Source organism: Miniopterus natalensis, chromosome 16 (genome assembly GCF_054644295.1).
Source record: "Miniopterus natalensis isolate mMinNat1 chromosome 16, mMinNat1.hap1, whole genome shotgun sequence".
In the NCBI taxonomy this organism is placed as follows: Eukaryota; Metazoa; Chordata; class Mammalia; order Chiroptera; family Miniopteridae; genus Miniopterus; species Miniopterus natalensis.
The window spans coordinates 10,310,192-10,382,280 of NC_142096.1; the positions used below are offsets into that span (position 1 = coordinate 10,310,192).

Genomic DNA, 72,089 nt, shown 5'->3' on the forward strand with positions numbered 1-72,089 from the left:
GCTGGGACTAAAGGCCAGTCAGTCTGAGTCAAGATCATGGGTTTAGTATATGCCTTTGCAAAAGGCTTTTGTGCCCAGCGATGAAAAAATCTGGCACTATGCAGTGTATTATGGAGCAGTGCTCACCATGTAGCATCCTCAGGGAGAGACCAGGCATCTACCGCTCTCCACTGAGAGTGTTCCATGCAGGGTTCCATCTCTATTTCCCAGCTGGTTGGCCAGGGCCTATTTGTCTAACTCTTTAATGCTTACTTTTTCCTCCTGGGCCTGAGTCTTATTGACTTTCTCCCTGGTCTTGTGAAATTGCTCCACACCACTTCACATGGAATGAGTCACTCCTTGCACCATTAAAAATGTGGACACACCTCCATTATAGCAGCTAACACACTGCATTACAATTGGCAGGCTGGGAGCTCCTCTATCTGTAGCGTCTGACACAGAGCCTGTCAAATAGCTGGCACTCGATAAGTAGGCATTTACCGAGCACGACTGGACGAGCAGGTGGACACAGCAGCGCCTTTACGCCGAGGTGAGCAATCACCCTGCAGCGCTGGCTCGTAACTCACTCGCCCCACCGCTTCCTGCCACTCTGTCCCGGCCGATTTCCCAGCACACCGGGCAGTTTAAGGGGAAAACAGGTACTTCAGGAACATCTTGCCGTAGAGGAAATTACTATGATGATTTCACAAACGGAAAATTTCTTCCGCATTCATGTCTCTTTTTATTTATTTATTTTGGTTTGTTACCCATTTCAATATTCAAGCGGCCTTTGATTCTCTAAGACACTACACTTGTGGTTTTAGCAGATCTTACTTGACTCTTTCAAACACACCACCAGTTTCTGTCACCGTCACTCCCAAGGAGCTCCTACCCCGCCCGCCTTCTCCATGCCTTTGGGCCTCCTGTGAAACTGTCAGAAAAGGTTCCTCAGGGAGATGTGACCCCTTCTGCACAGCGGTGCTAAGATCACCTCATCGGTAACCAATCATCCAGACACAACGAACACCCTGATAACTGACCAGGTTTTATTTGTAATCACTGCCTTCCTTTCCTTATTATTATATGTGGCTTCTATATTCTATGCTCTCCTTCCCGTTTTAGGATACTGCTTAAGCCAACAATTCCTAACAATGAAAACAAATCATTTTTTCAAGGTTATTTAGCACAGTCATTATCATTTCAAAGGCGTCCGTAAGCATTTCAGTTCCACAAATCCCCCTATTTCTTACAGACACAGTTATGGTAAATGAACAAACACTTGCATTTTTGTTAATTAATAACATTGCTGACACATGAGAATATTTAATGTTTATTTTACATGAGCTCAGTTTTAGAAGAGTAAGAATGATATGGCACTAGGGTCTCCGTAGAAATATCTCAGCCAAACCACTAAAAACTCCGCTACATACAGCAAGATATGTTTCATAACTTAGATATTCTAAAGGTGCAATGTGGTGTTTTAGCAAGTTTAATAACTCCAGTTTTATTTTTAGCAACTACATTGAGTTTATAGAGCAGTAAATATACTAAACTCTTATTATGTGCCAAGTGCTAGACTGAGTGCTTGATATGTATTGTCATTTACTCTAGATGTCATCACATCTATTCTATAAATTATAGTTTAAGTCAACAATTTGGGGAAATTAATTCACTCATTTATACAACAAATGTGTATTGAACACAAACTGCCTTCTCCGTATTTTCTGTATATTCTGTGTGCTGCATCCTGGGGGACATACAAAGTCATAAAGGAGAGTTCAGAGAGTTCACCTTAAACACCTAGGGCTACCTTCTGCTCTTAATGGTTTATATGTATCCATTATGTAGATTTGTATAAAAACAAAACATTATGTAGATTTGTATGAAAATGGTGCAGTCATTTTGGAAAACATTTTGGCAGTTTCATAAAAATACAAACATACCCTAAATTTATGTCCTACCAATTTCACTCTTAGGTAATTTGATAATCCATATTCAGGAAATATGACAAAATATTTCCACAAACAGTATATTTGTGTGCATATTAATGGAAGTTTTGTTCATAATAACCCAAACCTGAAAACAATCCAAGTGTCCGTCAATAGGTGAATGGACAAATAAAATATGATGTATCTATATATCCATACAATGGAATATTATGCATCCATAAAAGGGAACAAACTACTGACTCATGTAACAAAATAAATAAATATAAAAAACATTATGCTGATTCAAAGAAACCAGACATAAAAGAATACTTGCTGTATAATTCCATCTATATGAAACTCTTCAAAACATAAGTATAATCTAGAGATAGAAAGCTGAACAACATTTACCTGAACACAGATTTGTCCTGGGGACAGAGAACTGACAGAAAAAGATCACAAGAAGCATTTTAGGATGATGGAAGTTTTCTGTATCATTTTTGTGGTTAGTGGCTCCAAAGGTTTGTGTATTTGTTGAAACTTGTAAAACTTTACATTCAATATGAATTCTTTTTATTTATGTAAGTTGTACATCAATAAAATTGATTTTTAGAGAAAATTATATATACACATTTGGGAAGCAATATTATGTGTCTACACTTGTGTGTATGACACAGTAAAGAAATATGAACCAGTGGAGGAACTGAAAGTCAAATACAAAAGTTGATAGATGTAGTAGATAAAAACAACATTTTATTGTTAAAGCCTTATGCAACTAGTCATGTGAGGATACAAATGTGGACTTGAGATTCTTAGCAGTCACAGTAAAGCATAAAATATAATCAGCTACAAAATGAGAGTTTATAATAACTTAACAGTAACTTTTTTGAATTTTATGAATTTTAAAAAATAAGTTTAGTGTTTCACAAAACATACAATAAATCAAAAGAAACACAAGCTCAGAAGTTAGATGTTTCGATTAAATCCTTACTCTTTATAATCTTTTGTATAGGTCATGTCCACAAGTGATGCTTTGGGGAAACTTTGGTAAACAGTGTTAACCCTTTCTGATCAGATAACAAAAGGTACAGATGCAGGGGGGAAGGAGCTATGTGTATGTGTTTACACTCTCATTTTTAAATATTCTAAGGTTGAGTTCTACTGCATTTTGTTTTTAAATTTAAGATCCTATTTTCTCCACAAATGTGGACACTAGGATTTATAAAAGTGTACATGATAGAGAAATAGAAAAGAAGGCAGCTTGTGTCCAAAATACCCAACACAGCGTATTTCATCTTTCAGAGTAAACAGAATTTCGTGTCTTTTCCAATAGGCACAAACACAACTTCATAATCCCATTACATAAAGCATTTTCCTTTGCTGATCAATGGCCAACAATTTTCTCTAGCTAATATTTAAATTCCAGCAAAAATGGATTCTGACACCTTTTTTCTATAAAGTTTGCCAAATGCCTTCTTCTACCCCAGGCTCTGGAGAAAATTACACCTGAACGGAGGAAACTGAAGAATCCTTAGCTCAGTATCTAAGTGACTCAGCATAAAATCCTTTGTTTTCTACTTCCAGGACCCATACCTTATATCCCAAACCCAGTGACTAAGTGTTTCAGGCAGGCCCTGTGTCTAAATATTAACTTGATAGACTGCACCGCATTCAGCGCGTCTAAGCCTAGATACCTGTGCAGTTACGCAATTTCTCCCGGGAACCAGAGGCTGTGCCAGGGTTCGGCTGCCAAAGTTTTCTGATGTCCCGCTTTGGGATCTTGGCAGGTGATTCACCTCGCTGGCTGTCCTGCAGCCTAGACTGCGTGTCCCTCCAATCCCTCATTTCTAGAGGCCAGCATTTGCTGGTATAGATCAGTGGCTCTTGACCATCACTGCACGTACCAAATATTGGGCTTCACTCTGTGACTGATTAAAGAAGAATATCTGAAAGAGGGACTTAAGAATCTGTACTTTTTAAAACTTTCTAGATGATTCTAAAATTCAACCAGGGATGAGATAACTGGGAACAGGGTGAGGCAAGGGAGGGTGCAAAATATAAAGGAGGTCCAAAAAAGTGATCAAGATAGAGCTTCCCCCAGGCCTTTCCCGCACTATTATCTGCGTCCATGGGCTACGCCTAGATGCATATATGTCCTTTGGTTAATCTCTTCCGGGCCCCTCCACCCCCCTTCCCTATGAAAATCAAAATGAATGCCAAATTATCTGTGATGAACAAAATATCAACATTTTATGTAAAGGATCAGTACTCGGAGACTTAGGTGAAAGGGAAAGTTCATAATATCGGTCCTGTCTTTAAAATTTTGATATTCATAGAAGACTTTGTGCATTAACTTTAAAGATATTGCATTAAAATATTAAGTATATCAGTCACGGAGGTTTTTGCCGCTCCCTTACATTTTGTTCTTTCCTCACTCTGTTCTGGGCCCTACGAACCACTGACCCAACCAAATGCTCTGCACTTTCTGTGACCCCAGTGGCATTTGACTGTAGTGAGCATAGACATTCTCTTTCCCAACGATCCCCTACCTGCTCCAGTTAAGCCAGTTTAAGACCAAGAGTGAGAAGAACACTTTTGTCCAGAGTCCAGGTTTCTTTCTCAAGAAATACACTTATTCCCTAAATATGTAGGAGGGCTGGCGTAATATCTACATTTAAAAAACTCTCTCCAGGTTACTCTGATTAATCATTGCTCCCCACCTCCCACATCAGAACCACTGAGCTAGATCATACAGTTACTCACAGTGTTACTCAAAGTGTGGTCCATAAACCAACAGCATCAGCATCACCTGGATGTTCATAAGAAATGCGTGTTCTCAGGCCCCATCCTAGAGCAACTAAAACAGCAATTTGGGGAAGAAGCCTGGGATCTAAGCTTTAACAAGTTCTCTGGGAAATTCAGATGCATGCTAAAATTTGAGGAATGCTGATGACCTAAACAATCATCTGTCCACTAATGGGTTTGTGACAACCAGTGGAGGACCACCTACTATGTAGATAGCTAAGATTTCCTCTAGAGACAAGCGTAGGGCTGGCCTGAGTTCCTCTTGTGTAGAGAGCTCAGAGGGTACAGCAGGTGCAATATCATGTCAGCCACTGTGTCCCAAGGACAGAGACTTGACCAAGCAGATGGTTTCCTGGGGAAGCAAGGAAAGAGAGAGCACGATACCGAGAGCAAGTTACCTGATTAGGAATTCCAAGGGTGGTAAGAAGTACTAAATCTTTTCTCAAGTTCAAGGGCAAGGTCTGAGGCCAGTCTCCCCATTCCCCCAAAAAAGATAGTGCTGACTAGGATTCCAAGAACATACTTAGAGGAGCCTGTGAAGTCTGGTGTCTGAGCGTGACAACCTGGCTAAAGGCATAAGGTCAGAGAAAACAGGGTGAGACGGACATGAGCCTGAAGGTGTGTGCAGTGCTTTAGGTTCACCATCTACACTGCCTCAGCCATGACTCGCTGTCCTGTTTTTCAAAACAGATGCCACTGGACTGTCCTCAAAGGATGCATTTCTCAGCTTCAGACGATACTTTCTATGCCAGAATATGGGCCCGTGATTGCCAGATCTTTCTCATCTTCATGAGAGGCAGAAATCCAGATTTAGTATACAGTTTCTCAATTTCGAGAGGCAGACAGTGATCAACTTATTCTATATTACACCTGAGCTTACATTGTGCAGGCCAAACAATTCACATCTGAAAGCTAAATCTGGGCCGTGAGTCATTAGCTTGTAACCACAGATGATTTGAAAGAAGTAGCTACTCAAGGAGCCCTCAATCAACCAGAGGGTAGAAGTGACTCAGTATGTTCCTGAGCTTCACTCATCTCATTGTTACCTGGCCTTGAACCTGGTTTTGATACCTACCCTTGGTCCTTTCTACTCAAAACCTATTCTTCCACTGACATCCTCTAGAAGGAAGACCATCTAAACTTCTTAAAAACAGAGAATCAACCCATTCGCCACATAGGGAATTCAGTTAAGGGCTGTTTTTCGTAGTTAATAAGCTACAAGTGGACAAGCATTGACAACTGGTGTGTTCATTGGTGCCTGGAGAAGGGGGACAGCTGTCTGAGCTTCCGTGAAAGGGTATAAAGATTTGCCCACAGGCTACTTTAGACAAATACAAGTTGAGGTGAAGTGTGCTTTTCTTAAAAAAGAAAAAGAAAGAAAAAAAAAAGATTGGTCTATAAAGTTTCGTTTCAGGCGTGTGGTACCAGAGTGGCACTGGCCTGGATTTCCACCGGGCAAGTTTGCACCTAGAAATACACTGACAGATAGCATTGCTGGGTGGCACGTGCGGCTGGTAGTCCAGAGGGTGGGCGAAGACAGGAGAGGCGCCCAGGCAATGACAGAAATTCTCAGAGCAATTAGAGAAATTCTATTAAGTGACGCAGAGGCAGAACTGAAAAAAACCCAAACTTAACAGATCAGATGCAGGTTTAAATTGATGTTCTCAGCTCAAACCATTCTTTAATACGGTAATAAGTATAACCCTCAGAAGATTGAAGCTGAAATGGTTTTAAATCCATTTTAACTCATTTTCATATAATGTATTCATATAATACAAGAGGAGGAAGACCATTTTACTGGTTTACAGGAGAAACAGTCTGAGGGTTTCTGTAGTGGAGAAAGGCATGGATTTCAGCTCAGACAGAAATTTCAAGCTGCAAGGGCCGTGTCTGGGCCGAGAAGGGTGTGCTCTTCCCAAAGTCCCACCAAGCATGGAGGGTCCACGTATGTCAGGGCTGCTCGGGAACTGAAGTGCTCGCAGGACTCACCATGAGCCTCTAGAAAGATCACCTGCTTCTGGGCCCCTTGCCTGTGATGTCAGCCTTCCAGGTTGAGGAGTGTGAGATCAGCACAGCTCCAAGTAAACCTTTCAAGGGGAGAAGCTTAAGAATCAGCGAGAGCGTTTGTGTGTGTGTGTGTGTCTATAGTGTGTGTGTGTGTGAGAGAGAGAGAGAGAGAAAGGGAGGGAGGGAGAGAGGGAGGGAGGGAGAGAGTGAGGGAGAGGGAGGAGGGAGGGGGAGGGAGGGGGAGGGAGAGGGAGAGGGAGAGGGAGGGAGAGGGAGAGGGAGTTCTCATTAGGAGACAATCTATGATTTGACAGCCTGGCTGCTGCTGCTGCGGCCTCTGCCGGGCTGCATGGTCCGTCAGCACTTGAACGGGCTGCGAGGGCTCAGAGGAGCCGCAGTTCTGGAGACTGAGCACCGCTAAGTGGTCTCCCTGTCAAACAAAGTAGGCGAGGATTTCTGCAGGTTTGGGAACTTGGACTCCTCGCTGCTTCATCCACCCAGAGAAGCAGGCGGTGCCACAGGGGGAAAGGTAAGAGAAGAGATTGCTCTTTACTGGGTGGGGAGGGCAGGGGGCACCCGAGACGGAGGCTCAAAGGCTGGCTTTTCTGTAGTAAAGGGATCTCGCCCTCTGAGTGCTAAGGAGGCAAATGCTGATTTCCTACGGGGCTTGATCATTGAGACCCTTGGCTCCCCCCTCACCGCCTCTCCCTCCTCGTACCCTTTTTTTTTCATTTATACTTTTCTCAAGCATCCGAGAGGTTTCTTGGTATTTCTTTTCAATGAGCAGATATTGTTCAGTTTACCCTGTAAACACTCTTTCAAAACAGGGACCCTTTTCTGTTTCTCCGTGGAGAGGAAACTGGTCCCTCTTACTGTAAGCTGGACAAAACAGTTACTCCATCCTATTGTAGAGTTGCAAGAAAAGGAGTTTTCAGAAGTACGCATGAGCCCTAGTCTTGCAGAAAAGGGGGGGGGAGTGAGAAAGTGAGGGTTACCGGGCAGTCACTGTCTTGATCCAACACAGGGAGGCTGTGAATGCATATGGACTATTACTCTTCCCAGGGGGGGACCAGCGCTGTGACAAAGACAGGACGCTGTGAGAGGATGTTTTGAGAAGCGCTTCAGAGAGACCTCAAGCCACTGACGATGGAAAACGAGACAGTAAGCGAACTGAACCAGACACAGCTTCAGCCACGAGCAGTGGTGGCCCTAGAATACCAGGTGGTCACCATCTTACTTGTGCTCATGATTTGTGGCCTGGGCATCGTGGGCAACATCATGGTCGTCCTGGTGGTCATGAGAACCAAGCACATGAGGACCCCCACAAACTGCTACTTGGTGAGCCTGGCCGTGGCCGATCTCATGGTCCTGGTGGCCGCGGGCCTGCCCAACATCACAGACAGTATCTACGGCTCCTGGGTCTACGGCTATGCCGGCTGCCTCTGCATTACATACCTCCAGTACCTGGGCATTAATGCGTCCTCCTGCTCCATCACAGCCTTCACCATTGAGAGGTACATAGCTATCTGTCACCCCATCAAAGCCCAGTTTCTCTGCACGTTTTCCAGAGCCAAAAAGATCATCATCTTTGTCTGGGCTTTCACATCCATTTACTGCATGCTCTGGTTCTTCTTGCTGGATCTCAATATTAGCACCTACAAAGATGCTATCGTGGTGTCCTGTGGCTACAAGATCTCCAGAAATTACTACTCACCTATTTACCTAATGGACTTTGCCGTCTTTTATGTCGTGCCGATGATCCTGGCCACTGTCCTCTATGGATTCATAGCTAGGATCCTCTTCTTAAACCCCATTCCTTCAGATCCTAAAGAAAACTCTAAGACGTGGAAAAATGACTCAACTCATCAGAACAAGAACTTGAATTCAAAGACCTCTAACAGGTGTTTCAACAGCACGGTGTCTTCGAGGAAGCAGGTAAGCACATCTGCACTTCCAGGTCCACAGAGGAAATGTGGGCTAGAGTTCCTTGTGAGATGGGATTAACTTTGCCCTTCTCAGTTGATGCTTAAACCAAAATATGATCACGCAAACATTTCACAGTGTAAGCTTCTGCTTTACGTATTAAATCCATCTCTAAAGCAAATGAAGATCTAAAAATAGAGGGGGAGATGTTGATAGCACATCAGCAGGTACCAGTTCAGGTGTTATTAAAATATAAGGAAGTATAAACAGAAGCCCTAGAAATCTACCTTTAAAACGTTTGTACCTCTCTGGGAAATGTTATCAAAATATCTGTACCCTTTCTGGCTTCTGTAGGGGACAGGTGGATATCTTTAAGACTTCTATTGCAAGGCAAATATTTGACAAGATAGTCTGAGAAAAGATGAGACAAAGCAATAATGAAACTTTTCTCACCATTCTGTAGTTGCTCGAGACGGAGGCACATAACTGAGAGGGGTTCCTGGACCTGCCTTTGTAGTCCTAGTGGGAAAGGTTCTATCACCCTCTCCCCCTGTTCCCTGCAAAGGGTCTCAGCCTGCAGAAGCTGAAAATGCACTTTGCTCAGGAAATGTTCTAATACAATGGCTAACACCAAGCTCAACTTGTTACAAAAAAAAGATGGCATTTTTTTAAAAGGTCTGTTTTTCCTGCTAAGCATACCTAAAATCCCTTTATGCTTTCAGATCACCTGAATCCCCATGAGATTACATCTGAATCAGTCTTGCTAGTGAATGAAGTACAACTTTGTGACAGTAGATGTGGTTTATAAGACAATATAGAACAAACTACTTTTATATCATATACATATTTATCTATATTTACACAGTTGTTCTAAGTTGCTTATGAACTTAGCTTTTAGTTCCTTTTCTTTCTTTGCTAAACAAAATAAACACATGGTAAACATTTATTCTCAAAGCTGAAAAAGGAATCTTGAAGTCAACAATACTGGCTCTTTCAAGTGGGTTGGTGTTGTGTGTGTGTGTGTGTGTGTGTGTGTGTGTGTGTGCAGAGAATCCAATTCTTCCTGTGTGCACAGATAGAACTGAGTATACCTTTTAAAGCATGCATATGGGTCATTTGTGTTACTACTTCCTAAACTCTAGATTAGCTGATATTAGAAGAATTATAATTGGACACTTGGGCACAAGTGCAGTAAGCTACTAATAAATGTATGTGCTTTCAATATACATGAGATGAATAATGAATTGTAACTGAAAAGAGATATTTGCAGCATCTTAAATGATGCTGTGGTGCTTGATTTATATAACATCCATTATTGAAGATACTTAGATGATAGAAAGGGAAGACTGAGCAACTATTGCCAGCTCTTAGATTCCTGTTGCTTTGGGTCTAGCAGTGCTACCTAATACAAGGTGTGTCTCAGTCTATTACCCAAAACTCGATTAAGGGAAATTCAGAGAGAACTGCTGACCATCTGCCAAGACAAACATTAACAAATACAATAAGACAGCAAAGAATATATACATCTCAGTTAGAGACCAGACGTGGGTTAATGTCTGCAGCAGAAATGTCAGTGAGTAAAATTATTCATTAGACTCCAACTGATATTCTTGTTAGAAATTCTGAAATATTGTTTGTCTGTTCTAATATTTCCTTCCTTTCAATTACAGTCATTAGTACCTAATAGCATTAGTAATGTGCTTTAAATTGTTAATTTTGTTACATGTTCACACTCTAATTTCAAAGCTATTGCAGATAGGCAGTCTTTACAGAGGCTGGGTAGTAGAAGGAAAAGCCAAAAATTGGGCTCCAGACAATCCTGAGCTTAGGTGCCAGAGTTCTAATCAAGCTGTGTGCTCCCAGATAAGCAGAACTCCCTGTGCCTCAGTTTCTCATTTATAAAGGGAGGGCAAATAGCAACATCCAGGGTTATAAGGGTTCGAGGAACTATCTTACGAAAGATGCCTAAAATGGAGTGGTGATTAGCACCCGGGTGCTAACCAGCCTCCTTCCTAAAGTTCTAGTATGTTGGCAACTCTTAAGAAAATACATCCAGTCAGAGAAAGACAAATATCACACCATCTCACTTATATATGGAATCTAAAGAACAAAATACACTGATGAACAAAATAGCACCAGAGGCATAGAGACATGGGACAGACCAGAACATCTCCAAGGGGAAGGGAATGGAGAGGACAGGAAAAGTTCAACCAAAGAATATATGTGCATATATGCCTAGCCCATATAATAACATGGAGAAGGCCTGGGGGGGTGGGGGAGGCTGGCAGGTATAGTGTGGGAGGAAGCAAAAGGGTCAGGGAATGAGGGACATTTGTAATAGAGTCAACAATAAAAATAAAATAAATACAGATTTATTCTTTAAAATATACATTTGCCATTTAAACAAAGGTTGTTTGTTAAACAGGTGTGATACCATACAGTAACGTCTCTAAGGAAATGTTTAATAATTAGGACATTTGGAAATGTACTCAGAGCATTTGGGGTTGTCACAATAACATCACCACCAGTGAGCATCCGGAGCCAGAGATGCCAAATGTCCTGAAGCGTGCAAGAGAGTCTTACGCAATGAAGTGCCTGTTACAAATACCAATAACACCCTCAGAGAGAAATACGGGGTGACATATAAATCAATAGGATTGTACTCAAGTACTATGTCATGTAATTTTTTCCTAATTATAGATAGGATGGGAGTATAGAGAAAAGAAAGGAAATTCTGAAGCTGGAGAGATCAGAGAAGGCTTCGTGGAAGAGGTGGCACTGGAGAAGGCATTTGAAAGACGGGGATAATTTGGAAAGTAAAAGTCAGGAGAGACAGCCCTCCACACAAAAAGGATGTGGCTGGGATGCGAAGGGTACGGATTGGGAGAGGGGACGGGAGGAGCACATAGGGTGTGATTTTTATGGGATGGAGTGACTCGTTGACCAAAATGAATGATGTATTTGGGGGAGTAGTGAAGGGCGAGATAGGATTGATGGGTGTTTGTGTGGGAGAGAGGGGGTGTGGGCTTTGGGGGATCCCGACAATCAGGCAGAGAAAGGAGACTGAACTCATTGCAGAGTTAGCAAAGAGTAGGATGGTGGGCAGGGAACCGAAATGAGGGAAGTGGCGTTGGGGCCGGTGGCTCGGCCAGCTGTGGGCGAGGCAGATTTGGAGGGTTCGAGGCTGGTGGCACCAAAGGGCCATTCTGAAGCCGGTGGTAGCGATTCAGGAGTGAGGCTGTAAGACTCTCTATCAGGAAAAAGCAAGGAGTGGACTGGGGAGATGTTTCAAAGGAAGCACGGGTGAGAGGTGCACATGTTAGAGCCAAGGGCCGCAGAGAGGGTGACTCACTGAGGACCAGCGTCCTGAGCCTGGGCCAGCGGTGCCCCGGACGCGTGGGCGTGAAGCCGTGAAGTTCTGTCCAAAAGCAGTGACCCTTCATCTGGCTTTTTCTTCTTCTGAAATAAATCTTCTCTTAAATCTTTAGAAGGTCAAACCTCCACTTCTGTATATAACCTAAGGACTTTTATTTTAATGTTTTCTCTGCATTTTTTTCTTTCAGGCAAGTTTAATTCACATTTTAATAAATATCCTTTCCAGGCCAGGTCTTTCTAACCAAGTTATTAAAGTAAAAAAATGCATAGCCTAAAAGAACTACATTTAAAAGAGAAATAAAAGCACATTTATATGTAAGGGACAAATGTGAGGTTTGCTTGTTTGTTTTTAACTTACATCCTCTATGCAGAAAACCCAGGCCAGCCTCTTTTCTTCTCCTATTACTCAGAGACTTAGTTATATTTTGGAAAACTAAATAAGTATTTGGTAAATTCAATGAAGTAAATTACTCAAACTGGTGGCTTGGAATTGCCTAGACAAAAGAATTCTCTGATTGACTAAATCTCTTGCATGACTATTGGTCCCTTTGATGTTGAAGAGGCGCAGTTTAAGTGATGATTGGTCACATCTCAGCTGTATGTGCACACTGCGAAAATACTCTCAGTTCAGTCGATTCAGGGGCTCAGCATTGTGGAGATAAAGTGTCTCTATTATTAACTGCCCATTTCAAAGGAATTGATTGGATCTTTTGATATTTTGGAGGCAACAAAAACTGGTGCCTCCAAAGGGCTATCATTCGGATAAACACATCCCGTTCGAGCACTAGCTTTCCACGGGCGCAGGGTCTGCACGATACTTTAGTGATCACGCCGCTCGTTTGCTTTTCATTTGAGTCACTCTAATGTAGTTTGCTTTTCTGTCAGCGTAACTGGTGGGGGAACTGTGACATAACCCAAATAGAGGCTTTAAGACTTTATGGCCAAATTTTTATTATGGGTTTTATGTAACGAAACAAGCTTTTGAAATACCAAACAGCCTTTGTGTCCATAAATTTCTTAAATGCCTTCTACCTTACAAGAAGAATGTTGGTGTCCCAAGAAACAAAAGCAGGTGTGCTTTTTAAAAAGCAACACATACCTTTGGTTGTTGCCATTGTTACTGTGATGACAGTATAAAACCCACCATGTGTTTTATGAAAAACACAGAAAACTAGGAATAAGAAAACAGCCAGTTACCCCACCTCTTAAAACCACGATTTATTAGCATTTAGTTATATTCTTTTGCTGATGTTTTCACTTGCTCTGTTTTATAGACAGTACATATACATAGTGGACATAATTTTATATCCTGGTTTTACAGAAAAATGTTAAAATTCATATTCTCAAGGAGAATAGCACAGAAAAATGGGTAAGACTGTGAGTCAGTTTCTCTCAACCTCAGTTTTCTTATCATTAAAGTGGGAATAACAATTACTCATAGAGTCGCTGTTCAAATCAAGAGATGCATCAGACAAAGTTCATGCTTGCTCTCCTCCCGCCTGCCCCGCCAGCTGCCTTCCTTCACTCCTGTCCTCAGGGATCTAGCTCCATCCCCTAGGCAGCCTCCCATCTCTCTCTTAAGCAATTTCCTATAGTATGATGTGCTCGTGGACACTCAGATAAAGGCCTCATGTGTCTTCTCTCTTCTCCCCTGCCTCCCTCCAACTCCTACCTCTGTTGCTATCTACTTTTTAAAGAAGAAATTTTAAACAAGAAAAAAACTTTAACACACAAAGGGAGCCCTGGTCCGTGTGGCTCAGTCAGATGAGTGTCATCCCATCAGAACGACACCAGCTCGATTCCCTGTCAGGTTGCGGGCTTGATCCCCAGTCGGGGACGTGTAGGAGGCAGCCGATCAATGTTTCTCTCTCTTTCTCTCCCTTTCTTTCTTTCTAAAATCAATAAAAACGTATTTTTAAATGGGGGGGGGGGGAGACAAAAAGGCATAATGGTGGAATACCAGACAGTAGGATTGATATTTGGGAGCATAAAGTCCCATAAGTGTTATGGGTAGCTTAATCAATGATTCACCTTACAAGGTAAATTAATGATACAAAACTCTTCAGCATTAGGCCTAAAATAGAGGTTTCTCAAGTTCACTGGGACTGGTTTTATAGTGTTTTTACAGGCCCATCTTTCATTTATAATTGTTTTATTTGTTCCACTTGGCTGGGTTCAATCATATCCTTAATAGTATAAAGATCTCTATGTGGGGAAAAAAACACAATTTTTGTTACTTAGCACACAGATATCTAAGTGAGCCATCTTATTTTTATTATTAAAAACAGCTTTACATTTTCTGATTCACATTCTATATGAGTAAAGACCTTGTGCATATCCATAAAATGACTAAATGACAATCCCCTGCAGTTAGATGCTTTGTGTCCTTTGGTTAGGTGAACACACATTGTTTTTTTCCAATTTTATACTTGCAACTTTGAGCCATAATTTTGCTAGCAAAGAAAAATTAATTTTCCTAAATGCCTACAAAAGAGGAAAGCCTGCACTCCTTCAGAATTCTCAATTTGGTCACACACAAAAAAAACACCATAAAATCTGCTAACCTTGAAAATGACAAACTATTTTACACTTTTTTATGTACCCTCTTGTGAATTCTTCATACTGCACACAGATATCCCAAGTTCCAAACAGATGAAGGGGGGGCTGTATCTATGTTATCAGTCTCCTTTACTTTTTTTTTTAATGAGTTGGGGGCAGGGGGAAAGGTATAAAGCTAGGTCTTGGTCAGCATTAAGTAAAATGTTGCAGTAGGTCATTTTATATTCAACATCATCCTCAATTTACTTAAGCAGCCTCCGAAGCACTTAGCATGGGCAGACATGTAGAGGCCACAGGGATGCATGAAGACAAGCTCCTCACCTTCCAGGAGCTCACTGCCGGCCATGTACACGGACCGTCCCGAAAGGGCCATTATGTTCTGCAACAGGGACACACATCAGTGAGGGGGAAGGGACATGGGGGAACGGAGGGAGCTTATGGAGCTCGTGGCCCTCAGCAGGGCCTTAGAGACGGGAGACTGTCTACAGGCAGCGATACGGAGGGAGGGAGGGAGGAAAGGGGGCAAGTCCCTTGAACCCAAAAGGGAATCGCCTAGTGAGGGAATTCGGAACCAGGTTGTGGCCCTGCGGCATCTGACTCCCGCCTCTCCCCAGCCCTGCCCTTTGTCATGATACCCACTTTCACCCACCCCCGTTGGCACAGCTACCACCTGTCAGTCTCCATAGACAGCTCTAGCAAAGGCATCTCCTGACCCTGACTTAGTCATTTTTTGGACCTCATGGAAGTACATCAAATTCAATGGATCTAAAACTAAACCCATTATTTCCCCCTGATAAACCCCTACCTCTTTGCTTCTTTCCTATTTTTGGTTCCCAAGCAAAAAGCCTAGGAGTCCCTCTAAGTGCCTTTCTGTCCCACTCAAGTGCAAATCTCAGTACTAGCCAAGTCCTGCTGCTTCCAGCTCCTATTCTCACCTCTGACGTCCTCCATCACACTACCATTGTCCCAGTTCACCATATGTCAGCTGCTTTAGTCCAATACACACCTCACCAGCCTCTCTGACTCCCACTCCCCCCCGCCCCCAATCCTTCTGCACACTGCTCACTAACATCTCTCTCTCACACAGAGATCTGTTACTAAAATGATCTTTAGAGCTCCCTGAGGCCTAGAGTGTAAACTCCTCAGCATAACAAATAAGATCCTGGCTCCTTCCTATGTTCTCAGCCTCATCTCTCTGGCTCTCCTAAGTTACACTTTATGCTCCAGTGATATTGGATTATTTGTAGTTCTCTGAACTCTCTCTGTCTCTTGGCTGGAATGCCCTTCATCTGGCAAACTCTGAGTTATCTTTCAAATCTAAGATCAAATGATTGCCCCCAGTGCACCCCATCAATATTTCCCTGAATTTCTCAGGCAGATTTATACACCTGAATGCTCAGCCATAACTATGTATGTTAGGAGTCCTACCTATGCTTTTACAGTACTTTGCGTATACTTCTGGTTTAATAATCCTTATGTGTCCTAATTGTTAGCCTGTTGGTCCTTCTACTGCCACTAACATCCTTAAGAGCAAGGCCTTGCATCCCCAGTGCCCTCAGCACTGAGTTTGACATACTGTAGGCTCCTAAAAGCTTATATATGCCGTCCTGTGTTACAGCCGGAGAATATAGGCTTTACAAGTGCAGGTTGTTAGCATCTCTTCCCAGTGACATCACACTGGTTTTTCAGTGACATCACACTGGTTGTTTAAAATTGGCCATGGCTGGAGTGCTCTCATTGCAGAAATCAACAAATACGACAACTCAGGGTCCCTCCCTTTTTTGTGGTGAGGCAATTGTTAAATATCTATCAGTACACTTCTGTTTGTGTGTCATATATAATTTTACATATAATAAATGAAAGGAATTTATTCAATCCCTTTTGAGTTCCAGAATAGCCAAACTAGCTGCTAGCTGGGATGGTGGTGAGCTTGTTAGTGGATTTGGCTTTTTGGGGAGATTTCCCTCTTCCAGACAGGTCAGGCTGACTTAGAAACATGGCAACTCAAATAATAATTTAAGTTTTGTATAAATTCCTGTTGGGAAACAGGAATTCCATGAGCAAAGTGGCAAAGTATAAATGAGCTTGGTATTTGGAAGAATCTGACCTAACAGACATGCCTGAATCTATGGGGAAGTAATAAATATAGATAAGACCTCTCTTCTTCTCTTCTGTGCAAGGCTTAATAATGCCTCTGCCTGTCCAGTCACCCCAGCTAAAAACCTGGGACTCCCTTTAGAAACTTCTCTCATTCATCAGCCAAATTAATAGTTAAATTCCACAGACTTGACTCACATACATCGCTCCTAGCCTTCCCTACTGTTACCTCCTAACTCAAGCCTTCTTTGCTTCTTGCTTGGCTTGCAAGAAGTATTTCTATTTCCCTGGTTCGGGGTTGACAATCTTAGGAGAAAAGTTCCCAAAAGTCAAATCCCATTTGCCACTGCCCTTGTCAGAGGCGTTCAGTGGTTCCCCAGTGCTTTCAGATGCCTTCGATGACACACAGGGCTTTCCAGATCTTGCACTGGGCTCAGCTTGGTTAAGTAAGTGACTACTGCTGTTGGTTGGAAGGTCTTGTTTTCCCCCTTGGCCTGGTGAGTGCCTGTTCATTATGCAAGAGCAGAAGTGACTCTGCCTTTGTCGGGGGCTGGTTCTCCAGCCTTAAGTGCAGTGCTCACCCTTTCGTTTTTGCCTCGTCTGCACACTGAACAGCGGGAACTTGTATTTCCCAATTGTTTTTCAATAGTGATCATTCATACTTTACTGCCGTTCTATAAGATAGAGGCTCTGGTGAGTTCTCTAGAGCAGCGCCTGGCGTGGAATTGGTGCTCAATAATTGTGTGTTGAGTTACAGAAATAATGGATGAACAAAGCCAGAAAAATGATGAAAGGTCAGGTTTTAATGGGCTTTGAGAGCCAGTCAGAGGACTTCGGGGGATGTTTCGTTTTGAAAGAAGGTGATGTGTACAAATTGTTTTAGGAAAATTAGACACCTAGAAGCCCTCAGATTTATTCTTGTCTTCATAGCTCTGCTCACTGTTTTCCTTCCCACAGGTGCCATCCCCCTGCATCTCTGCCCCTTTTTGTCCAAGGGAGCTCCCTCACTGTGGAGGGCATTTTGCACATTTTATATTTGTAGAGGAAGTCACTGTTTAAAATTTAACACAAAATGTATTCGTTGAATGATGGATGAATAAGTTCTTCAAGGAATATAGTTTATCCATTTACTCTGTTGACTGAACCTTCTCTTGTCCTGGGATCATTCTTCCTTCTTTACTTTCTTTCCCACCTGAGAGCCTACAATAAAACGCTGTCTTTGGCCCTCTGGCCATGTTCCAAGAGAGGAAAACCAGTCATTTTTTCTCTAGCAAACACTCCATTTCTCTTCTAGCCTCCTAAATGTAAAGCTTCATCTAGAACTCAGCTTTTGTCAGTCTGTCCTTCCCTCTTTTAAAATTCAACCTTAGTCATACCTTTCCCCCATTATTCTAATGATTTCCAGATCCGCATACCTGATCTTGATCACTCACAACCTACACTTCACATCCCCACCGTCACCTGGAGATTTTAACGTCTCTCCCTCAGCATTTCTCTTACCAATTCTATTTTCTGTCTCCTGAAAAAGAAATCTTTTGAGTCAGATTTGATTTTGTCATCTCTCTCATTCTTTCTATCCAGTCTTTACTGGTTCTGTCGTTTATCCACATGTCCCTGGGCACCATGACGCTGTGGACACAAATACGAATTGGACGGTGTTTGAGCCACTGTGGGTACACAGCCTGGTGGGAGAGACATCTGGACAAATTGCTTCAGCAACATGGTGTTCTGTGCAGATGCAAGGACAAAATGCTGCGACAGGGAGGAAGAAATACCAGAGCCTTCCAGCGGAGGTCAGGAAAGCCTGCTCTGAGGGGTGATCTGCGAGACAGTGGGATAGAAATAAGAGGTCAAGTGAGGCCGCAGGATGCTTGTGGCTGGGGCATGCGTGGGAGAGCGTGGCCAGTTTGAGAAACCGCTTGTCGGTGGCATGTTGGGGACAGGGAGAAGATGAGTTTGGAAAAGTATGCTGAGAGCTGAATATAAATGCCCCAGTGTGCCATGATAATGATGCTGAGTTTAAACCTATAAGAAATATGGATATTGTGCCTTGGCCAGTGTGGCTCAGTTGGTTGAGCGTTGTTCCGAAACACGCACCAAGAGGTCGCAGGTTAGATTCCCGGCCAAGGCACATGCCTGGGTTGTGGGCTTGATCCCCAGTAGGGGGCGTGCAGGAGGCAACTGATGGATGTTTCTGTCTCTCTCCCTCTTCCTTTCTTCCTCTCTCTCTCTCAAAGCAATAAAAACATATTTTTAAAAAGAGAAAGAAATAGGGATATTGCAGGATTTCAGGTAGTGTAGTAGTGATGAATGTATTCATCCATCATTCAACAAATACGTTTTGTGTTAAATTTTAAACAGTGAATTCCTCTACAAATATAAATTGTGCAAAATGGTAAAAATGTTTACATGCAGGTCATTAAAATGTGCTTTCTTTTCAAAGTGGAAAAAAAAAAGAAGTGGATTTATCTAAAACTGAGAAGTCATGGTCTTGCCACTAGAATCAAACACAGCTCTTCAGAGATTCACAAGAGGCACATGGGAAGAACTTGAATAACTAAAAATTAAATTAGCTCAGAAAATTAAATAGGGCTAAGTACATGTGCATATGAAATAGGATGAATAATGTAAGACACCTGACAGTCATATTTAGTTGAGATAAAAACAGATAACGTCATTTTGGAAAAGAAAATGCTGCAACCTTTCATGAACAACCCTGGTGACTTTTGGCTGTATCCCTTGGAAGCATTCATTGCCTGAATGTAATTATACAGTTGCTGCAAATAAGTAAGACATCCCCTGCCTCTCTAGTCAGTGCCTTTGTTGTTTGAGTTTTATGGGGATTTATGATTATGGAAGAACTCGGCATATTTTCTGAAGGCAGCAGCTCTTAGCTTAGAAAACAAGGAGGTGATTCAGAGATGTGGCACCACCGTGGGAGTTAGAGAGGCAGAGGCAGGGTGAATGCAGAGCTCCCCGTGACGCTCATTTTAAAGATCATTGGTAAAGTTAAGTGACTCAAGCCTCCACCGATATGCAGATTGACACCCTGCCATGTTCGCTCCAACAGGGGTTCGGTTTTATGACTGGTTCTACTTGGCACACGTTTGAAAGATTATGCATACAGAAAATGTGGGAGGGGAAGGGGGGAGACAAGCATGCAAGAGGATATTTTCTGCTCTACCAGGAAAGATAGAAATAGGCTCAGATTCAGGGTGAATTTACAGGAAAAATATTTAACAGAAATGATCAAATGCTAGGAAGGACCTCCCAGGCACATCTTTATGAATCAATTAGACTACTCCGTGAACACGTTAACATCAATCAAGTCAAAACTTTTGTATAAACCAACTGCAGTGTACAGAGTTGGTATTATCCTGCAACTAAAGGTGATCTTGTTAAATTATTACAATCCCTTCCAAAGTGTTATGTGAAATAGGAAACAGTGGAAGCGAGGACAGATTTTCACCTACTCATTGATGATTTTATTGAGAACCTATTGTATACGAGGCACTATGTTAGGTACTAGGATACAAAACAGCACCCGCTTACAAAAAGTTAACAGTCTAATAGGAAAAACAGGAAAGTAAATTGATAATAAAGTCATAAAAGAATAAGTGTTATTGTAAGGAAAAGCATGGATTAGTGTTACCTGACCTGGATGGCTTGGGAAGAGGTTTCTTTTTTTGGAAAAGGAAACGCCCAAGCTGGGCCTTGCAAATTAATAGTGGTTGTGTAGGTAAAGATGGGAAGGAAGACAGTTATGCAGTGGGAATTGTAGACTTGAAGGTCAGGGGTCCCAAAAGCATACAGTCAGTCCAGAGAACTTTAAGGAGCTCATTAGGGCTGGACAACAAAAGATGAGACTAATGAGGTAAGCAGGGACCAGGAAATACAGGCTTTATATAAAATATTGAGGGATTTGGACAACATTTTAAAGGCTATGAAAAGCCACTGGGAACCTGGCCAGGCGTGGCTCAGCAGCTGAGCATCCACCTGGGATCCAGGAGATGGCGGATCAATTCCCAGTCAGGGCACATGCCTGGGTTGCGGGCTCGATCCCCAGTCAGGGGCCTGCGGGAGGCAGCCGATCAATGACTCTCTCATCATTGATGTTTCTATCTCTCTCTCCCTCTCCCTTCCTCTCTGAAATCTTATTGATTTATTATATTATATTGTATTGATTATATATTATATTATATTATGTTATATTATATTACATTATATTATGGATATATATATTTTTTAAAAAGTCACTGGGAGATTACAAGGCAAAGCATAACCTTTGTAAGTGCAGATTCCATAAAGTGTTGGGAGGAATAAATTAGATTTCATGGGGTTGGTGAGTGAATTGATGAGAGGGGGAGACTGGACAGAGAATAAGAGTAGACAGCAGTTTTAAGAAATTTGATTATGAAAGGGGGGTACAGTAAGGACCGGGAAAAATAAGAGTACTTTGATTTGTTTTATTTTATTTTACTTCTTAAGACAGAAGAAACCTGAGCCTGTTAAATCCTTATGGAAAAGAGCTAGTAGCATGGGAGGAATTATTTGCAGATACATAAGCAAGATCCAATTTTGATAGAGCACAGTTCCTGAGAGGCCAGGAGGAATACCATAAAGACGGTAGGCAAAACAATTTACCTTGGAGAGAAAAGGGGGTATCTTTCATTTGCTGTCAGCAGGGGTTGTGTCTAATTCACTGATCCATTTGCAGCACCCAGCACAGTGTCTGGCACCTAGAAGTATCCAATTAATGCCAAACAAATAAATGGATAAGCGAGTGAATTAGAGAAGGAACACGTAAGATGCAAGGAGAAGAGATAAGGAGGATTGTGGCTACAGATCAGCTTTAGGTTGTGGCGCAGGAAGCGGTGAGTTCTTGAAAGCCGGTCTCTGCTTTTGCAGGGAAATAGAACGGAAAGTCATCGAGGGGCTTGGTCACTTATGGTGGGAAATGAGAGGTAGGTGACAGGTTGAATGATCACAGGATTCAGTCCCATTCATGCTTAGAAAAACTAACCTGGTGCAGTAGTAAATTACAGGTGCTCTGAATTCCTTAGCAGCATCTAAACACTTCCCAGTGGGCCTGTCTTGGGACTCATTCCCAGTAAACACCTCTAGAAAATAAGGGGAAATGCATCCCTTTGTTTAGACAATCAGAGGCGCTGATCCTGATGCTCTTTACAGTTGGTGTCCTGTTTAGATGAGCCATTTCATTGTTCTGTTTGTTTCCTTTACTGTTGTGACAACGTGCCCACAATCATTACAATTTCACATTTAGCACTTCATTCCCTCCACTGAGGCAAGGACCTGGTGGTAAGGGCCGAGCTGTATGGGGGTTGATGCAGTCCCACAGGCAGCGATTTCTACATTCATGAAAAAGTTCCATCTGAAGCCCTGCCTCCAAGTGGATAGAAGTCAGGTGCCTCAATAAATCCCTTACTCAAAACCATGGTGAACAGAAACAGCTCATGGCAATAACTCTGTCCTCACAGTCTTAAGTCAGGTCTCTCCTTTATCAGCCTCTCTAGCTGGCAGATCTGGTGTTCACGGCCTGTTTTGTCTTCCCTCAAACATCTTGGCTCTCTCCAATTTATCTTTGAAGGATTCTGGAAGCACACTCAAGAGCAATTAGCCTTGTGACAAAAGCAACCCATTCCATTTCCCACACGGTTCTTGACTTGACTTTGTTACTGACTTTAGCTCTAAGAAAGATGGTAGCATAAGGTGCAAATAATAAATAAGGATTGACAGGACCAAGGGTGCTTGACTTTTCTTGAGTTTGATGGCTCACAAGACCCTGGAGACACTAAAGCTAAAAGCCAGAGAGGCTCGCAGAGAGGCTCAGAGCACTACTCTCCCACTTCAGCATCATGAAGGGTGTTTGTTTATTCCTTAGGGGACCTCTCCCAACTCAAGGAGATTGTTCCCACCACTTGAAATCCAACACAGATCCAAAACTCAGATAGGTAGAAAACTGCAGTTTTTGACTGTGGCTTTTAAGCTAATGAATAACAGTTTCTGTTTCTTGCTCCTCCCCAACTCCACCCATTTCCTCAGAATTATTAGTCAAGAGAGGTTATTAAATCCCATCAGTCCTATTGTGCCCATTCTAAACCTGTTTTAAAATAGACAGTTATCCATGCTTATACTACAAGTAGAGAGGCAGTCTTGAATTTTTTTCTTTAATCATGAAAACTGTGGCACTGGAAGAAAACTCATGTTCCTAATACGCCCAGTTAGTCAAAAGAAGGAAATTTCTGGGCTGTGACAGTATGAATTATCTTCTCGAATAATCTTTAATGGTCATTAAGAAGCTCTTCGTAGCACTGAAAGAAGGTTCATTAATTTTTACAAACTGATACTTAAACGTAAGCCACTTTTATACAATGCTGCTGTCTTTTAAGGAGTTATAAAGTAAAGCTATTATAATTAGAATTCTATTGATCTGGTAAGGTCACCTTTCTGCCTCAGCTAAACCAACCCAGTAGGATCTCAATATTAAAAATAGAGTCAAGTTGTTTAGAATATAACGTATTCTTTCAAAACACCAATAATTTATCATAAAGACAACTTGGAGTATGATGATTAGCTAGAATGAAATTCACGAAGTCATTTTCCCCTGAAGAGAAATGCCTGCATTCAGAAGTAAAGCGTCTTGGTGAACTGTTACAGCCGGGCTACGGGAAGCGCTCTGTGCAGGAGCCTCGGTAATGAGCAGTGACTTCCTTGTGTACTAACTAGCCAATATTTCAGCTATGCCACGTTTACAATCATCATAAAGATTTGAACATATTACATCTTGGTACTGTATTGTAAATTTGTCAACTTTTATTTCACTCCCAAAGCCCTGAGGAGCAGGAAGCTTTACCTCCTGTAGCAGAAGCACATCCCAACACAAATTCCCATCCCATTTCAAGAGTCACTGTTTAAATATTCTAGCTTAGACTCTTCAGTTAAGGCTACTTGTGTGGGCTTCCTCCCACCTGGAAGGTAACCTGAAAAAAAAATAGTCTGTCCCACCTGCATAGGTGTCTGCAGTTTATTAACATTTCTGATAGGTAATATTTATGAACTCTTACTGTGCACCAGGCATGGTGCTCAGGGATCTTCACACATCATCTCCTTTTCACTGATGGCATAGGTATAATTTATCATCTCCGGTTTTTTAATTTTTAAATTGATTTTAGAGAGAGGAAAAGAGAGAAAGAGAGAGAGAGAGAAACATCGATGTGAGAGAAACCCATTGGCTGCCTCTCACATGTGCCCCTACCAGGGATAGAACCTGCACCCGGGTTATGTGCCTTGACCAGGAATCAAACCCAATACCTTTTGGTGCACTGAAGGACACTCCAACCAACTGAGCCCCATCAGCCAGGGCTGTCACATTAAAGGTGAGGAACCTGAGATCTAGCCACATTAGGTTCAAGGTCACCCAGTCCAAAAAATGGAAGAACAAAGAGTCTAATTCTAGCACCTAATCCCAAGCCTCTGATAGCAACACTACGCTCTACCTTCTCACACACTTGACTACGGTACTAGTATCTCAGAGATGAGGTACAGTGTGGGCTATATCTGCCTAAGAAAAAGGGAACTTCTTACATATGACAATGTAATGGATCCATTCATCCCACAAAATGTGTTGAACACCTGCTTGAACATTCTGATCACTGTTTTAGACCCTGGGAACACAGTAATGAGCAAATATGACAAAAATCCCTGTCCTGTAGAATTTACATTTTAAGGGGGAGAGGGAGGTAACAGATTGTGACATATCAGATTTAGGAGAAAAATTAAGCAGGTAAGAAGGATATGAAATGCTGCCATTGAAGGGGTACGATTTTAAATAAGGTAGTTAGAGATACCAAATAAATAGCCATTTCCAAAGTGCAGTGTTATTTTGATTCTATATGCACGATACTAGTAAATGGCATTTATAAATCAATGCCCGAAACAGCAGAGTTTGCCCCATTAATGCAATGTAAAACCACCAGGCTGCCTACATAAGTCATTGGCTTTTTTGCACAGGAAGTATATATAGCATTAGTGACACTATTCAGTTATGTTTCATAAACCTTATAACACTTATTCTAAGAGAAAAAGCATTCTACCTTCTCATTCAGAACCAAAACATTTCCCAGTGGTGGGAATGGGACCCCTAGGCAGGTCAGACATTGAGAGAGGTTTGGGATGAATGTTCTTTTACCCAAATACAAAATTAGCTCTCATTTTTGTAAGAGAAAGTATAACATCTCCATCTATTCTCACTTGGAGAATAAAAAACCGTTGCTCTTTTAGGGACAGGTAGACAAGAGGCTTCCATCTTTTGGGGGACCGCCAGAGTGGTTAAAGCACAGACTGGAGCAAATTGTCAGGATCAAATTCGTTTTACCACCTGTAGGTGGTATACAGGTTCCCTCCTCTGTAAAATGGAGATAAAGATGGTACCTTCCTCACAAGGCTATTGTCGATGTAAATGAGCTAATATGTAAATGAAGCACTTAGAACAGGGGTTGAGACACAGTAAGTCACAAGTGTTTTCTATTGTTAGCTTCCAAAACAGCTCTTGCTTTTCTAGCATTTACTATGTTCCAAGCACTAGTGTAAGAGCTTGGTATACATTATCTCATTTATCCACAAAATCCCTGGGAATTAGGTAAGATTTCTTTCACCATTTTTCCTGAACAGAAAACTAAGACTCAGAAATAGTCACGGGCCCAATTTCTAACAGCTGGTAAGTGGCAGAGCCAGGGTCTCAACACAGGGTGACTGCTGTGAGAGAGGAGTCGCTGACATTAGTTAATTAGGAGAGTCTGATTAAAAAGCAAAAACAAAAAAACCCAAGGGCCCGCTTTGCTCTGGGCCAGGTGGGCGAACTACCATTGATCCCAAAGTGCAGCTTCTCCGACTGGCTCCTGGCCCAGTTTCTTCACCACACCTGATAATCTTCGGAGGAAGTAGCTTGCAGAACTACTGAAAACATAGTGTTACCATTGCACTTTGAGGTGATATATTTTAGAGAGGCAACACAAACCATGATTTCGTCATAAGAGAAATAAAATATAAAAATCAAAACTTTGGTCCACAAGCTGAGAGCCAGTATTTCTCATAGGCTTGGTGGATAAAAAGATGAAAAACTTGGAAAATTACCCATAAATCCACAATATGGTTTGAAATGAGTTACATGTCACTTGTCAGTTCTACTAGAAGTGTTCAACTCTTCCATTGGTTGGCAAACTATGGCCATGGGCCAAATCTAGCTCTACTGCTTAACTCTAGTTAAAGTTTTAACCCTTAATGGAACACAGCCAGGCCCATTCGATTATGTGTTGTCTACGGAGGTTTTCACGTTACAGTGGCAGAGTTGAGCAGGTGTATGGCTCACAAAAGCTAAACTATTTTACTATCTGGTCCTTTATGGTAAAAGTTTGCTGACTCCTGAACTATTTCTATTTAAAAGTTTACTTGTGAAAATATTGGATACTTAGTACTGGCCCCGGTACATGACAGGTGCTCTAGAAATAAATGATAAATACATATTAAATAAATATGTTTGGATTCCACAAAATTGCCAAAAACAGGAAAGTTCAACCTGTTAGGTTAGCACAAGGTAGTAACACTAGCACTCCTCACCAGGGATGCTGATTTCAAGACAAGCTGGGAAGTACATCAGCCCTTTATATTAGAAAGTTCTCATATACATTACACAGTGTTTTTATGTCTTCCTTGTGGTTCATCCTCAAACATATATTTTCATATATTAACTATAGACACCAAGACTCAGAAGGCTTTGAGTGCCCATGAGTGGTAAAGCTGGGACTTCAAACCAAGTCTTCTGATTTTGAATCCCATGTTTTGCACATCGGGAAGCTAAACTCAGTGGAAAATGCTGGATTTATGGCTTGCTGGAGGAAAGAAATGAACCACCGCCATTTCAGTTGTCCCTGTGAGTTCTTTCAGGACAGCTAGAAAATTAGCTCTGTAACTCCAGCCGGGCACAAGCGTGGCACACGCAGTCTCCCTCGGGAGAAACGCCGCGAAAGGAGGAGTTGGCTGTCTCCCAGGTACACTCAGCCCCACGGAAGCAAAACAACTAAATGCCCACTAAACATTTGGCAGCCCTGAGAGCTTTCCTTCTATTTAGAGATCACCTCCCTCCCCCTCCATCATTCACATTTTACATTTTAAAACATTCCCATTGATTTTCCATCCCCTGCGGCGGGAGCAGCTGAGGGATTGCTGCCCTGTGGCACAGCCAGAGCAGCACAGGGGGAGCCGAGCGTGGGAAGCACGTGTCTTCGCAGGAGCGTCGCAGGTTCCCAGCTCAGAGCCAGCACCCATGCTTCAGTCAGCATTCCTAAGGCCTGGTTCCAATGAGAAAAACGACCAGGAGAAGTAAACATGCCCTAGGGAGCAAAGGTAAGGAAACCAAAGCTGATGTTTTAGGACATGAGCCGAATCAGGCGCCAGTAATTTGCCTGGGAGAGAGAACATTTAGAAAACGCTAAATAGCACATGCAGCCCAGGACAGGTGAGCTGCAGCGTCGTCCCAGCACGGCCCATGCAAGGATTCAGGAGGACATTCTATTTCTAAATTAAGATGGTATTATAATTTTGAATTCCAATTCTGCCAGCTGAGTTCTTCCGCCCCCAGCATGTTTCCAAATATCCGCCTCCCGTGAACAAGAAAACATCCAGGCCGCAGGAGAGGAGCCAGCTTTTCATCGGCACAGTGATCAGGCTGCGATCAATACGGACACCTCCACCCGCGAGCAGTTGCTGATGCTGCGGCAAGTCCTGCACCCAGTCCTCCCGTCTAGTTACAAATGTTACCTGGCACGCAGCTGTTTTCCGCTCTGAGCGGAAGAACCTTGAAATCAGACACATTCAAAAAATGTGTTTCATCGGGTCTTGGTATCGCAGTGCAAGCAGAAACGTCTTTGTTGGTGCTGAGGCGGCCACCCTTGGGTAGAGAGGGTGCACTCTCACCAACGGCCTTCACCAACGCCAGCCTTTAACTTCAGAAAATAAGTATCTGTCTTCCCCAGGTTCAAGGTATTTTAGTAAAGAGGAGACTTTGGAGTCAAATCTACATGTTCTTAAAGTGTGGCTTTTATCCATTAGCGTGTGGCTTTGTCATTGTCAGCATCAGTGCTACTCCCTGAGATGCAGGTCAAGTGGGACTGTTAGGAAGATCGTACCGAGCACAGTGCCTGGCCTGTGGCCGGCGTGTCCTCTACCTTAAGGCCCTTCTCTTTCATCTGCTAGTTCCCACTGTCAGATTGGGACACCCCCCATTTTCATCTCTTCCTCAGTCTAGATGGAAGCATGGTAAGAAGTCCTGTGCAGTCCCCGTGTGGCACCTCTCTCGGAGGGTCTCAGAAAGTGAGGCTCACGACCACGGGGGTCTCTCTCTCAGGTGAGGCCTGAACCACTAACCGGAGCAGCTCAACGCTCCAGCACTTCTTCCCACTCTTCGTGTGTTTGTGCTTCTAACTTTGCTCTTAAAAAAAACCCAGATAAGCATTGAGGGCTCACCCCACATCGGACTTGGGTGCAGAGCTCCTGTCCGTTTTCCTCAAGAAACACTCTCACACTTGGCAGTTGGTGATGTTAGTGATTTTACTGGAGAACTGGAGGTGTGCAATTTTTCTGTAAACGCAACGCTTTAGAATAAAAGCAATATACAAATGCTAGTTAACAGTTTTAGAACTTGCAGTGAAAGTGATAGCACTAGTAAAAGTGATGGCAGTTAGTAATACAAGGTTTCTCGGAAGGCTAGGATGGAGACTCTAGTTAGCTTCTGATTGTCCACATGCAGCACACATATGCAGGGCTGAGCTGTGCCCACCCAAGGAGCCGTAATCTCGGCTTTCACCATCAGACAGAAAGTTATCCAGTTCAAATTTTTAAAAGAAAGAAAAAGATTCCTAAATAAAGTCTTTATCTAGAGGCGATAAAGGTGACAGAAGGGTGAGTTGAAAGGACTGAATCCAAACTCTTATGAGAACTATATGCCACCATTCCACACAATTAAATATAATAAAGATTATATATATATATATATATATATATATATATATATATATATATATATATATATATATATTGGGCTTGTGTTCAATATTTCAACCTAATCCTCACAAAAAAGGTGACCCTTCACCGTGGTGGTCAAGGACAGAAGCTCGTCCAGCCCTTAGACCGTCCTGTTCCCACTCTGCTCTTCCTAGCCATCTCTGCTGGCAATCTCTCTCTTTACACACTACATTTTAATCAACTGATTTTTCTGCCTCTATGTCTGGCCTTCAATATACTCCACAAAAATGGCTGGTCTGCTTCCTGGCTGACAAATGCTCCACTGAGAGGACCTTTTCAGAAAACCCTCTGCCCTGCAGCTCTGTCTGCTTTGGCAGCTGCGCCCCCCCTTCTGCCCTGGCAATGGAAAGCCAAGCACCCTACAGAGTGTGACATCCTCTCATCATATAAAAATGATGGCTTTGTAATGGTGTCTGCAAGCTTCCTGGAGAAAGAGAAAGCTCCACGTCTTTACATGGTCAGCACCTGGAATTCGCAGACTAAATTACTTCTGGTTCCCAGGGTACGCCTGCTACCTCGTGCCTCCTGATCACTACACCCCCCAAATCTCTGCAGGACCGCTCTTCCTGCCTCTCTTTACCTTCAGATTTTGGCGCAGGTGTCACTGAAACGGAAAAGCCCTCACCATCCACCCTCAACCCCAAGTTCAGATCAGGTGCTCCCATAGAACCCAAAATTTCCCGTCTTAGCATTTATCACATTGCGTTATAACTTCCCGCCAGAGTGTAAGGTACATGAAACCACTGGCAATGCCTTTCTGCATTAAGTCCGCAGGGGCCAGGACATGGACAGGTACACAGTATGAGCTGCAAACGAATCTTAGAATGAGTGGATAAAATTCCTTCCCAATAAAAACATATTGTGAGATCATTTTCCCTTGATGGTTATGTCATGCTGCTTCTCAAGGATGCTTCCAACCCGCGGCAGAGGCTTCTGTAAAGAAGACTTATTTATATATAATTGCATATCCCACGCATTGCTTTGGCAAAAATAGCAATGTTTACAAATAATGGCCCAAGATATTTGCAAATTAGCATTTTTGTTACTTTATTCGGGATAAAGAATAGCAACAGAAATGGTTTTAGCAACCACTGTGAAATTAATTGAGTATGAAAGACAATGTTTAGGACATTTCCTTTCTAGGTGTTTACTCCCACACTGAGTAAGAGGTGCTAAAATCCAAGCTGTGGCTACACTAAACACTAGTGAACATTTCAGAAATTGATTAAATTCGATCAAAGATATTTGAAATTAACTAAAAATAAATGAGTGGGATTCAATATCTTCTCTATCATCCCACTAGAGACATTTTCCTCTGGGTCAACCTTAGAAAATCATTCTATTTATTTCATTTTACACCTCTTTAAATTTTTATAAATTTATTTCAAATTAAAAGCTGAAATGTATTAAGGACTCATTTTACTAATTAATCCATCTCCATTGAAAAAGACTTTTAATATTAAAAAATACAGTAGTTGCACAAATCTTCTAACAATATGCTGGAGAACTGAAACCCACAAAAAGATCCTGGCTACATATTTTGAAATAATTCTTTCGATGCCTAATTTATTCAATATTTATCAAAGACTATCTTTTATCACATATGGTACTAAGTCCCTGAGGATAAAGAAATGAATAACTTTCCCCCTGCCCTGAAGAAGCTCACTGTCCATTGGAGAGATGGACAAATACATCTCATTGCAATAAAAAGTTTTGGGAGTGATGTCAAAGTATGCAGAGGAGGAGGGCAACTGTGGAAGCTCATGGCAGAGATTCTGACCTCGAAACAGGTTGTTTTTCTTTGAGACAATGGAAGTTGCTCCCTCCCTGACATTAAGTGAAAACAGAAGGTAGATATTAAATGTGGATTCAATGTTCCACCTGACAACTGTAGAGAGTAAGATAAAGATAGATGAAATTCAACCTTTAATTTCGGAAATTTAGCAGTAATAAGTTTGTTGGATTTATACTTAGAAGAAGTTAAATGTTTTTGTAACTGTTATGGGGATGACACAGTAAAAATTGCATCACTGAATGCAAAGGGCTTTCATAGGGAGAGCAAAGCTAGAGGAAAGACGATGGTCTTTGGCTTAAGGAGACGTAGATTGAATTACTGCTCTGTCACTTACTACCCACGTGTTTTTAGATGAGTCACATGCACTCCCTGAACCCCAACTTCTTCATACACAAAGTAGAGCTAAGGCCAACCAACACGTAGAGTTATTATAAGCATTAAACGTGACGATGTTTACATATCTTTGTGATGGGGCATCATGAAAGCCTCAAATGTAAGATGCCGGGTCCTTGGCAAGGAGCGGAAGGGTGTTGACAAGTTTGAAGCGGTAACCTGATGTCAGAGCACCTGGGGTCCGAGGCAGGAAACAAAGGCAAGGGTGTGAGTGATGATGATGACAATAAAGATAATAATTACTATCACTCCTTCCAAAGCTCAGAATAGTCATCACCGAGTTAAGCCTGTGATTTCCTAGGGCCAACTATTTACCCAATCTTAAGTCTACTTAGGAAAAATCAGGCTTCAATTAACCTCTTGACTGAGTAGCTCCTTCCCTCTGAGAAGTCAGAATCTCTGGAAGGCATTACCTGGTATTACCAATGTGAAAACCAAACCTTCCCACTGAACAAGCTCTCAACGCCCCAGTGAGGAAAATATGAAGTGTAACTATCCTACAGGCACTGAGTCAGAAGAGATGCTCAGGGAATGGTGAGTGAGACAGAACAGGAGGGCAGGGAGAGCTTCCAGAACATGACCAAGAGCCTTGGAAGAAGGGGAAACACAGTAACTTGAGAGCAGATGGACACCTCAGAGGTGCCACTGCAAGAAAGTAGTAGGAGTCATTCAAGAAGAGATAGTCATGGTTCAAAAAGAGATAAAGGCTATGTGTACCCAGATATGAGAAGTCTTACAGCAATCGATATTTGGAGAGCCAAGGGAGGAGGCAACTACTATAGAGCCAGGAAGAACAGCAGGAAGAGATGAACACTACTCCTGCAATTCAGGACTCATGGGAGCTCCTAGCTGGGGTGAAAGAGATATGGTCAAGGCTAAGATAGAGCCCCACAATCAGAAGACTAGGGGAAAAGGGAGGAATTCTCACATGGGAGACTAAAATGGGTTCTACAACCAGGATTAAGTACAAGATTGGGAGCGGAATGTATAGTAGATGCCAGTGGAAGGGTAGGTGCCTAGGTGGGGAGTCCTTATTTCTACATTAAAGAACTTTCAGAAAACGCTCTCTAAGAACAGAATCCCCCTCAATGTCAGAACAAAATAGAGGCTGCTTGTGGGGGCTTCAGTGAAACAGCTGAGAGGTTAAGAGGGATGAGGGAGGGAGAATCAGTTCCTTCTCGTTGGTGGGTATTTTTCAGGTGCAGAACACTTAGGAAGTATGAGCTGAGGAAGCAGAAATTTCTTAAACTCCGTGGGAGACTAAAGATAACTGACACCTTATTTTTAAATGTGCAAAGTGCTGCTCTTGAAGAAAAGCAATCAGTATCTCCCCCACTGCTACAATTTTAATACACCCTGCCTATGGTGGAAACACTATGATCTCTTTATGTTGTCATTAGTAAAAGGGTAAAATTTCCATAGAGCTTTAAGGTTTCAAAGCCCTTCTCACATTCATTATTTTACTTCCTCCGCATCTCTATGGAGTAAATGCAACAATATGATCAGACGTATTTCCAGGCGTAGAAATGAAAGTACAGATGAATGACTTTATTAAGGTCTTAAAACCACTTAAAAAAATCAAAGCTGGTTGATTTAACTCTGAATCCTGGCCAACTCCCGGCCTTTCACTGAGCATGCATGTGAGGCAGAGAAGAATCTGCTAAATTATGCCTTTCAGTGATCTTGTCCCTGGGCAATCTTGGGTATTAAACCTCATCTTACCTATTGTCCTAGCTCCTGTGCATTGCCTGAATTTAGGAGCACGTTAAATTCCAGAGTTTGTTTTCTCTGGCCTCCATCTCCCCTTTCCCTGAAGGAAAGCTGTGTAGTGTGAAGGGCAAAAGCTTTGGCTTCTGTTGACCTGCATTCCAATCCCGGCTCCAAGACTCTACAGCTCCCACACGGTGCTGACCAGCATCTGTACCTCCGTTTCCTAATTGGAAAGATAGAAAATGGAAATAAATACCTACTTGGGAGGGTTTCAAGCTTTTTAAATGTGATCACATACGTAAAGCATTTAGTATAGTGTCCTGCGCATAGACATTCAATAACCATCTTTTTGGCTTAAGACACTATCCTTCTATGTTACCTCATTTGATGTCGGGGAGCACTATTGGCTCCATGTTACAGGTGAGGTAAAAGAAGGGTTAAGATCATTTCTTGGGATCACATATGAGGTTAGTAAAGATGGGATTAGACCCTAAATCTCCTAATGTTTGTCACAGACATGCATTTTGGCACCCTGTGTCACATCCTCTTAGCAAGACTGATTTCAGCCACAGCTACAGTGGACGGTTCCTGCCAGGAGACAGTGTCCCACTTCAGGTACCCACCATCCCCTGACTATTCGCTCTCTGCCTCAAGGTTCTCTCTAAAGCCCCCAGGAGTTTCCAGGAGGGAAAATCCTGGAAGGGCAGGGCCATTAAAGCCCTAAGGGTACCCCCTCAACAAAGGGGGGAGGGCAGCCACTACATAAATGCCTGTCCTCTCTTCCTCTGGGCAGATAACCCTGAAGGCCGCTATTTGACCTGCAGTTGCCCACAGTGGGCACCTACTCAACAACACACACTTGATTTTGGCTTTTCTTCCTCTGTGACACTCTCCTCCATACCCTTAATCTGGCTTCCCGGAACCATCTCCCAAGTAAACTTCTTACACTTGGGTTCTTGTCTCAGGCTACATTCTTGGGAACCAAAGGGGGAGGTATTGCTTTGCTTTGTTTTTATTTGTGTTTATACTGCATTTCTCTCCATGTCTCTCTCCATAGGTCACCAAGATGCTGGCAGTGGTTGTAATTCTGTTTGCCCTTTTATGGATGCCCTACCGGACCCTTGTGGTTGTCAACTCATTTCTCTCCAGCCCTTTCCAAGAAAATTGGTTCTTACTCTTTTGCAGAATTTGCATTTATCTCAACAGTGCCATCAACCCAGTGATTTACAACCTCATGTCCCAGAAATTTCGAGCAGCCTTCAGAAAACTCTGCAACTGTAAGCAGAAGCCAACGGAGAAACCCGCTAGCTACAGCGTGGCCCTCAACTACAGTGTCATTAAGGAGTCAGATCACTTCAGCACAGAGCATGATGACATCACTGTCACTGACACCTATTTGTCTGCCACCAAAGTGTCTTTTGATGACACCTGCTTGGCTTCTGAAATAACCTTTAGGCAAAGCTGACTCATGAGTTAGAAGAAAATGGACCACAAAGTACATCTGTGCAGTTATCAACCCAAGAGAAGAAAAGGCAGGTACTCGTATGTGAAGACAGAGCAGATAAAGTCTTTTCCAGTGACCATACTTTAACCCACGGAATGATTCATGTTTTCCTTCCAGTGTCACAAAACTAATATCACAAAAAATGAAGTGAATGTGAGAAATAGCCAAAGGGTGGAAATTGAGAGTGTAGCCCTTTCCACTTAACTTGAGAAATTCAGTTTATTTGGGGAGCTATGAAGTTTAGATTAAAATCTAGACATCAACTCACATTATTTATAATAACTTTATCAAATGTGATTTCTCAACTTCCCCCCAAATTATTTATATACAGGCTTGGGCAAAAGTAGGTTTACCGTTGTTTATATGGAAAATAATACAATAATTAATAAAAATAATTCAAGAATAAACTGTGTTTTGCGTACTCACAATTGTAAATGTACTTTTGCCCTACCTTGTATTTGGTAATTTTGCAACATGCAAATGTTTAAATGTTTGCATTTAGCATTTCAACAAAGTACAGTGCTATATCATGACTATCTGAGACTACAGGGAAAATAAAAAAATATTCTACTTATTGGGTAAAAATCAGACAAATATGTTCACTCTACTAAAACAAATGCAAAAGCAAATGTCATAATGTTTATAAAATTTTGAAATGATTTTTATCTTACAAAGTAGACAGTCATTTCAACTTTAATGTAAAATAAACCAAAAAATAGTCAAAAATACAAATTATGAAGAAATATAGATTTAATTTTTAGATAAATCCAGCTCTTATCAACTATTCAAGCCTCTTAAATGAAGAATGAGACATGAGAATTATTCAGATTAAATAGTGTAAAGATAAAAACTAGCACACAATGAATATTGAGGAGTATTGCCAAGACAAAACCAAGTATTTAAAATGAGGTTTTACTTATCTCTGAAACTTTTAAGAAAGAAAATCCTTTTTGAGCAAGCATTCTTGTGTGTAAACTACTGAGCTATGTCCAGTGAATAAATCCTTCTGACTCTAGCTTAAAACTCGGGAGCCTTCTCAAATGCCTACTTGCTATTCTAAGTCAGTCAAAGTCTGACCATTACACTTTCAGATGAAGGCCCCCCTCTGAGCATCATATGTAGTCTATAGATTTTAACCTGTCTGCAATTGTCTTTCCTTCCTGCCTGCTTGTTATTTGTAGGTTCTTTATTTTTTTTCAAGTGCTAGTGATATTTTGTTTACAGAGTCTAAATGAAAGCACTGCAAAAATGCTGTTGCTTTATTTTCAATAGAGCTAAAACTGATTTCAACCCACAATCAATATCTCTTTATAGTTATGACTTAGACGTGCTATTCTGTTCCAGTGATTATTAGAGAGCTATCCATGTGAATTTGCCCAGGACATAGTGTCTGGTCTTACTTTAATCCTTCAAATGACTCACCTACTGAGATTTGACCAATCAGCATCTCCAAGTGTATAAATTGCCCTTGGGGATGGCTCATTAATGGTTAATTGTTTATGGCTGGGTCAAAAGTACTGGGTACCTTTCAGTGTCCCATAGGCTAAAATTTCCCTCTCCAGCTTGTATCCCTTTTTGTGCATTTTTTCTTGAACCTAATCGCTGATGATAATTACCCCACCTCACCTTCTTAATGAAGAATATGTCATTCTGTTTTGGAAACTTCAGTTTTAAAATGCTGCTTCATGGAGACTTTGCCATCCTGAACCTCATTTCAGGATATGCTTTTGTAAAAATTGGCCTCATCTACTCCAGGAAGACATTCTTATCCTGTCACTGTGTCAGTCAACAAATGCAAGCAAACATTTTTATATATATATACCCTAAAAGTCTATCTGCATGACACTAAGAAATCTATTTTAAATGACTCGCATCCTGAATTAAATGTTAATCTTGGAAGCATATAGATAAAGCACCAGAGTGACCCAAACCCCACACCACACAAGCACACATGCAGGTGCATACAAACACAGACACACATGTAAATAAATTGCTTAACAAAGGGGATTGGAATATACTAGATTTTTTTTTCATTCGGGAAAGGAACTTTCTTTGAGCTTTTAACTATGTCTCAGGCACGCTGATAGGTCGTTACCAACATGATCTTCATCACAATCTCACTATAGCTGTAATGGCTCTGATGATAAGACCAGGAAGCAGAGATCAGTGCAGCTTCCCTAAATTGTGTAGGTACTAGGGAGAGAAAATATGTCATTGTTTTGTTTTCTTTTTTTAAACCCAGGATGCTGATTAAAATTTTTGTAGCCTTATGGCCTAAAGAATAAAAATACATATACTTTGCAGGGTGGTAACATCAGATGTTGCAAAAAATTACAATTTGTCTTACATGTTATACACAGAACACAGTATACCGTTCCCACCTTTGGAAATTTAATATACATGCTCCAGTTTTCCCATTTTAATTTTTAAAAGTTATTTGCTAATAATTCGTTAGTTTTAGACCACATGGGAAATTCCAAAGAACACAGTTCACCGTGTTTCAATTCTACAGCAAATGCCGTAACAAAATTAAGTGTTCTCGTGTAATGTCCAATAGATACCTGGATTTACGCAGAAGAGATACAACTTTTTAAGGTATTCTTTCTCACACTGTGCTAAACCATAAAGTACTTCCATAAAGAATCAAAACTTAATATACCATCAAATGAAAAGTAAAGAGCTAGATTAAAAGTTGCTGCTGGAGTGAAGTAATATTATTAAGGGCCCCCCTTAATAAAACTCCTTGAGTTGTTTTATTACTTCCAGTTTCATTAATTGCTGAGTGTCTTTGGTTAGATCTTGCACCTGAGGTGATTGGCTAAAGGTCGCAGATCATGAATGAAACAAGCAAACAGAAATTCTCTCCTAAGGCTTCACCACCAGTATTGTGAGCGTCCCTCTTGAGCTTCTCTCCTCACTCTTCTAAATGCTGGAAAGAAATGGGAAAAGTCCAAACTAGATTCAATCTTTAACAGGCTAAATGCACAGAACAATACACCTCGACAATATTCAAAACAAATGAACAGTTTGAGCTAAACAATTAGTAAAATCGAAGGAAAACCATAGCCATAAAACTTCTTTTAGTTTAAGAAAGTATTAAATGGAGACTTTGTTTAATTTCCAGGAGAACATGCTGGAATAATCAGATGATCTGTCAGTAGAGCTGAGCCCACACAGTTGGGGACTGCTCTTGAGGAATAAGTTACATCATCCTAAACTATGTTAAATCTGTAGACATGACAGAAGAGAGAAACTGTGAACTTCTTGGAGGAAAAAGAGATTTTTAAATAGTTTACCTATGACCCTGAGAATTCTATCAATATTACATTCACCGTTAAGGAACCTAGATGTGAATAAGAGAGCATCCAGAAACAACTAGTCAGTTCCAGGTTCAAAGAAAAAAAATTTCAAATGTTTGGAATCACTTGTTTGGCTGGAAAGATGGATGAAAATCTCTAGCAATTTGTTTTCTATTTATATTCAGTTGCCTAATGTAAATATCCATCAAAACCAAGATTTGGCTGAGCAAATACATTTTCAGAGTAACACACATGAAGACACAGCTCTGTAGCAGATAAACATTATCCTCTTTGCCCTGCTCCCCTATCAAACTCTTATCCCTCCATAAACATCACCTTTCCTCAGAGCAGACAGTTCCATCTGACTTCATCCAAAACTAACCTGGACATGAAATATCTTAAGTAAAAGTGTAAATATTCTTTCAACCGTATTTATTTATAAGAAATATTTTGTTGTTCCGAACACCTTCATGTTTTCATAAAATTATGTTTAAATTATGGAAAAACTGATGCTTTTAAAATCTCTGTTTAACTTATGTCCCCATTTTTATGGCAGGGGTCATGTGTAGAGTGAAGCTAGCTGCTCAACGTGGCTGCTTCCTCATGAATTCCAGAGGTTTCAGTGAGAAACCAATAAAAAGAGAACTTGCATGAAAAATCTCTGCAGAAATCAAAAGGCTCTTCCCATTCTTGAGGAGCTCACAGCCCATGAAAAAAGCAAAAAACAGAACAAGACCAGTATGATATCATTTCAAGAAAACTGTTTGGTGATCCTTAGAATATGAATTAGAGATGCCGTGTTTTAAAGAAGCAATCTTTAAAAATCCATTTAGAAATACCTTCAGATGACTTTTAATATAAAAATCATTTAAGTATTGTAATTCTATTTTATGAACTATAATTAGATACATTGATTCATTTAATTCTTAACTTCATTAGTTACACAGGGGGAAAAAGGTCAGATAACATCCTGTTATATTTTTGTTCATACATTTGGTCTATAAGTATAATCTCAAATCACTCAGCAGAAAACCTCATATAGAAGAGTTGCACATTGGGGAACAGTTTTGTTACCGAGATGGTTAGCACCAAATGGACCATGCTAATGAGAACTAGATCTATATGGTTCCAATTTTAATATTTAAATAACCTCTTTTGAAAAGAGTAGCTGTGAATGTTTGTATACAATGTTGTTGGGCCTACTTACATTGTTCTACACCAAACACATTCATGGGCAATCCTACCTGAGGTGATTGATTTATGTTGTAGAAATTACATCTAGAAAACCAAGGGGCTGGGTGAAATAGTACAGCTAGAATAGCAAATGGTCAGAAATGTCAAATCTGGATCCAGCAAGACGGTTTTATGGCCAAGAAACAGCAAATCCACACGATTGTCTGTATGTCCTTATGGAGGAGGATTTGGATCAAGTCCATACTACAGGCTCTCAACTGTGATAATGGAAATGAAAGCATTTTGAAAATTATAAAAGTTAAAAGGATGGGATAAGCAGTGGAGCTGATTAGAGCTTCTGCAACTTATTTGAGCCCTGCAGCAACACCTGTAAGTGACTATTTTGTTCCTCTCAGAATAATAGACTAATTTTTATGCATGTGCCTGTTCTCTGGCTTGCAAAACAAAAGAATGAACTTTCTCAAAAATATTATGGACTGATATTGATAAAAATGGAGGCTTTCCAGAAAAGAAAAACAAACCCAATGTGGCTGTCGACTGAGACGCCACCAGTTATAACTGGATGTCTGAATTCAGAGGTCAGTAAGAACAGTCTCTGTAATCCTTAAATGGCACACATGTCCCTGTAAGGAGGCAAATGTTTACTGTCTAGCTAAGAATGATAAACCATTCCCACTTTGGTAAAATAAGAATTATCTGGGAACTGGTCTTAAAATGCACTTCGTTTGGCCCTGCCCCTAGAGATTCTCATTTATTAGGTGATTTTGATGTCTTATGTCTGACCACACCTTGAAAACCACTGAGTCCTGGTCCCCTATGTAGAGGCTTCAAGGCTCTTATTTATCACATAATTCTTAATAAGCAAACTCCACGGGAAAATCCTTGAGGATGTCTATTTCACCTTTGTATTTCACAAATTATCTAAACGTAGATGACGTCCCTAAGTATCTGCTAAATGACTGAATAAATCGATGAATCTCAAATGGAGGAATACATTTGAAAATCTTCTCTGATGCCCAGTTAGCCTATCGATCTGTCTGCACAGTCAGATAACGTTCTATTTGCTTCTTACTATTTTAAACGGTTCTCTTGACTGAACTGCATTAGTGTGCTAGATCAGGGTCCGAATGGTCCCTTACATATGCATAATGCTGGACAATGTCAACTGCACTTTCACGTCCTGATTTAAAAATCACCTAATTTAATAATGAGAAATAGAGACGACTAACACCTAGTCTCTGCCCTCAAGGAGATTACAGTTTAATGACAACATTTAACTCAGAGACATAAGAAAAGCAAAATAGGTCATTGGAAGCCAAACTCAGTGTTTTCAGAACTACAAGTGTGCTCCTCCGAGGAGAAAGTTTGTCAATGGGACCTGGAGTCACTAAAGAGGACTTTGTAAGAATGATAGGACTTCTTTCAAAGAGACATTTGATTTGGACAGTTAAAGAAAAGACAATCCATGTGGGGAAAGTAAAATGAGTGAGGGCAGGGAGACACAAATAAACCTTAGAGCAAGGCTCTGGACATGAAAGGAATGTATCCAAGACAAGTTTGTTCCCTGAAGGAGTGATTAAGGACGGCAGCTCGTCCTCTCATATTGCCACCACCAATAAAGCTCCAAGTGAAGGACAAGTCAAAGAAGTCAAGGACCTACCTGTATTTGCATTTGGTGAGGAAATGTGCACCCATGCATGAGAACATAGAGTTAAAAAGCTTATTGGTCAGCTATGTTAATTTTCTAAACTTGGTGAATTTCAATTATTATCTATAGGAAATATAGTACACTATTTGTCATATATGTGTTATAATTCTGAAAGTATTCTTATGGTCTTAATTTTCCAAGTGCATCTATATATATATATATATATATATATATATATATATATATATATATATATATATATAGTGTGTGTGTGTGTATACATATATATATATATATGTATATATCTTTGTTTCTACATTATATTGTCAGTATATTTTTAAAAGCATTTATACCTGTGTGTATCATCCAGGGGTCCTTAACGATTGCCGGTTATCCAATTATGCTACACATAGAGATCAGAGCTAGCTCAGGGACCTTGGCCCTTTATGAACTTAAGCTTCAAGTTTAAATATGAAATTGAAAAGCATGTAGTGATTAGCTTCAGATTACTTGTGACATCGTGGACTTGCATGTTGCTTATCATGTGCTTCTGAATGTGTTGACCTCCTGCTATCAATTTTAGAAAGAGTTATGCTGATCACTTCATCACTTGGGAATTAATCATTGCGTCCTTGTGGGACAAAGACTCTTCTTTAAGAAAGTGCAGTATTATGAGCTCTGCTGTGGGGAACTGTGTGTCTATTTCAATGTGTGTATTGTGAGCAATAAAGCATCAAACCAGAAGTGCTGGCTCTGTCACTTTCTTTTTCTTCCAAATTGTTTCATTTTAGGTGTAACCTGATCATAACCACTGACCTGAAGAACTTTATTTTAATCCAGTGGCATTCAACATGTACCACTGTGGTGTTTCTAGATGATTATAAGTAATACACAGACAGACATTTTCCATTTTTTTGTTGATTTTTTTAATCATCACTAGAGGATATGTTTATTGATTTGAGATAGAGAGAGAAGAGAGAGAAACATCAAACAGTTGCCTCCTGTATGCACTGCGACAGGGGATTGAACCTGCAATTTAGGTATTCCCTCACCAGGAATCAAACCCACAACCTGAAGACACAGAGCAACTGGGACCCATCTATTTATAGAAACAGAGATGGAATCCAGTCCATTTGGGAAAATGGCATCCACGTACTTCAATTTAAGGCAACAAATGGGTAGTGACCATCTACAATGTGCTGACACTATAACTGGTAGAATACAAAATACGCTACATATATCAGACAATGGGAAGTCTAATATAAAGTAGCTTTTTGATTTAAAAGGCAAATAGAGCACCTGAAAGAATTTAGTGATATTCAGAGATCTAAGTATGCAGACATCAATGTAAATTATCAGAGCCACACTGAATTATGGGAGACTTGTTGCTGTGCATAGCAGGAGTAAGATATGTGCTTACATAGAACCTGTTGAGGCCACAACTTATTTGAGAGCCTGGGATAAGCCTGCAAGGTGAGGTCAAGTGGCTGCCAGCCCTGGAAAGGTGACTGCAGAGACTCAAAGACCAGACAGACCTGTCCAGTGTTGGGTTCCTATTTTCTCACTTATTTGAACACTGTGACTACTATTTAGATAAAAGAAAATTTCAGTCTGTCTTTTCAGGGATAGGTTGAAGAGAAATAAGGGTTGCCCCAGCTGGTTGCCAGAGCAAAGCAGGTGCACGTTTGAAGAATTTGGTCATCAGTGTATCAAAGTTTTAAACATTTTAAAGAAAAAGTTTTTATTAGAAAGAGAAAGAACCCTTTGGTTACTGGTTTTAAAATTCTGATTAACCACCAAGCTAGGAATGAAAGAATGTTCCAGAATTCAATTAAAATCTGATGTGTGTGTGCATTCTCATATCAAAATCTGGATAGATTTCAAAGTTTGGGATCACAGTGAAATATGTAGTTTGTAATAGCATAAGTAAAAGGATTGAGGGTTTTTTTTCCAGGACATTTTATATGCTGAGCCTTATATTGAGCTTTAAGGGGAAAAATGTTTTGGTCATTATGGTGATGGAAAACAACCCACACCTCTAATATGGTTCTCCAAAAGAAGACTGTGTCAAGAATTAGACATTTCAGTCTTTCAGAATTCCAGTCAATGGGAGAAAGGAATCAACTGAAAGGGAAGATGACCTCAGTGTTCATCAGTTGTGACAGAAATTGATGAGCCCAGTCTGGGTGAATATCGAAGCACAAAATGGGAACTTACTCTAAAGATTTTGAGACTAGAGTAAAGCAGATTTAGACCTATTTTCTATGTGATCTCAGAATAACTCTATCATTTCTCAGAGCATATATAAAACAACCAAAGATTTGGTTGAGAAATGGGTGCAAAGTATCTGGCACAGTGGCATTAATAATAGACACAGTTATTGTGAGAAATTTGTAAGAGTTCTAAGGGATTGGAGCTGCCATGTTCAATAAAGGTAGATGAGCACTGTGTAAAGCACCAATGTCAGACGTGACCATTTGTGGCTTCAGACTGTCTCTCAGTGTTCAGTAGCCTCCAGCATTCAGATGCAGAGAGTGAGGGGCAGAGCCAGACTGGAACATACTTGGCTGCCATTAGACTATAAATGAATAAAGAGGGAAATGGCTGCTTAGTTGGACCAACTGACAGTAATAAAAGTGGACTTTTGAAATCAAACAGGGAGATTTAGCTGTTCCAATAATATTCCATGTTAACTGTAATTGAAAAATAAAATTGAAAAAAATAAATAAAATAAAATGGCATTTTACAACCACCATCTTGTGCAAAACAAAATAAACCCAAAAAATGCTAAAAGCAAATGTATTCAGGGGTATTGATTCTCCTTCAAGCTGTTCTTTTGAAGTCCTGCGGGCTGGCCTGAGTGCAGAGAGCACTTAGCCCAACCAATCTCAACTTGCTGAGTTTTCCCAGTGCATGCAGAGGGAGGCTACAGAGTCTACCTACACTCCACTTCCCCCACACTCCCAGGCTGTTAACTGATGGGTACAGAAATTCAATTTTATGGTGAAAGGCTGCAGCATTTCTCTCTCCATGTTTTAGAGGCCATCAAATCACTCATTCCCTCCTTTCACAGGTCTCAGGTGAGAATGAAGTCTAAGTCTTCATTTACAGGTAAATACAAAATCGAACTTTTATTAGTAATTAAAGAATACAAAACAGAAGCTTAATTTTGGTTTTACGTGCAAATCAAAATGCAGCTGCTCTTCCAGGCCCCGTGAACCCAATAAGACCAGAGTCAAAATAATCACTCTTTAAATGGAATCCTGGAAGTCGAGTTCCCTCTTTGCATATTACCTCTCCTGGAGAAAATTCTTCAGCAATTAAGTGCTGAATTCAAGCGGAGTGCCTGGTTCACAGATGAAGCCAAACACAGAAAATTGAGAGACACATCGCAGCATCCAGTATTGTAATTAAGAAAATTGTCTCTACGCTGTTCTATGAATATGAATGACTGAATAAATGACTGAGCAACACGGCCTCTTCATTACCAAGAGCGCCTGATGCAGGAGAGGCACAGGGTCTCTGGGAGATCCAAGGAAGGTCAGAAGGGAGAGCAGAGCCGGGAGCCAATGCAGCTCAGTAAAAATACAGCAGCCCAAAGGCTTGGTAATAGAAGATAAAACATAAATGAAACCTGCAGCTCAGGGGCAGTCACTGGAACATTAACCTGGGTCAGAAAGAAGAAATAAAGGGAAATGTCAGGGCTAAAAGGCACTGAGGGGAGTGTGGGATCTCTGCTCTGCAAGTGCACTTTCCCAAGTTTTCAACTCCCTGGCCCCAGCTGAGCTCTTCGCCCTTCCCGTAGCTCCCACCTTACATTGAGCACTAAAGCTGTTGTGTGGTCACTTCTTTATGCTTCACCAGAGAGCAGGGCTGGCACAAGCCATCGAGTCTTAGAGGAGCAGAGGGAGAAAGCAGGGTGGCATTGGGCTAGGCTCTCAGAGACACCCCAGTGTCTAGTTGGCCTTGGTCAAGGGTCACCTTGGGGAAAGCAATGAGGAGACACTCAAGACTGAGTTAGTTGACAGGGGAGGCAGTCCCCAAACTATTTTACAATGATCCTGGATTTCCATGAATTCAGTCTTTCAGTTTGAAAGGCCTTTTAAAGGGGTGAAAGACATGGTGACAGAAAGAGACTAGATTCTGGGTGGTGAACACACAATAAAATATACGGATGATGGATTATAGAATTGTATACTTCAAACTTACATAATGTTATTAACCAATGTTACCCCCATAAATTTAATTAAACATTTTAAAAGTTACAGGAACATTTTAACTTTTGTGTCTGGTGTTTATTGCAATGTTTATTTATTTATTGAAATATTTATGAGACAAAAACAGAAACCATATAAAAATTCAATATTGGAAGACCAAGTAAACTATGATATTCTTATAGATGGAATCCCACGGGACCATTAAAAAGACACAGCATTTGTGTGATGATCTGATTTTACATGCACATACACACGTGCATAATTTGGATATGTCGTTTTTCTGTGAATTTTTAAATTCTTTATCAAGTGAAGATCACCTGAGCAAACTCCTTGTTTGTTTCAGTGTGGGAAAGTAAGAACTCTTAGATTTGTTGAAAACAAAACTTTTTGTAACTTGATCAGGTCACAACCTCAGAAGAGTAACCTAGGGACTGAGAGGACTTCTGGGATCCAGGGAATCACAGACCCCATGCAGTTACCTGAGATGAAAATTTAGGGAGGCCTCACAGGGCTCTCTGGGATTGCTCCCCTCAGGTGGCACTGGCAAGGAACAGCAACGAGGCACCTGAAATAAATTGGCCTTGATGAAAAGGGTAGCTAGCTAGGCTTTCACATGAGCCTTAACACCAGAGCCATAGTAGTCGTGGACTGGGAAAGACTGACAAGCTCGGATAACCTAATTTGAGGAATTTGGGGAATCCAGATGTGGAATTTGGATGAAACAGAGTAGGAAAGACTTGTACTCCATCTGCTCTTTCAATTCAGAGCTGTCTGGCTCCAGCACATGAACCAACGGAACCAGTTCTGAATGATTCCACGTCTACTGCTTAATGACTCCTGGATAACTGTGTAAAAAGTGCCCAGGACAGTGCCTGGCTTTTCCAGTTGGGAGCTGATCGTTGATCACAAATTTAGGAGTAGCTCCTTTTCTTAGAAGCAGAGTGCAAGATTTCTCTCCACAATTGTGAACCAGGTATGCTTTTTATTTCTCTCACCATCTCCCTGTAAAATTAGTCATTTGTGTTCATTGCCTATAACTTATACCTAGTTATCATGTGGTGTGATAACAATTATGTAAAGCGCTAAATGAGTCAGGTTAACTTTAAGTTTTAAGTACAACACAAAATTTTATGTTATCAGTCTTCATAGTTAGCTATTCATGTATTAGTTGGTAAGGTGTCTATTGCAGTAACAGAAGCCAGGACTCATCGGGAAATAAGAAACTTTATTATTTCACATAATAAGAAATACAGCAGTCAACCACAGGGTGATTTGATTTCATGGCTCAAGATAGGACATCAGGAACCCAGATTTTTCGATTTTCTCTGCTCTGCTGGCTAGAGTGTTTTCTTTCTCATAAGGATCCTTTTTGTTTCAGTCACGAGATGGCTGCCAGCAGCAACTATAGCAACACGGTCTCTTGTTTACATCCAGGTGGAGAGAGAGAAAAAAATTTCTGCCCAAGAATGGAATATAAGTCTGATGAAGCCAACTAAAGTCAGAAGCCCACTTCTGCCTCAATAACAATTGCCAAGAGAATGTCAGGAGCTGATTCCTTTGGCTAATTATTTTCCATCCTTGGTACCCGAGATTGTATCTTTTATTCCTAATCATGTAGAATGTGTGATGCAGGGATGGATACCTGAGCAAAATCATGATTTCGGTAGGAAGAACGAAGGGGCAGTGAATGTCAGGTAGCTAGCCAGCAGTCCTGGGCTTTGTAGTCATGTGGGGAGATTATTTTTCTTGGGAAATGGATGTAGGAAAGAGAGGAGCTACAGATCAAGAATCACTTGGGGGTTGCTCACACACCTAGAAAATTGCAGGGGTACCTCTATATTTTGAGCAACTTTGGAAAGCAAGTCTCTAAAAATTTTTAAATATTTCTGTCATTGGTATGTAAATACAGTTGGCCCTTGAACAAGGTGGGTTTGAACTGTGCAGGTCCACTTACATGCAGATTTTTTTCAATTGGCACGCACAGTTCAAACCTGATTTGTTTAAGAGTCAACTGGCAGTTGGGAATCCACGTGTACGTGGAGGGCTGACGTAAGTTATATGCAGGCCTTGGACTGCTTGGGGAGTTGGGGCCCCTACCACTCCTTACCCATTGTTCAAGGGTCAAAAGCAATATGAAAAAGAAAAATGGTTACGGTTTGAGTTCACGATTACTTAGTTGATGCCAGTAGTGTTGGGCCAGAAGTCACACTCCTGCTAAATTCAAAATACTCCATTGTATTTATACCAAGATTTCATTTCTCAACTCTTTCTTCATTGTGGTGGCCTCCTTTCAATGAGTCTTTTAGATCACCTCTGAAAAGACAATTCCTGGTCACTCTGTGTGGTCAGCCATTCAGACGAAGCTGGGCATGCCTGAACCTGAACCCCAGACTATATTTCCATCTGAGACCCCACTATGTTAGCAGCCCCCCACATTAAAAATAGAATTAAACTGGAATGATCGAATAGTCTGCATATATCCGAGTCTAAGCTCTACTCTGTAGAGAAATGAAGAAATGATTATTAATGCTAAAATTCATTTTGCTGAATGGAAGAATTGTTATCTGATTAAAGCACAGCCTGTTGGACTCCAAAGGCCAATTATTTTATCAGACTTTGTGCTCTAAGGCAGCAATTTTCAACCTTTTCATCTCATGGCACACATAAATTAATTACTAAAATCCTGTAGCACACCAAAAGACATATTTTTTGCCAATGTGACAAAAAAAAAAGGTGTAATTCATTCACACTAGACAGCTGTTGATGTGTTTGCTGTTGTCGTTTTTTTATTTGACAGTCTAAGGGAAAGAGGTCTGGCCCCTGACTAGACAGTCAGGTATTACATGTTTTAAAAATTCTTATGGCACACCAGTGTGCTTCTTGTGGCATACCGGTTGAAAATCACTGATCTAAATAAATTATTTGAGTTTATAAATCCTTCAGATATCAACTGCCTATAAATATTAGCTTCCGAGAGTTAGATTATACATTCTCCAATTTATAGACCCATGCCAATTAGAGTCAGTGAATGTAAGAATACTGAAAATTTCTTCATTAAGTAATAATTTACCAAGTACCTACTATGTGCCAAGCATTGTGCTAGGTCAAGGCCATCCCTATCCTCAATTGTGAATTGACATATGCATAGCTACAGTGAAATATGCTTTTTAACCTACAAATCTGCAAAGTGCTTTGAAATCACACAGAGTAAGTGGTAAATTCTTTCTGAAGATGCCAAGACAGCCTTTACAAAGGAGGCAACCTTTAAGAAAGGTCCTTCAAATAGGTAAAATCTTGAGATAGAAAAAAGAACTGAAAAATACATTTTCAGAACCAGGGAGTTTTATGGGCAAAAGCACAAGCTATGAACAAGCATGAAAATGTCAAAGAATGTTAATGGGCAGAAAAATTGCTAAGATGACTTCAGGAAAGGAATGGATAGGTTGTGTAAGAATCAATAAAGAACGGAATAAAGATTCCAAAGACACAGGTTTGAATCCTAATGCTGCCACTTGGTCATTACTCAACCGTAGATTAGGAATGTTAATCTGCTTTAACCCCTTCACAAGGAGATACCTCACCAGGCATTAGCAGGTAGAGCACCAGATACTGACACTCATATTCAAAATAAATTGTCATTTTATAAAGGAGATTAAGATATGACATTCAATGAGCCATTAATTTACTTGCTAGGTCCCTCTGGAGACAATGACAATACATGCAACTCCAAGAGGACCTCCTGAAAGGATGGCAGAAGATACCTCTTTGGGCAGGTAGATCTCTGGTCCCCCTCCCATCACAGCATGTTGACAGTTAAAATTCTTGATATAACAGAATTCTTACTATGTGAATTGTTCCTCACTTAATTTGACCTTAATTTTTTTCAGATCAGCACAAGCATCTTTCTTCATAGATTTTACTCCTTCCCCTGGTTCCTGGTGTTTGGGTAAGTTTTATCACCAATAAGAAAATATAAATTAGCATGCCACTTGTCAGGATAAGCTACTCAGATTTTTCATCTGCTAAAGTCCTCTAAATTTATTTCAGCTGTAAAATGGGGATGCTAATTCCTGCCTTCCAAGTTAGGAATTTAGGTATTTTATGTTGGAACAAAAGACAGGCTTGCTTGGAGTTTAACCTTTCTTGTCTTCTCCTCTGTTTTGTCCCTGGGCTCTCAACTGTAGTGAATTTTGAGGTACCTTGGCTCATCCTATTAAATTCTCTCAGGGGGCAGTTTTCATATATGACAAAATGAATGCTGAACTTTTTCCATCCACAGCACTACATGGATTAGGCAGATAAATAACAATATTTTATAGCAAGCTAGAGTGACAAATAACACGCCAAAGAGCTAATGAAGATCTTTGACTTTCTCATGTATATAAACTGCTTGGTTTCAGAGATCACTAATGAAAAATTCATTTTATATTCATGTATTTGGATTAAGTATGGCTTGGTCTGCTTCTTAAATCTCATAACTCCCATCCAGGGTAAATTTTTTAAGATTAAAAATAAATCCTAAAGTAACAGGGGTTTTTTCCTGCAATTATTTTATTTTTAAAAATTATATAACTCAAGAACACAATCTTATTGAAACATAAATAAAACATGGCAGAATCATATAGAGTAAAAAACAAAAATACTGCTTAATATTTCTTCATCTCAATCCAAACCCTAAAGTTAACCACTATTAACAGTTTGATGTGTATTTTTAGTCTTTTCTGTGCATTCAGAGAGAGAAAGAGAACAAATATTTGTCTGAGTTTGCCACTTGCATTTGTCTGTTTTCTTAAAAATATTGTATTAAGCATGTAATTCTGTAACATGATTTTTTTTATTTAAGATGATTTTATACCTTTCAAGTCTGTACTTGTAGATCTGTCTCATGCTACCTTGAGAATTAATTTTTTTTAATTCCTTTAGGGAAGATCCATGCATTACTCAAGTTGGAGAACACTGATCAACTGCATACTATTCACACTGTTCGGCTGTATCTAATCTCATTTTATTTTAGTCTTAGATACTCTCTGTGAAACTGCCTGTGATGTAGATTCAAATTTTATTTTCCAATGAATGTTTTTGCTCCCACTAGTCCATTTCTAGAGGCAACAGATGTTTTCTAAATGACCCATTATTTGAAACTTAGGGAAAGCCTTTTGGGAAGTCAGCTTCTTTGCTCTCTCTTGCTGAGCTTCAGAAAATTCAACACATATTATAATGAGGAGAGTTTTAGGTGCTTTTGTGTTTTTTTCCAATTTTGTCAATAAGCCAAAAGGTCAGAACAGTTTGGGGCATTCTGTCATCATTTATGTACAACAGAGCCATGCTCATTCCTAAACATTTATCTTCTGAGGTACTGTTCATAAAATATCTACCTGAACCCCCTACCCCAGAACAACCTTAATCTGTGGCTTACATTAAATAGCTAAACCTCATATCATAAAGTTCCCAATATTAAAAATTTGAAGACTGTCTTCATTAGGGACATCTCTTAGAGGTTCCCTGATTCTTTTACTAGAATATATAATCTTTGATATTTTTCTATCAGAAATTCTGTTGACTAAGAATATTGTGGATATGCAAAGCTTAGACTAGAGTAATGGCCATAGGATTAAAGAGGGATGTATATATGTCATAAATGTAAGTGAAATACAACCCACAAGGATTGATATATGATTTGATGTACAAGATGAAGTACAGGGAGGAGTCAAGGTTGACTCCCAGGTTTATGGTTGAGCTGAGGGTGGGAGAAAGTTCCATTTCGAACATTTGTTCAGCAGATATATAGTGAGCACAGGCTACAGACCTGCACTATCTTGGGTACTAAGGCAAAATTAGTAAACAAAACACTAGATAGAGTCCCTGCCCTACAGTGGTTTATAATCTATTAACAGGCTGAAATATTCAAGTGGAATGTTAGCTGCCCTTAGCGTTCTAGAGAGGGATCTCTGATAAGAGGTATCATTTGAAAGATCCCTCCACCCATGTTCTGCAATTTTACTTGATACCAGTGTAGGTTTGATAGTCACTGGTCTAGGCACTGGAAATACAGCCATAGCCAAGACAGAGCCTCTGCTATAATGGAGGTTGTATTCTAGTGGGAGACAATAAACCAAGAACTCTGTGGTGTGCTAGGAAGATATAAGTACTATGGAGAAATATAAAGCAAGATAAGGAAAGAGAGTGGGAAAGGTGAGTAGGGATGGGGTTCTAAATAGGGGGTGTCGGCTTTTCACCCCATAAGGAAGAGAGAGAGGGAAATAGTAATTGTAGAGCAGGAAATCGTAATTAAAACTGAGGTGCTCAGCGTGTCCCCAGGACAGCTAGGAAGCCAATGCAATAGAAGATCAGTGAGCAGCAAGAAACTGATGCAGAGCCCAATGGGTGCAGACCCCACAGAGCCTTGTGGGCCATGATAAGGGACTTTGGACTTTCTTCTTAGTGAGTTTATAGAGCACTGGAGATTTCTGAGATGAGGGGTGAAGTGATCTGACTTATATAACTAAGGATCACAGGGTTAATCCGGATTATTTTTATTGGGAAGCTCACCCTAAATCATTACTGAATAATTAAATGCTCTCGTCCTCTGTCCTTTCCCCTTCCTACCCTCCCTATATGGAGTCACTCCTGACATAGAGTTGGCCTGGAAGAGCTGCCTTCATAGGTTAGGGGACTGTTTTGTTTCAAAATCTAACAGGAACTAGGTCGCATACCCAGAGAAAGCAAGCAGCTTCCAGATTGATGTGAACTTTTAGGAATTATTGTAAAGGAGACCTTTGCAATTCCTCCTAAATTGTGCTGGCAGCTCTCTAAAGGTCAGGATTCAAGGCGGAAGTCTCTTTCAGAAACAGACATTCACTTCTGTGGTGGCAACATTGGGTCCCTTGGGAATCTGGAGGCAGCAGTGAGTAGCAGTGGGCTGCCTTGCACAGACAAAAATGAAGAAAAAAACCCCGTGTTCAGCCAGGAAATAAAGGCAGGCTAATGTGGCTGCCTTTCAGGGGAGCTCAGGTCTAACTGAGGTGTGCAAGGGGAGCTCAAGCTTAGCTGAGCTAAGCGAAGAAAGCCTGAGCATGAGGCAACCGAAGAAAATAAGCCACACTGTTTTGCACTGAACTTGCTCAGGGTCACACATCTAGAAGCCTTGAAGTTGCTTTTCTCATGAGAAAGTTCTACTGACAAGGGGTTTACTTGGCCTACACGGTCATAACTATGTTTGTGTATACACTTTTAACCAACCATCAACATTATTGTTTGCTTACAGAACCAAACAGAGTCTCTTTTTAAACTGCTCTTGTACTTTCTCAAATCCTTAAAGCAATTAGCTTTGTGAGTTCTGTAAGAATCCATCTTATATCTAGCAGGGGTCATCTTCTCCACCCTGCTACATGTTCGAATCACTTGGGGAAATTTATTTTTTTAGTTTATTGCTCCATCAAAAGAATGAGAAGACAAGCGACAGACTGGCAGAAAACATTTACAAAAGACATACCTGATAAAGGATTGTTATCTAAAATATACCAAAAAAACCCTCTTAAAACTCATTGACAAAAAATGAACAACCTGATTAAAAAATAGGTAGAAAACCTGAACAGACACCTCACCAGAACAGACATACAGATGGCAAACAGACATATGAAAAGTTGCTCCATGTCATATGTCATCAAGAAAATGCAAATTAAAACATCAATGAAATACTGCTACACATCTATCAGAATGGCCAAAATCCAGAACACTGACACCACCAAATGCTGGTGAGCTTGTGGAGAAACAGGAACTCTCACTCATTGCTGGTGGGACACAAAATGATACAGCCACTTTGTTTTGTTTGTTTGTTTTTAAATATATCTTTATTGATTTCAAAGAGAGGAAGGGGAGAGGGAGAGAGAGATAGAAACATCAATGATGAGAGAGTCATCACTGATCAGCTGCCTCCTGCATGCCCTCAACTGGGGATCGAGCCAGCAACCCGGGCATGTGCCCTGACCAGGAATCGAACCCCGATTTCCTGGGTCCTAGGTCTATGCTCAACCACTGAGCCACGCCCGGCCGGGTGGTACAACCACTTTGGAAGGCAGTCTGGCAGTTTCTTTCAAAACTAAACATACTTCCATATGATCTAGCAATTGCGCTTCTTGGTATTTACCCAAATGAGTTGAAAACCTACATCCAACAAATCCCTGCACGTGGATTTTTATGGCAGCTTTATTTATCATTGCCAAAAATTGTAAGCAATCAGGATGGTCCTTCAATAGGTGGATGAACAAATAAACTGTGGCACTTCCAGACAATGAAATATTATTCAGTGCTGAAAAGAAAAGAGCTATCGAGCCGTGAAAAGATATGGAAGAATTTGAAACACATATTACTAAATGATAGAAGCCAATCTGAAACGGCTGTCTACTGTATGAGTTCAACTATATGACATTTGGAAAAGGCAAATCTATGGAGACTGTAGAAAGATCAATGATTGCCAGGTGGTAGGAGGGAGATAAGAAGAATACAGAGGATCTTTAGGGCGGTGAAAATGGAAAACATCTGTTGTATATTTGGCCAAATCATCAAATGCACAACACCAAGAATGTACTGTGATATAAACTACAGACTTTTGGTGATAATGATGTGTCGATGTAGATGGATCAACTGTAACAAATGGACCGCTCTGGTGCAGGATATTGACTGCGGGGGAGGCTGTGCGTGCGTGGGGGCAGGGAGATATGGGAACTTTTTGTACTTTTGCTCAATTTTGCTGTGAACCTGAAATTGCTCTAAATAAAATAAAATCTATTTCAAAGTGGGGAAAAATGATGCCCCAGCCTCTGTCCTGTTAGATTCCAAGCTTACTGGTCGGGGTGATTTGTTGGGGCTCACCAGGCTGTCCTGAAGTGCTGCCAGGTGGAGACGCACCATGCCAACTAAACATGCCAGCCAGGTGTTAGGCACATAAATAATTTCTAGCTTTTGGCTTTCTTGCTGGCTTCTAATTAAATTAGTATTTACACAGTTCTTTGTAATTCTCCACCAAAAGGCATTCATAACTTTTTTCCCCCAGTGGTACTAGCAAAATGCCACGTAATCTCTCGAATGGAAGAAGAGAGGAAATTAAAATTTCAAACTGCAGAATTGAGGCTGTAGGCTTACGGTTTTGTTTATGCCCTGAAATATCAATATTTCTTTCTCTCCTCATCTGCCTCCGTGGCTTCAAACCTATCTCGCTGCATCACAGCAGTATTTAAAGCTCTGAACAATGCAAATTGTAACATCCATTCTGTCATATTACTAGAAAAAACAGAAGACATCAGAATAAACAAAAAATGATCAGTAATGATCAAAGATCAAATCTAGGTGCATCCATCGATGATGGAGAGATTCTGTTGGTGTGACAGACAGCAGGTTTTGATATGAGCAGAGCATAAGGACTGGGGACGTTTTCTCTTTTCCAATCAGCCATGCCTTCTTTAAAAGAGAAGGGTCTGAAAAACCAGGTCACACTCTGCTTTGGAAAACTCTTCAATAATTTGACAGCTTGGCAGGAGGAATAAATCATTCACTACTTGTGTCTGTGCCGTGGTGTAGCTTGTATCAGCCACTGTACTTCCTCCCCTGACTAAATATTCTCTATACGTCTATGCTCTAAAGAATCGCTAAATATGGGCTTTAGAACAAGCACTTTGTGTTCTCCTGATAGGAGTCTTTTAGGTCATCAAAGAATCCCATTACTAATCAAACCAAAAACAACCTGTAGGAATCATCGCATGAGTTATAGCTCACATTTATTAAACACACATTATGTACCAGGCTTTCTGTTAAGTAGTTAATATGAATTATCTCATTTAATTCTCACAGCAACCATATGATATAGGTGGTGTTTTGAGCCCCATTTTCCAGATTAAAGAGAGTATTTACTATGGTCGTGTGGCAGGATAGTAAGAAGCTAGGAAAATTCCTGGGCAAGTGGAACGGAGAAACTGAGACAAGAACATTAAACAGGGCCAAACAGTTTGGGCAGCTTGCAGCCAGCTTGTGAATTGCAAGATCTTATCTTCCCCAACTATACCTCTCCTTCCTAACAAGAAAATAAATACACAGCTTAAATCACCCTGGTTGGGGGAAAATAGAGAACAAAGACCCAATTAGTGCCATTCCTGCCAGCTAAACCCAAGGACAGACGACACTGAGGAACAAATAACAAAAATCCCTTTAAAGCCAGACAGACCTACGATAAAAGTAAAACAGTAAAACAAACCCAATAATCATCCAAAACTCCCCTATACACTCATTCTGATGCATCAGCATATTAAAAATGCAACTGGAAAGCTGATGAATATTCTACTGAAACCCTCCCTAAGATTCTCCCCTGCAGGAAAAATAAAAGATAAAAAGCCCTCAGGACAAAGACTGGTGGGGTGGTGGGGACTCACTCTAGAGCACACCCATGCCACTTCCCAGAACTTTTTACTTATCTTTTTATTTATTCCTAAACTCTAACGGCCCCCAGGAGACTTGCTACTAAGGGAGCAGTGGGCAGCAGCAGCTCAACCCAGGCTCAGCCCCTGATCCTGTCGCCAAGGTCCCCTCTTCCTCTGACTTCCCAGTGAGCTAAAGGAGCCCCACCTTGGCTCACTTCTTTCCTATAACATTTCTAGAGAGCCAAAGCAGAGCACCACCTAGGACTCTCCCCTGTTGTTTCTTCTACCCTAATTCCTTCCTTTGTTTCACAGTCCCCAGCTTTACTAAACATACTCTCAAACCCATCTGGACTGGTCTTGTGAAATCTTTCCTACACGAAGTCACAAATGCACACACTACAGGCCAGCCTAAGGGAGACCTGCTCCTGGCCAGTCCTTATCCAATAACATTCAGACTCCAAGGCCAGTCCTCAAGGAGTCAGACTGGTAGGCATCCCAGACTGTGCAGCCTAATACTAGACACGATTCAAAGTTGGAGAATATATGTTAATTCCATTATGATGGAAATTCATATCTAAGAACAGTTTTCCCCACCAAGGTTATATAGACCCCTGAGGCAAAAAATAAAAAATAAAAAAATAAAAATCCTCTGGGCTGCTAGGAATCAACCAGAAAGCCAAGGCACTGGTTCTCAACTTTGCTACCCAGAAGACTCATTTATAGAACCTTTAAAAATAAGAAGAATCTCTGATCCCAGCCTCAGAGATTCTGATTTAAATGCTGTAGAGAGGAGCTCAGGCACTGGGAATTTTAAGAGCTCCTCAGGCAGGACCAGCTACATAATTTGCAAGGACTATTTCTAAATGAAAATATAAGATTCTTCTTGTTTAAAAATTAAGAAGGTTAGGGTGGCAACAGCAGAGCATTAAACCAAGTGTGGAGCCTTTCTTTCACAGAGGCACAAGTCACATATGTATGAAGCTGGTCCTGTCCCACATGATGCCCATATACTGAAAACATTGAGAGCTATTGGTCCAGGCAGTGCCCCTGGCCAGGCCCTATCCTATAGCTTGGGTGGCTCTTCATCATCACTGTCATCACATGGGTCAAGCTGTTTGCAAGGAACATGTAATTCTCACAATAACATCATGAAGGGAAAACTGCAATCACATTCCCACTTTTCAGATGTGTAAACTAAGGCTTTGATAAATTAGGTATTGTGCCTGGGTTTCCTGAGGAGTAACCAGTGGCTCAGCCTGGACTGAGCCCTGGCCACATGGATCTGGATTCTGACTCTTAATCATCACCTTTCCTGCAGCTCCTTGAGAAAGATATTTCTTTATAATCCCCTGTGTCATCTCAGGCCTAAACAATAAGGCAGATACTATGAATGGAAACAGATTCATGTCCAAAAATTCACGTCGGTTAATTTCTTCCCTTGATATTTTTTTATTTCGCTGTTGTACTGCATACACACCGGCTGGAATATACAGACATGAATACATAGAGATAAGAATATAACTTGTATAAAATTTCACTTACAAAGCTCAGGAAGGGGTTCAGAAGCCCCCAAACCTGTATCTTCTCCAGCATCCCCCCTTCAGAATTCCTTATGGGGTGGATGGCGCAGACGGAGTGGGCAGGGACACGCGGAGACTGAGGGAGAAGAGAGCTCTTAGCCTTGACTCAGGGATCTTAAACAGCTTTGTTCACCGACTTGGGGCACCCGCTCTAAAAATAAAAGGAAAGTCATGGAGTAAACAGATGCTCATCCCAGGGACCAATACACTTAATTTAGTCCTCAGGGAGGCCTTTGAGGGAGGCTCTATTTCATCAGTCTGTAGTACACACTTAAACATATTTGCTGAGAGGGAGCTCGGTTCATACAGCTCTCTCAAATAAAAAGATAATATGCTTTCCTCCCCACTGTCCATCCCCCGCTGTTCCGTGTCACCACTGTGTTAGATTATGGCCATTATCTCAGGGTCCCGCCATCCATCATTGTTACGCGAAGGCCTTACCTTAGAACATGAATTCCAGCGGTGCAGACAGACGCTGGCTTCTATTCATGTGCATATCTCCCGCTTGACACAGTGCCTGGCACATGCTTGGCTTTCAGTGTTTATTGAGTGGATAAATGCAAACGCAAATGAATGAATACCTTTCTTTCAAAAGTTAATGGTGGAACTCGTGCATTCAGCTGCGATATGAAAATCCTTCCAAGACCTTATCCTGTCTCTCTTTTGATGCCTCACTTCTGCAGCTGTTTTCTATAACTTTTCACAGCACTCCACTTATTTCTATTTATGTTCTTCTCTGGGTTCTAAATAACTCATTTTTGCAGTCATCATTAGCATTTTATGGAAATGTCTTCAAAGGGTTTGCTTGGGCAGCTTCAGAGAGTTGTCTTGGGAACTACCATTTATCTCAGCGTTTGGAAGGATCTGTATTCTGAGCAAAAGGCTGGGGCGTTGGGAGGTACAAATTCATTACTACTCAAGCTCCTGACAGTGACCGGGGACTAGAATTATTAGGCTAGTTTTAGCTCACCTTTCCAGCTGTTTTCCTTCGCTGGTTATATTCTCTCATTTTTTCCTAGCTCTTATACTTGCCAGTGTAATTTCAAAAATATTGTCTAAATAAGACAGAAATTCAAATACACACATAATCAGCCACAGAACATTTTCATTGTATGTTGGTTATCCACACAGGGATTCAATCTTACTCTTTTTGCAAAGAGATTTGCATATAAAGATAACCTCTAGATTGGTTGCCTCCCTTACAAGCCCAGGGACCAAACCTGCAACCGAGCTACGTGCCCTTTGCCCTTGACTGGGGAGGGGGGAGAATCTAACCCTAGACCCTTTGGTCTGCTGGCCAATGCTCTAACCATTGAGCAAAACTGGGCAGGGCCACAAGGTAGCATCTTTGAGGGTGCTTTTCCAAGTGACTGTAGAAAAAGTATTTACCACTGACAAAAAGACAGTATTTCTTTTCTTTGAGACCAATGTCATTCCACAAAGCAGTTTAAAATAGAGCTTTCTCCCCAACTAACCCTGGAGAGTCCAGGGTGCTAATAAATGTGCTAGAGAAAAAGGGCTGGCTCCGTTGTCCCATTCCATGGCACAAGAAAGCATACCCAAGTCAAATTCAAAAGGACTCAGGTAATAGCAATCAGAACCATACCCTCTTCATGAATGGCTTCCGTTTAAGAAAACCATCAGCTGTCACATCAACTTAATGCTATGAATTGCATTTGTGTGAGGTATAGTTTGAATCCAGATAAATTAATCAATGTACCCCTTTTCATTGAGATTTTTGGCTTAACTTAGAAACAGCCAGAGCCAAATCTTTTCACGTTTATCTGTCTTATAATCTTATCAGTCAACCTCACAGATAAACTGCACACCAGCCTTTGTGGAACAAAGTTAGATCTAAATTACCAATTAAACAAGAGGCTTGTTATTTCTGTCTTCAATTCAAATGCCAGGGGGGATTTAATTTTTAAAACTATCTCTAAGGTGTGATAAAAAAAACTAAAGAAAGATAACAAGAAAATGTTAATTGCAAAGAGATGTGGGTGGAAAATAGGAAAGAAGTGGAGAAGAGAGAAAATGACAAAAAAAGAGAACAGTGAAACAGAAAGTCAGCAGAAATATGTCTGGGAATAAGTAATATATCTCTGAAAAGGCCAGTGACATATTGAGCCTTATATTTGCTGAGAATATAAAATCTAATTATTGTGATAAGGTTTGTACAAGCAACCCACACGAAGCTGTTTTTTTCCTGCTATGTTAGAATCATTTGTCAAAGTTAACTATATATAAACTTCATTCAAACAAGCAAAAAGCCCACAATGTCATACTGAGGAAACAAATGACCTTATTTTTAAAGAGCAAATATACTTAAACAATTTAATAATTTGCAAATGTTGTTGAGTCCTTACTATGTCCCAGTAATGGTATTAGACATCAGACATACAATGGTAAGTAAAATATATATAATCCCCATTTTAATGGAGTTCACAGCATTGAGGGAGCTACAGGCAACAAATAACCAAAAACTGTAATACATCAGAAATCACTTGTATAGCAAAAACACAAGAAATCATGAAAGCATTAATAGAGACACCTGTCCAGATTTAGAGGGTCAAACCTGCTCACATTAGGAAGCTGGGAAGGAACAGATGAGCAGCTGGGCTGAAGTTTATCTTCCTTGGAGGATGCCTAGGAAGAGATGCCACATGAGACCTACTGGTATTTTCTAGGGGGGAGTGGGGTATCCTTTCTATGACATGGTCTAACTACGGTCTATCTAGTCTGCTTATTACAACTAAACTTGAAATTTATAGCTTGCTAGAAAATGTCGTGTGAGCCATGTAATCAATGGGGTATAGAAGGAGATGCTCCATCACTCAAATGGCTCCCATTGCGCATATCGTTCAAGCATCATTTAGAACCTCACATGTTCTAATATAGCCCCGATATGGGAAGAGCAGACTTGGTCGGATAACTTTGTTGACGGGCTCAGACTTTTCCATGTTTCACTTGAGAGTTGCAATGGCCTGTATGCTCTGAATCGGATCATTCAACCTTTAGTGTTATTGCAGAAATGACAATCTGTGACTTAGGAAACAAGCAGGAATTAGCCAGATAAAATCATGGGGAAGGGTGGGGAGGGACATGAGCGGGGAGTGACAGAAACTGGGGTGTACAGCAGAGGAAACAATTTGTGAAAGAGCACATTTAGGGGAGCTGAGCCAGGTCTGAAGCAGAAGCCAAGTCACAGAAGGCCCTGTGGACCATGGAAAGAGTTTGTAACATTTTTCCAGATGGACAGGACACAATGGAAGGGGTTTAAAAATATAAATGACAGAGTTTGGGTTTGATTTCTAGAAAAAGCACTCTATAGAGTAGAGAAGGCATTAGAACAAAGCAAGAAGACAAGATCGAAAGCTTTTAAAGTAATAATACTAATGTATCTAGACTAAGCTCTCTGATTAAAAGACAAAGACTGTCACTTTGAAGAATTCGCCCGACAGAAACGCATGCTGTGTGCGCCAAATCAGATTTACAAGTGTGACTTTAGGAGTATTGTTTGCAATAGCCCAGAACTGGAAACCACCTAAATATTCAACAGTGAAATGGATAAATATATTGTGGAATGTTCGTGCAACAGAATATAAAGCAATAAAAATGAGCAAACTGCTGCTATAGGAATGATTCTCGCAAGTGTAATACTGAGCAGAACAAGTCAGATACAATTAGTGCATCCTCCATGGCATCATTTGTATGAAATTCAAAAGCAGGCCAAGTTCATTTAGAGTGCTACGAGTTGGGCCCGAGGTTACCTTTGAAGTTGGAACAGAATCTGGAAGGGGGCTGAGGAGTTCCTGGGGTGCTAGAATGTTCTATTTCGTAATGTGGGGGGTGGTGTTGCTGGTGTTCACCTTGTAGAAATTCGATAAGCTGTGTGCTTTGTTTTGCACTGTTCTCTCTGTATGTTACGTTTCAATGCCAAATTACTTAAAACAAAACCATAGACCCTTAAGCTGAGGTTTGTTGCTTGAGAAGAGTGAATAAAGCAATCCAGTAAGAGAAAGTGTCAAATTTCCGGGGGGCAGTGGTGGTTTCAAAGCAGCCTCGAAAGCAGGGGCCAGGCAGTTGAAAGAGAAAATCGTTTGTGTGCGGCTTGGTTTTCCTTTGGGAAGTTTCTGATGGACTTGGAGGAATTCTAGAGGCTTGGCTTTATCGAAGAGCAAAGCCTGGAAAACTCAAACCGTAGAGCAGGAAGAACATGTGATGGCCCAAGAACAGCTTTCTTAACACCCAGACGAGCGATTAAAACCTTTTATGGGCTATGGGGGAGAGGAAATTTGGCAAGAACTCAAAAAGACAAGCAAAGAATTAGATGTCAGAACGCCCAAGTCCCTGCCGCACTCCTCTCTACCCCACTCTAACCCCAGATGGCAGATGAGTTCAGGGGGGAGACTAGGGCACCGGGAGTATAGCTTTCTTCCCAGGGTTTAGTCCAGAGAGGCTGCAAACCTCTGAGAGGCCCTGCCTCCAAGCAGCACCTGAGAGTGGAGGAACAAGAGCATAGAATAGATAGAGAGAAAAAGTGGGCCGGATACATCGCCGAATCTCCTTCAGACCCACATGGCAAAGCATCTAACAGGTCTCCCGTGCCCAGAGGGGCAGAGAAATTAACAGTAGCCCAAAAGAAAGCTCATGGCTGACAGAAGGCTAATAGAGATCATGCTTCCCAGAAAACTGAAGGTTGTGGTGGAGAGAACAGTCAGCTGAGGCAGCAGGAGCAGATGCTGACCCCCAGGGCCTGCGAGAACAAGTCACCCGTCAGGGCAGGAGAGCAATGTCAGACAATGGGACCCCACTGTGTAACACCCGCTCCCAGATGCCACCCGAGGAGACAGGGGGGATGGGACTACAGAGACTGAGCTCTAAGTGGAAATGCCTGAGTTTCCTCAGCTCGGCAAAATAAGATGTTTTCACCACCAAGCAGAAATGAGGAATAAAGTTTTATTTTTGCACCTCTCATTTTGTGACTATGAGCAGTTTCACTGCTGTCCATAAAAAGATTTACAAGCAGTTTCTGAAGGTCGTTGTTACTCCCTTCACAGCCAAAAAGATGCTCCTCCCAAGGCAGAGGATTCAGGAACATGATGAAGCAGCTCTTAAGGCATATGGTTGTCTGACCCAGTTTTATAGATTTTAGGCATGGATATTCCACAGTGCATGCTAGTATTTATCACAAATACAGTAACAGGACTCCCAGCTCCTTCCTAGCAATGTCAATCATTTCTTCTCATTAAAACCCTCATGAAAGGAGAGAAGGGTTAGCTACATCATTTTCGGTATATTTTCTTTTACTGGAAAATAGCCATCGAATCATCATTTAACCTTTTCAAGTAAGCTAAACAACTTCATCTCATTTAACCTTTCCTCACTGGTCCTGTTTAAGATCTTGGGGATTTTGTTGTTTGTTTGTTTGTTTTTTTGACTCTCAACACTAAAAATGTGAAGGTCAAAACAGAACATGATGCTTTATTAAGCAGGAAAATTACTTCTCAATTTTTTATGACACACACTGCAATGTTATTCTTTTGAAACAACACTCAACTATTGTCCATTTGTAGAAAGTTAATATTTTTTAGAGATAACTATGAACTGAATTCTGCCCTGAATGTCCCATTTATAACAAGAGAGAAAATTGAGAGGCGGGAACAGTCAATGGCTCACTCACGCTCAGACTGCTAGCCAGGGCTAGTTAGTGTTGGAGCTGGAACTCTAAATCCTTCTGCCCTCTCGCCTGCTCCCCAGCTCTGGGCTAAGCTGCCATCATCTCTTACTTGGGCCGCTGCAGGCGCCTCTGAAATGTCCCGGCCCACGTACATCTTTGACCTCCTTTAGTCTACACTTTATACTTCAGCCAGGAATCTTTTCAAAGAAACGATAGCAATGCTTCGGTTAAAACCCTTCAATCATTTTTCAATATGTGTTTGGATGGGGGCGGGGAGTTAGACATGGGTTGCTTTTGTTTGTGTTTTTGGCACTTTCTTATTTCTGGCACTACGTGATGCTCCAGGCTTCTCGTGTCTATCTCCTGCCTCAGTCCTAGAACCAGCCATTTCTCCAAGGTCTCCTGGTTCCTTTTATTGGAAAATCGATTTGAAACCAAGATCTGAGCGCGAAGTATGCTTGTTGCTGTTGGGGTATCATAGCTACTAGGCCCTATCAATGGACAGAATAATATAAGCGAGTACACTAACACATATGTATATATACATATGCAGTCATCTGTATCTGTATTAAACTAACCATGAATTCATACTGATATCTCTAACTCCAATCCATTAATGCACCGATTATTCTAGGCTCTTGCCCCCGCTTATCTATAACCTCCCACTCCAACAGTGAGAAACTGGATCCCTCCCCATCTGCTATCCATTTACTTCACTGTTTGATTCCAATAGACATGTACAATGGTATCAGAATTATTAACTCATACCCCTGTGAGAAACAACTTTATCAGCTAGACTACAGTGCTATGTACAGTCCTTTTTGCCTTTAGTTTTACAGATTCCACTCATTTCCAATGTTACTTAGGTCAGCATTTCCCCCCCAGTCCTCAGTCGGGTTGTTTCATCCATTTGTAATACAGTTAGAGTCTGCATTCCATCCTAGGGCCTGCTGACCTCCTAAATGATTTCTTTAAGATTTTCATGCATTAAGGTTTGTCAAAATCACCATTTAAATGTTCATATCCGTTCAACTGCTACTTCAGGTAAGCAGATTTCAGCTTTATCTCTCCAAATCCACCTGTCTTTCCAGATTTCCACGTAACTCCTAGCCTTGTGACCTCACTTCTCTGATGAATCCAAGAAAAGCCACTAATGTTCATTTTGTTCAACCTTTTTTGTTGTAATGATGGGAGTGAAGACTTCCAAGCTCTTTAAGTGTTGGAGCTAAAACCATCTTCACTCTTTAATGTCCATTTTCTCTCTAACTGGAAGCCTAAGAGGATTAAACTTGGCTCACCATTGCGTTTAAGCACCCAGTTCAAGTTCTGACATATAGTAAATCCTATACACATTTGCTAAGTGGATGAAAAATTAATAACCCAAGTCCAAATACAAGTCCATTTATATTTCTTCTGTGATGCATATTCTCCATGGTCTCATTCTGTCACTAGACAGTCTTCTTGTTTCCTAGTACTTCTTTCACATACTTACAACTGTGGAAGAAAGAAGCTTCTGTTTTAATGACAACTCAAGTCATCCTTTAACTACTTTAATGTGGGAGTGTATAATGACTTTTTAGGGAAAAGAGGGTCACAGCCTCTCTCAATATCCTATTTCTATCATCATCGTAGCTAGGAATTTTTTCAGGCAATAACTATTTGTTGGGCTCACTGGGAATGGTGGTGCTCTGACCCCAGAATGATTTTATTTTATTTTTTTATTTATTTTTATTTATTTTTTTGTTACAAATATTTTATTTAGAGTGTTATTTAATTTAAAACATGACAAGTCAGTAGTCAAAAAGACAATTTAGTGTTTTTCTCTGCCAAAAATTCAATCTTGTTCCATAAAACAGATTTACAACCCATTGCTTTTCCGAGACATAATTATTTTAAATAATGAATACAAAGCCAGGTTTTCCTCTAAGTTGTATTAAATAGTTTGCCTCTCTAAATCTGCCTCTGCTAATTCCTGACATTCAAGTTAGCAAATTTTTTTCAAACAGGGAAATAAGCCAAACTTTAGAACTCTGCAGCTTGGGTAGCTAATCAAAGCTTCGAACTATCTGGATGCTGAGAGCAAGGCATGCTTTCATGTGTAGCAGAATAATTATCTTGACTGGTTTGCCACAAGTCAATAGATAATTAAAGCTCTATGTATAAAACCTATACATACTCGAGCCATGAGAGACCATTAAGAAAGGCAAGAAAACCAAAAGTCTCTATAATTTTCCATCTAGAAAAAAATTATTTACATTTACATGAATTAGTATGCAATTTACACAGTATCTTACTTCCAATGCACATTCTTTACCAAAGCTGATGTGTTAACTTTCCTCAAATGAAGCACATAATCTTCCGAGGAGGAACTCCTATGTTCCTGTGGGAGTGTACAGTTGATAGAACCTTTCTGGAGGTTATGTACAAAAGACTTAAAGATTGACACAGAATTATCTCTCCTAGGAGTAAATTCCAAGGATGTAACTAAGGGAGTATGAGAAGATTTAGCTACAAAGATGTGAATCACAAAGTGTTTGGAGTTGCAAAAAATTGAAAACATACACTTCCAATTACTCTGAATTGATTGGTTCGATTGTAATTCAACCATACAATGGAACATTCTGCAGTGACCAAAGATTACGTTGTAGAGATGTGGTTTTTAATATGGAAAGGTGTTCTTAATGTGCTGGGAGTTAAAACTTAAATTTCAAAAGAGTTTGAAAGCATATAACAGCATTATATGAATTCAAAATAGATTTATTAAGATAGATAAATAAACGGGGATAGCTAGATATAAAGATATGCTTTAATTTATTCACAGCAGCTATATCTGGGTGACAGTATTTATCTTATTATATTTTATGACTTTCCCATTATATGCACATATTTACTTTTTTAAAAAAAGAAAAGAAAATGTACTCACTCTGTAGTCATTACCTTAACACTCCGATTTGGTTGTATTGCAATTTCCTGTTGCTACTATGGTGCCCTTGAAGGACCAGGGTGTTGCGCTAGAAAGAATGACAGTGTTGCTAGAGACCCTCAATGCTGAGGAAAGGTATAACTAGAATTAGCTTTTTTGTTCTTTGTTTTTCAAAGATGAAGATAAAATATACAAAGCAGGATATAGAGTTGGAATAAGATACTGAGACAGCAATGTCAAGGTAAACTTTCTGTGGCAGAAACAATGCTGGGACTGGAACAGGGCAAGTGTAAAATGTGATCTTCGTATTGGGGTATAATTTTAAGGAAATTCATTTTCAGATCCTCAGCTTTCACAGGGTACTCTTTCCTATCATCAGGTACATTGTCTTCCCCGCTTCCCCTTTCCAATTAGTCCTTCCATTTTACATAAGAAAGATGGCCCCATGACTCATCCTGAATCTAACCATGTCATTGTCCTAGGCTACAAAAACATCTGGGGCACAAAAGACATTTAAAATAGTGTACTCAGGAAAGTCTCCTTTGTTGATTAATCAAGATTCGTCTTCCTGTCTTCCTTTGTGTTATGCGTATTTCTGATAAAACTGAAGTATATGGCATTAGTAATATATTAGTATGTTGGCCCTTATAAGAATGTTCCAAAATTATGTATATTATAGAGTAGGCAGTGTTTACGTCTTCCCTTCCCCAGACTTTTTTCAAAGAATGCCTTGTTCCCTGACAGAGAATCTGAGAACAAAGTAGAAACAGCATTGTTAAGTGACACTAAAAGCTAAAAATTGCTTTTATAAAATGAGCAAGTTTTTCAGATACTCATAATATTTGTAAAAGAAAAGTACCTTTGTACCAAAGCAGTGCAGCTTGGTGATGCTGAGTCTTTTAAGAGAAACTGGCATATTTTCCAAAACTATTTGCTTTTTTTAGTTATAAGAAAAGTACATCCACAAATAAAGTTTTTATGATTTCTTTTAGGTTTATGTGCATTATTCAACAAGGTCATTAAAGTACAGTTTATCAATTCAGACTGCAAAATACTTATTCTAATTATATATTAGTTCATCTTACAGAGTGGTTAATATTTCCTATCCCCTATTACATAATATACAATTATATGCTAGTTGTCAGGTAAATTAAGCAATAAAAAATTTTCTTTCATTAAAGTATACACAAAAAATGTCATCATATTAAAAAAATTCATAGAGTTCTTAATATTTAAATATGATTATTTAACACTTCCCCAAAACTGACGCTGGAGTTCAATATCTTTAAAACCCCATTTAGGGAAGGCAAACTGTGTCTAATTTATTATACTCCTCACAACTACTTATTTTAGCTTTCGCATTGCATTTATACAAATTAAATAACAAAAAATAGCACATAGCTTCCAGTTTCTAGTTCCACATGCAAAGAGCTTGGAAATCACCACCTCTTTCTAACAACAAGGAAAAGCCGAACAAACTGAAAAATCGGTAACTGTTTTTAGATCTGAAAGAGAAGTGAGGTCACAGGGCAAACCACTGCCTCCAAAATGGGAGAGACTGACAAATGAACACGGAAAACCACAGTTTACCAGAGCAGAAATACATTAGCTGAAACCTCCATGGGGAACCAATGCCATTGCAGGAAAACCAGAACTATAACTGAAAAATTGCTGGAGCCTCAGAATAGACAGGTCTGAGAGTTAAAATCTCCAGGGGGAATCCAAGTATAGAGAGGCCTTCCACACTTTTGTGAATTTTACCTGTAAGAGCTTGACCAGGTACTCACAGTAAATATTAGAGAAAAATCCCCTCATGATTCTGGCAGGGGGAGAAGAAAATGAACTGTTTTGAAATATGCCAGAACACTTTTTTTTCTAACAAGGTCTGCACTCAGAACAAACTATTTAACCAGACCCTAACTTGCTGAGGCTTTATCAGAGCCTAACTGACCTGGGGGAAGGGAAATACCCAACTCCAGCCAGCTCTGGGCATCCTGTTTTACATAAGGGGGTGAGAACAGCATGAAAAGCACTAATGAAGTTCATATTCCAGAGGCCTAGGCTCACTGAAGACAGAGAATTAATGACAGGACTACAGAGCTTTACCCTTCCCCAGCACCTACTGCCACATTACTAAAGCCTATTTATAGCTAGTTATTCCTTTTACCCAAGACATCATGCCTAGCTATCAAGAAAAAATTACAAAGCATACTAAAAGGCAAAAACAAACAAAAAAAGACAATTTGAAAACACAGAACCACATGGCAAGGATGTTAAAATTATCACGCTGGAAATATAAAACAATAATTATGATTAATATGCTAAGGGCTCTATTGGATAAAGTAGGTAGCAAGCAAAAACAGATGCACAATGGAAGAAAGACAGGAGTCCTAAGAAAGAACCAAAAAGAAATGCTATAGATAAAAAGAACTGTGGGGAAACTACGAAAGCTGTAACATATGCATAATAACACCAGAAGGAGAAGAAATATTTGAAAAAATAATGACTGAGAATTTCCCCAAAATTAATGTCAGACACCAAACCACAGATTCAGGAAATTCAGAGAACACTAAGCAGGAAAATATCCCAAAAGCTACACTTAGGCATATTGTATTCAAATTGCAGAAAATCAAAGATAAAGAAAAAATCCTGAAAGAAGCCAGAGGGGAAAACACCTGATTTATAGAGAAGCAGAGATAAGAATTACATTCAACTCCTTCTCAGAAACGGAGCAAGAAAAGAGCATGACCAGCAGGGGTCAACATGGCCCATCGGGGGTCAAGATGGCCCAGCAGGGGTCAAGATGGACCCGCTGGAGGGACCTCCACCTGCAGGCATGCACAGTAGGAAGCACAACCATAAGGGGGGGTGCCTAGCCTGGGCAAAGGATCCACCTGGATAAGGGGCACAGGCCCCCAAAAGATCTAGAGAGTGGATTGGTTAGGAGGAGGACCCAGCACCCCCCATGAAAGCTTAGAAATGGGTTAAAGGGAGCCTGGTTTTTCCCAAGCCCAAGATTAACGAAGCTGTCTGCTCTCGCCTTTGCTCTCCGCAGCAGCCATGTGGCCCCAGCAGCCAGCAGGGGCCTGCAGCAGACTGCACGGGCCTGGGCACAGCCAGAGGAATTAGCAGGGAACACAGACTAAACTAGTCAGATGGTGACAGAAGCTGGACTGGACTAAACCAGTGGTGCAAAATGTCTGGACACTGGCCCTATTTATGGGACTGATGAAGAGAAGGCCGAACTTCCACAGTGGGAGGGAGCTGAATCCAGGGAAGTCCTTTGTGTTTGTTTCAGCTTCTTCAATAAACCTTACCACTGAGCCTCATCCTCCCATATTTGGGTCCCCGGAAGGCTTTCCTTGCGACCCGGTGAAAGAGCCCCATTTCCACCAGCAAAAGAATGAAATATTTAAAGTGCTACGAGGAGACAGCCACCAACCTACCATTCCATGCCAATGAAATAGTCCCTGTGAAAGGGAACTCCTTTCTCAAAACACACACACAACACACACACACACACACACACACGAATGAGGAAATTGGTTGCCAGTAGACATGTCTTGCAAGAAATGTTGAAAGAAGTTTTTTAGAAAGAAGGAAAATAATATAGGTCAGAAACTCAGACCTATATATCTATTTATATATAAGTGAAATAAATGACAACACTGATACAAGGGATGAGGGAGGCATAAGGATTATTTTGTTATTATGATGAACTCACATCACCTGTAAAGTTGTATGGGGTTATTTAAGAATGCACTTGGATTAGCTGCAAGTGTATATTGCAAACTCTAGGGCAACTACTAAAAAAATTTTTTTAAAGTATAACTGCTGTACTTAGGGGGAAAAAAGGAATCATATGAAGTGCTTGATTATCAACACCCCCCCCAAAGAAAAAGGCAGAAAAAGAGTGGAAGACAAAAGCAGGGAGGGAAAGAACAAGGGCTACAAACAGAAAACAGTAACAAACATGGTAGATGATAGTCAGATACATCAATAATCAATTTGAATATCACTGGTCTAAATGCACAAATCAAAAGACACGGATTGTCAGAGTAAATTTTAAAAAAGGCCAAACTATATGCTGTCTACAAAAACCCACTTTAAATATAAAGACACATATAGATTAAATGTGAATAGAGAAAGGCATACTATGCTAACACCAATTAAAAGAAAGCAGGAGTAGCTATAATATTTTCAGACAGAGCAGACTTCAAAGCAAGGAAAGCTATCAGGAATAAAAAAAGGCATTACATAATAATAAAGGAGTCAGTTCTCCAACAATGCATAACAATCCTAACATGTGCTCCTAACATCGGAGTGAAAAATATATGAGGCAAAAACTGATAGACCTGAAAGGAGTAATAGATGAATCTGCTATTATAGTTACAAATTTCAACATCACTCTGTCAGAAATGGACAGATGCAGCAGACAGAATATCAGTGAGGACATTGTTTAACTCAACAGCATCGATCAACTGGATATAATGGACATACTTCATTCAACAACAGCAGAATACACACTCTTCTCAAGCTCACATGGAACAGTGGCCAAGATGGGCCACATTCCAAGCCATGAAACACACCTTAACAAATTTAAAAGAATAGGAATCATATAATGCTTGCTTTCAGGTCACTGTGGAATTAAATAAAAAGTCAGTAACAGAAAGATAACTGAAAAGCTCTAAAACACATGGATATTAACCACTTCTAAATAACGCATGTGTCAAAGAACTCTCAAGACAAATTGAAAATATTTTGAGCTAAATAAAATGAAAACATGACTTATGAGAATTTGTGAGCTACAGCAAAAGCAATGCTTAGAAGAGATTTATAGCATTGAGTGCATATATTAGGAAAGAGAAATGACCTAAAATCAATCATCCTAAGAAACTAGCAAAAGAAGAGCAAATTAAATCAAAAGTAAGCAGAAGAAAATAAATAATAAATATTAGAGCAGACATTAATGCAATTGAAAACAAGAAATAAAGAAAATCAACAAAATGGAAAGCTGGATCATTGAAAAGATCAATAAAATAGATAAGCCTCTAGCCAGGCTAACTAAGCTAAAGAGAGAGAGGGTATAATTTACTAAAATGAGAAATGAAAGAGGAGACATCACTCATGATTTAATGGACATTAAAATGTAATAAAGGAGTACTGTAAACAACTCTATGCTAACCTTGATGATATGGACCAGTTCCCTGGAAAATACAATCTGCCATACTCACACAAACAGAAATGAACAATTTAAATAGGCCCATATCTATTAAACTAATTGAATCAATAGTTCATAAACTTCCAGAACAGAAAGCACCAAGCCCAGATGGGTTCACTAATGAATTCTGTCAAATATTTAAGAAAAAATTATACCAATTCTCTTTCAGGAGACAGAAACAGGGAGAATAATTCTTAACCCATTCTATGAGGTCAGTATTACCCTAATGCCAAAACCAGATAAAGACATCACAAGAAAAGAAAACAACAGACCAGTATCTCTCATGAACGTAAATGCAAAAATCCTCAATAAAATAATAGCAAATCAATGAATAAAAAGAATTATACAACATGAGCAAATGGAATTTCTTCCAGGTATCAAAGGCCATTCAACATTCAAAAATCAATTAATGTAATCCGTCACATCAAGCTAAAGAAGGAAAATCATGTGGTCATATTAACAGATGCAAAAAAAGCATTTGACAAAATCCAGGACCCAGTTATAATAAAAAACCTCTCAGTAAACTACAAATAGAGGGCTAATGGCCCTACTTAAGAGAGACTATCTACAAGAAGCCTTCAGCTATCATCACATTTACTGGTAAAAAACTAGAAGCTTTCCCACTAAGGTCATTAATAAGGAAAGAATGTCTTTCTCATCACTCCTTTCCAACATCACACTGTAAGTTCTACCTAATGTGGTAAGACAAGAAAAGGCATACTGATTGGAAAGGAAGAAATAAAACTGTCTTTGTTCACAGATAACATGATTATTTATGTTGAAAAATCCAAAAGAAATAAACAAAAATCTACTGGAACTTATAAGTGAGTATAAGCAAGTTTTCAGGATATCAGGTTATTAAAGTCAATCACTTTCCTATATAGTAGCAATGAACATGTGAAATTTGAAATTACAAACACAATCCCATTTACGTTAGCACCCCCCAAAATGAAATGCTTGGTATAAATCTAATAAAATATGTACAAGATCTTCATGAGGAAGACTACAAAACTGATGACAGAAATTACAGAGGAATGAAATAAAAGACATTTCATGTTCATGAATAGGAACACTCAATATTGTCAGGATATCAGTTCTTCCCAACAAATCTATAGATTCAATGCAATCCTAGTCCAAATCCCAGCACATTATTTTGTGGACATTGACAAACTAATTCTAAAAGTTTATACCGAGAGGCAAAAGACTCAGAACAGCCAATACAACCTTGAAGTTAAAGAACAAAATTGGAAGACTGACACTGCCCAAATTCAAGACTTATTATAAAGCTGTAATAATCAGACAATGTGATATTAGTGAAATGGACAAACAGATCAATGGTATAGAACAGGGAGCCTAGAATTAGACCTACATAATTATAGTCAACTGATCTTTGGCAAAGTAGCAAAGGCAATGAAATGGTAAAAAGATAGTCTTTTGACAAATGGTGCTGAGAACCAAAAAATGAGTCAAGACACAGACCTTGAACCCTTCACAAAATTAACTCCAAATGGATCACAGACCTACATCTAAACTTCAAAACTATACAACCTTTAGAAGATAACATAAGAGAAAATCTAGATGACCTTGGGTTTGACAATGACACATTGATTAGAATGGCCAAAATCCAGAATACTGACGACACCAAGTGTTGGTGAGGCTGTGGAGCAACAGGAACTCTAATCCATTGCTGGTAGGAATGCAAAATGATACTGCCACTTTGGAAGACACTTTGGTGGTTACTTACAAA

General features: G+C 40.4%; 1 protein-coding gene across 1 annotated transcript; it reads left to right on the top strand.

Annotated features, from left to right (window-relative positions):
- Positions 1–7,829: 7,829 nt before the first annotated feature.
- Positions 7,830–34,585, top strand: TRHR (thyrotropin releasing hormone receptor). The gene is made up of 2 exons (XM_016224260.2): positions 7,830–8,651; positions 33,725–34,585. The coding sequence occupies exons 1-2, from the start codon at positions 7,863–7,865 to the stop codon at positions 34,130–34,132; spliced, it is 1,197 nt and encodes a 398-aa protein (XP_016079746.2). The 5' UTR covers positions 7,830–7,862; the 3' UTR covers positions 34,133–34,585.
- The last annotated feature ends 37,504 nt before the right edge of the window (positions 34,586–72,089 follow it).

Bases quoted from the DNA above. Each gene is read 5' to 3' on its own strand.
- TRHR (XM_016224260.2), top strand. From the start codon at position 7,863: ATGGAAAACGAGACAGTAAGCGAACTGAACCAGACACAGCTTCAGCCA. The intron at 8,652-33,724 runs GTAAGCACATCT...CTCTCTCCATAG, and splicing joins CGGTGTCTTCGAGGAAGCAG to GTCACCAAGATGCTGGCAGT.